Source organism: Amphiprion ocellaris, chromosome 12 (assembly GCF_022539595.1).
Source record: "Amphiprion ocellaris isolate individual 3 ecotype Okinawa chromosome 12, ASM2253959v1, whole genome shotgun sequence".
NCBI lineage: Eukaryota > Metazoa > Chordata > Actinopteri > Pomacentridae > Amphiprion > Amphiprion ocellaris.
This window is the reverse complement of record NC_072777.1, coordinates 34105930-34174382: the sequence shown is the minus strand read 5'-3', so window position 1 is coordinate 34174382 and position 68453 is coordinate 34105930. Positions and strand designations below refer to the sequence as shown.

Genomic DNA, 68453 nt, shown 5'->3' with positions numbered 1-68453 from the left:
GTTGTTTGACACTCGGCCCCAAAGATTAAAACCTTTTATGGCTCACAAGCTGCAACAATTCACACATTATCAACTATCTTTCTGACTAAACTAAGATAAAAAGTGAAAAACTGCCTGATTCCTGCATCATGAATGAAATCTTTTTGGTTTTTATGACAGTAAACTGAATATATTTGGGTTTAACATTTTATAAACCAAAACAAGAAATGAATTAGTGGAGAAAACAATCAACAGATTAATGGACAAAGAAAATGTGTTTTCCAACATATATGGCTGAATTACTCCAACATTACAGATACATACAGTTTTGATTCAATTTTATTCATATAACGCCAATTACAGGTCAAATTGTCTCAAGATACTTTATTTTTATATTTTTTTGTCATATTTAAAATATGACAAAGTAAGAAATTTAAACGTCTTGACTAATCCAATTTATTATTTGGTTTTTAAGAGACTAATCGATAATTAAAATAACTTTCTCCACTAAAACTAATAAACATGAGGTCAAATAGAAGGAAGAGTTTTAAATACTGCAGTCCCATGACGACAAGAATAAAGTTTGTCAACAAAAACTAAATCTGCTGGTGGATTCCATTAAAGTCCTAATAAATGATAAAGTTTGATACTAAAGGTTTGTGGTGCTAAAAATCTCCAAGTAAAGATATCAAGTTGAACATGTGGATGGAGGTTGATAAAAGTTGACCTCCCTTCACTTCTCTGGAGTGACTCCATGGATTTTATGGATGGTGGTTAAAGACCTGCTCTTCTAGTGGTCTTCCTTCTAGTTGCTGTAAAAAGTCAGTCCATCCTGGCCGACTTCAACACCTCTTCATGACAACTTGTTCTGCCTCCGACCTGGTGGAAACTCAAGAAACTCGGGAAAACCCGTGGAGACTCGAAGAACTCGTGGAGACTCGAAAAACTCGGGGGGGGGGGGGGGGGGGGGGGGGGGGGGGGGGGGGGGGGGGGGTGTTGGGGGGGGAGGCCGCCACCCACCTCCCCGCCTACTCTCCGCCCTGACTCCACCCAGACTCCGCCTTGGCTCCACCTATGTGGTCACTTCAGGAACTACGATGCCAAAGGGACGACGAATTTATTTCTTTGTATCTGATCTGTAGCTCAGTGAGTTAAGGATTTGCCTATGGAGCTGCAGGTCGCTGGTTCAAGACCAGACACTGCTTAAACTTTTGAAAATCCTGACAAAGACAAAGAAAGAAAAAGGCCGGTGGTGGGACTCGAACCTGCGACCTACCACTTGGTAGTCCGTCTTCTTATCCCCTGAGCTATACGCTCAGATACTAATTCTTCTTTTTTTTGCGCATTTATCATCTATTTTTTGTCGTTTTCGAGTTTTTTTTTAACCCGGGTCTCGACTCGACCGTTTTTCTCAGGAGGTTGGACTTCGGCCTTTGTGCTGGAGGGTGGAACCCTCAGTTCCAAGACTTTCCAAAGCCTCCACACCTCCTGAGTCCTCAGGACCTGAGCTTTCACACAGTCTGAGGGCTGAAATTTTCTAAGTCCCACAGTAGTTCTCTGTTAGTTTGAACCTTCAGACAGTCTGAGGACTGAAATCCTCTAAGTTCCTGAGTAGTTCTCTGTTAGTTTGAACCTTTAGACAGTCCAAGGACTGAAATCTTAAAAGTTTCTCAGTACTTCTCTGTTAGTTTGAACCTTCAGACACTCTGAGGACTGAAGTTTTAAAAGTTTCTCACTACTTCTCTGTTAGTTTGAACTTTCTGGTTAACAGAAGCCTTAAAACTTGTGACCATGAGTCTTGATTTCACATTTAGACCATCCATCTGAGTTCTTCTCAGACCTTCACCTGTGGGTTTTTTAGAAATCCTTAACAAAGTTTGATTCTCTTCACTGAACAGTAAAGTTTGTGGAGATCAGAGGGTAACATTAGTTTGATCAATGCCTTCAACTACTAGTCGACTTTATCTGGAAAGCAGTTTTCTGAAATGAGTTCTTAGTAAATCTATCCACAATCAAACCAAGAACATAGAAAGAGGAAATGTTTGAAGAAACAACTTGATGTTTTCATTTCAGACTAGAAAACACTTTAAGACCTTGATCTGTTTTTGCTCTTTTTGATCATTTTATTGTCTCTTCTGTTTAATTTGATCTTCTAAAGTTTAAGTGGTGTCTTTTCAAATGTTTTGTCTTTAGTTTGATTCTTCTTAAATGTTTAGTTTTGCTCTTTTCTCACCTTTTATTCTTTTCTAATGTCTGATTTGATTTCGAAATGTTTTGTCTAAATGTTTAATTGTTGTTTTTTCAACTGTTTTACCGGCTTGTTTGAAAAATTTCCTTTTCTTTCCCAATGTTTAATTTTTCGACTGAATCTTTAAGGTTTTTCTTTTAAAATGTTTTACCACCTTTTAATGTTTAATTTTCTTTTTAAATGCTTCATTGTATTTTCTGTTTAATTCCTATTTAAACTTTTGTCTTTAAGATTTAATTTTCTAATTAAACACAATTTTTTAATTAAATGTTTTTTGTTGTTAAAGGTTTAATAATCTATTTAAATGTTTTGTATTTTTTAAATGTTTAATATTCTGTTTAATTGTATTTTTTAAATGTTTATCTAAAATATTTCATCTTTAATGTTTGATATTTTTGTTTAAAAAATTTTTAATTTCAGAATTACGTTTTGTATCTTCTGTTTATTTATCTAATTAAATATTTTGTGTGTTTAATATAATTTAATTGTATTTAATATTTAATTTTCTTTTTAAAAATTCTTTCACACAGTCTGAGGGCTGAAATTTTCGAAGTTCCACAGTAGTTCTCTGTTAGTTTGAACCTTCAGACAGTCTGAGGACTGAAATTTTCTAAGTCCCACAGTAGTTCTCTGTTAGTTTGAACCTTCAGACAGTCTCAGGGCTGAAGTTTTAAAAGTTTCTCAGTACTTCTCTGTTAGTTTGAACCTTCAGACACTCTGAGGACTGAAGTTTTAAAAGTTTCTCAGTACTTCTCTGTTAGTTTGAACCTTCAGACAGTCTGAGGACTGAAGTTTTAAAAGTTTCTTAGTACTTCTCTGTTAGTTTGAACTTTATGGTTAACAGAAGCCTTAAAACTTGTGACCATGAGTCTTGATTTCACATTTAGATCATCCATCTGAGTTCTTCTCAGACCTTCACCTGTGGGTTTTTACAAATCCTCAACAAACTTTGATTCTCTTCACTGAACAGTAAAGTTTGTGGAGATCAGAAGGTAACATTAGTTTGATCAATGCCTTCAACTACTAGTAGACTTTATCTGGAAAGCAGTTTTCTGAAATGAGTTCTTAGTAAATCTGTCCACAATCAAACCAAGAACATAGAAAGAGGAAATGTTTGAAGAAACAACTCGATGTTTTCATTTCAGACTAGAAAACGCTGTCAGACCTTTATCTGTTTTTGCTCTTTTTGATCGTTTTATTGTCTCTTCTGTTTAATTTGATCTTCTAAAGTTTAACTGGTGTCTTTTCCAATGTTTTGTCTTTAGTTTGATTCTTCTTAAATGTTTAGTTTTGCTCTTTTCTCACCTTTTATTCTTTTCTAATGTCTGATTTGATTTCCAAATATTTTGTATTTTTAATGTTTAATTGTTTTTTCAAATGTTTTATTGGCTTGTTTGAGTTTTTTTCCTTTCCCAATATTTAATGTTTCGATTAAATCTTTGTTTTTCTTTTTAAATGCTTTACCACCTTTTAATGTTTAATTTTCTTTTTAAATGCTTCATTGTATTTTCTGTTTAATTCCTATTTGAAGTTTTATTGTCTTTAAGATGTAATTTTCTCCTTAAACATTTAATTTTTTAATTAAATGTTTTGTCTTTTTAAAGGTTTAATAATCTAATTAAATGTTTTGTATTTTTTAAAGGTTTAATCATCTAATTAAATGTTTTGCATTTTGTCAATGTTTAATATTCTTCTTGTTTACTTGTATTTTTTAAATATATAATTTAATTGTATTTAATGTTTATTAAACAGACAAAATATTGAATTAGATAATTCAACAAGATACAATACATGTCATTATGAAATTAAACAAAATTTTTTAAATACAAATATTAAAAATTACAGCTAAAATATTTTCCAGAATCAAACATTTAAAAAATACAATTAAACAAGAATATTAAACAATGACAAAATGCAAAACATTTAATTAGATGATTAAACCTTTAAAAAGACAAAACATTTAATTAAAAAATTAAATGTTTAATGAGAAAATTACATCTTAAATTTCTTAAATCTTTTTAATAATAAAACTTCTTGAAAGTCTTATTGTATTATTTTTTTTCCTTTGATTTAATTGCCTTTTGTTGTGTAGTTTATTCTTTAATCTTCTTTTTCTGTCAAGATATTAACCCCAACCTTAAAAATGAAATAAACCCTTAAATCACAATGAAAATACTTCTGTTGTCACAAACATGAGTTAGTCAATTATTCAATTTATCAATTCAACTTTATTTGTTTAGCACCTTTTACACAGATGACAAAACTAAACAAGCAAAGAGAAAAAAAAAAACTATGCTAAAACTATGATTAAAACTCAAAAACATTTTTTTAAAAGATTTAACATGGTAATGAAACGTGTTGTGTTCAGGGGATGGAGGGAGTTTATTGAAGTCTTCTTGGGCTCAAATGGTAAATCATTTAAAATATAAACTTGATATTCAGTCTAAGGAAACTGCAGAGCGACAGAAGAACCAACAATATCTCCTGTTTTCTCCTTTAATGAGTCGACTCTTCTTGTGCTTTCAGACCAAAGAACTACAGACTCTTCACAACCTGCTCAAACTCTTGGTACAGGACCTCACCACACGGGTCAAGAAGGTTTCCTTCTCCTCATTTCTACTCTGAAGCTCACCTTCTCCTTCTCAAACTGCTGACAAATGTTTCTGCTGCTCTAAAGTCTGGTCTCCAGAACTTCCTAAAAACTCTCAAAGTCTCTTCTGCTGCAGGTTGCTTTGTAGAACTGTTCCAGAAAACCTCACTAAACCACATAGAGGGGCCTCAAGATAGTCGTCCAAATGAAACCATACAAAAACCAAACTAGCACAACCCAAACGCTAAAGTCTCCTGCAGCCTACCAGAGAACCTCTGAGAACAGAGAATCAGGACAGGAACTCTTACCTTCTGGACAACCAACGCTGGTTCTCAAACAAGAATACAGAATGTGTCTGACCAGAAACCTCTGAAGACTCACTACAGCCAAGATAAAGACACAACTCAGCTGCACCAAATCCACTAATCACTGCACACATTAACACCATGTGCTAACTGTGGCTAAAGAACCTCATTTACCAAGACAACTATCCAGTACAAAGCCCTAAAACACACCAAGAAACACATTAAAGACGATTTTACTGCTGGAAGTTGCAAGCCAACGCCTAAAGAACAAGCTAAAGCAACGGAGCCAAACCCGGTTCTGTGGTGAACAGAAGCAGAGGAAATGTTTGTCTGCAGCTAAATAAAGCAGGAAGACACTGAGCTGCTCAGGTGTTCCTGATAACACCAAGCTGCTCAGGTGTTCCTGATAACACCAAGCTGCTCAGGTGTTCCTGATAACACCAAGCAGCCACCTGGACAGCCAATAGGAACACAGCTTACTGGAAGTCCAGAGGGCGGGGTTAGTCAAGGAAATTTAGTTTAAAGTTGAAGCAGAAAGTTAACAAAGAAAGTTGAAAACCACCTTCTGATCCCTGAAATCTCTGAGTTTTCACACAAAGAACACCTGAACATGTCAAACTGGTTCCATAGTAGAACCATCATTGTAAAAACATCATAGTATGGTGTGTTGCTCAAAAAACATTAGGACCCGGCTGTCAGGGAACAAACATGTAAGAAACATGAGAACAGAGAGAACCCAACCAGTAGGTCACAGTTTATCATCATCTAATCATCTCCTGAAGTCCATATGGTGAGAGACATCAGTATCTGGTTGTTAATTTACCAGAGGATGCTTATAATCATGCTGATGTGGTCTGTACTCTACAGTATTTTAGTGACTCAATAAATGCCTAAGATGTTTTTTTAAATGCTTTTCAGTTTTTAATAAACATTTAACAGCCTATATGTAATCAATAAATGGCCTTTGCCTATCTTAAGAAAAACTCACTCAGAACTCTGATATGTTAACAGTACTAAATAAATCAATAAATACATGCATACACACAAAAATAAGTTAATACATTAACTGTGTTAAGATAAGATTTAGATTTTTTTTAAAAAGTTGTTTATTTTTTTGCAGAATCCAGTATTGCTCACTGGTTGGTCATTACATTTTGTTAGTTTGATTTCACTGTTTAAAATGATGCCACCTCTTTTCAGACAGAACCTGTGATAATAAAACAATACAAAATTTTTAGTTCCGTGTTAATAAAGCACTTAAAGCTTTAAGTATGGCTAAATGCTTTTTTCAAAATTAAATATATCACTCCTTAGGTGGTAGTGGCCCCAAGTTCAGTAAAGTTGGAAAGATATTCACAGATTCAGACTTCCAGCATCAATAACTCATTAGATATAGGTTGTCAAAACATAAACGGTGCCTCTTTCCCATTGTTGCAAGGCAGACAATGTGCTACAAGCCCAGTTTTATCAAAAGTAGCTGTCTTTCAAGCTACAGGAATAACATTGGTGTCTGTGGAGTGAACAGGGTCCGTCTGCAATTTGCAAAACCTCTGCAACAGTAAAGAGAGACAAATATTCAATAACTTCACTCTTATACATTATAGTGTCACTAAAATCACTGCAGCCTTCAACTGGCTCCTGTTGACAAAGTGTTTTAACAGAAATGTAAATGCTGTAATTTGATTCTTTTAATGAACCATGTAACTTGAATGGATGTGATGCTGGTGTGACCACAGTTAATACGTCTGATGTTGCTCACAGTGGTCCAAGGGACGCTCAGGGAGTTTGTGTGTTTGCTCACACTCAGGAAAAATTACAGGGAACATTGGGTCTAATCATTTTTTCCATGACTGTATTTGCTGAAGCCAACCAAGACTTCATGTTCTCTGTAACAACAGTGTGTTTAAATATTAAAACTGACAGAGCTGCAGTCTCCAGGTCGATTCGTCGGTCGATGTGCTCTCATCCAACCAAATTGTCATCGGCTGGTGTAACTTTCAGCAGAGAAAAGCTCTGCGTCGATAGGAAATGCAGGAACCAGTCAAGCGACAATTTCAGTCATCCACGGTTTTCTCTTGTTCACTACAGCATTAAAGCTTGAAATGTTCAAAATAAAAGCTTAAAAATGTGCCCGAACGAGCTTGGCAACAAATAGTAGAATTAAATGCAACAACTTCTGTTTTATCAACCCGGTGTCACTGGTTCCACTAGCAAACATTAACCCTGCACACAATGACATTATAAAAAGGGAAATTTGGAAATAAGGTGTGACATAAAATGGAAAACGGCATTAAACTGTTCGATCTTAACCTTAATTTTTACATTAGGTAGTTTTTAGGAAAATGTTCTATGTTCTTAAGATTTAATTTAGATAAATTAGTATTTTATGTAATGATGTGGGGCCTTAACTGCAATATTTAACTTACTGAATTCAATTCACATATTAAATAATACTGTGGGATCCAATTAACTCCTCTATGGAATAACATTCCTTTAAATGTGATGTATAAATGATGCATTTTGCATTTTTTTGTGTTTATCTTGTAGTTTAAAGTTTATCCTGTTATGTTGCCTTTATAAATAAATTATTATATTGCAAGATAGAAACAGACTTTTGCAAAAGGTCAGTTTGAAAAAACTAAATAAAACATTTCTAATAGCATTAAAATGAACTCCTACTTTTTATTTTGATGAAAACCCAACTAATGGGTTTTAATAATGTACTCAGTTATTTACACTCTGACACCATTCATATGATTTCTTAATGTTTAACAGTTTATACTCCAGTAAAGCCTGTGCTGTTTTCCTTTAACTAGAAAATTTAAGCTGGTAGCAGCAGAGGTGGCCTTCAACAGCAGAGATGACTCCCAGCTGTCAATCAAATGTTCCGTAGCTGCTATTGGCCAGTCTGGTGCTGCAGGGAGGGGCAAAGAGGCAAAGCTGAGTGCATTACTTTTCCTGGTTTCCTTTCAAATCAAACATTGGTGGCTGTAATTATGAAATGTGTGACACACTTCCCAGTTACTGGCAGAGCTCGGGCACAGTTCCTCTTCCTGTTGCTCGTTAGCCCACCCTTCCTCCTCTCAGCCTGCTTATCTGATTAATGTGGGCAAGGCTCAGTCCACGGCAGCTAAACACCAGCTAATTTAAAGCAGATCTGCACAGATAATGGGGGCATGAGGAATGTACAGAATGTGCCGTGTTTTTTCCCTTGAAAGCAGAATCCTGTCTCGTGTATGTTTAAGTAAAGGGGGCTGTGTGTGTTTAGGGGATGTTTAAGGGAAGAGCTGCTTCATGCTTCGACTTGCCCGGTGTTTGTGCCTCAGCGCCTTTCCAAATATGGTGAAATGACAGCCCAAATACAGTGAAGCAACGCCTGACTTTTTACACATTTAGGCTGTGCTGTGCAGGAGTTGAGGCCTCGGCGTCCTGTTCTGTGCACGTGTTGTGTAAAAAGTGCACACGGCGGTAGTGTTGTGGCCTGGTTTGCCTTACTAGGACAAGCCAACGCGGAGCCATCGGCAGAAGCAGGAGGGTTTATTCAAACTCCCACTTGCCTTTTTAAAAACCCCCAACATCCCAGTTACAGCATGCTCCTGTTGCCTAGCAACCGGCTGGGTCTTGACAGAGAAGAGAGGCGTCATAGATGTGTATGTATATCCATGGCTGAGCGCGAGAGCAAACACATTCTGCTGCCTCTCCCTCCCCTGTGAGCTGCTCACTCTCTCCTCAAACCTCCCCGTCATGTAATGGAGCGCGCACACCCACACACCCACACACACACACACACACACACACACACACACACACCGTCCTCCTCGACGTCACCCAAAGACACAGCACATGGAGAGGATGATAGTATAATCATTTATTGTTGACACATTTGTCTAGTCGGTAAACAACATACAGACTTGTTATGCTGTCTTTATAGATCATTTTCACAATCAAGCATAAGAAAAATGACATAAGACATGAGAAAGTTCATGGTCTTTTATTTGAAAAAAAAAATAAAGACTAGCATGTACAACTTGGAATGAATGTAAACTGAACTCAGACGAACAGTTGCGAGGACTGGTGTGCTGAGACTCCTAACAGCTGGCGCTGTGAACACAGTACACCCCTCACTATGCTCGTGTCTGAGTCGAGAAACAGAAGAAGAAAAAGAAAAGTGAAGGCCAGTGAATCTCTCTTGCAAGAAAAGAGGACAGACACTCCATCTCAGCGAAAAAAAACAAAAGAAAAAGAAAAAAATAGAAAGCTCACCGTAAGACTCTTTAAGTCCCCCCTCCTTTACAAAGGGCAGGACGCACGACTACTAAGATGGCCGTCCAAATAACATAACAAAAACAAAAGAACATGCCAAACATTTGAAAATGTATTTTTTGTACATTGTTTTTCTCTTTTTATCTAGCATACAATTAAGTCCCATTCCACTTTAACGCTTGAGTTAGAACCTGGTATATTCTCTCATCTTAACAGTACAGGGTTCCTCTCCAAATACAAAAAAACTGTACCAAACCAACAAGAGGACAGCTTATAGTGGAATCAGCACGCTCTGGTAGCCCGGAGGAGGGATGGGGGCAGGGGGTTAGTGCTCCGGTCTCAAGCTGCATGCATGAAGAACAGAAAACAGAGAGAGAAAGAAGAGATGGCCAGCCCAGACATTTACCAGTAGCAAATGGAACTGGAAGGAGTCCGCCAAATGCTTTTGCTTTAGTCTGAAGGTAGAAGTTACAGGGTTTGTTGTTATTATTTTTACTTGTTAAGTACTGATGCTAAACTGATCTCCGGGGGGAGGGGACAGGATCACTAACCATCATTTTCATGCAGATATTTTTTGTATATTTTTATATTTTTCCTGCGTGGACAGAAGGATATTTTATTTCAACATTCAATTATTTTCTATACAGAAACAGTATGAATAAATGAACATTTTTTTCCAAGAGGTAAGTAAAACATTTTGATTTTTTTTTCTTTTTTTTTTTCTTCTAAGAGGGGACAGGATGGGGCGGGCAAGCTTCACTTTGCAGTCATCATCTGTACAAACTCTGCAGGGAAAAAGAGAGAGAGAGAGAGAGAGAGAGGACAAAAGACAATAAGGACATCAGGTTTAAGGCTTTGGCACAGCCTGTTGCCAGTAAGAGCAGTCACCTGCTAAATTGTTAAATGCTTTATTAATTTTTTAATCAACTTGAGCAGGTTCGGAACACACATCCTAATTAGCGTCCCCTTTCCAAACAGCTTCCATGTTCATCTCATTAAACCCATTTGATTAAAAAGCTCTCGCCTTGTGCTTACAGTTGTGCAGCGACGTGACAGCGACATAAAAAATAACTAAATGAAAGGCGGCTTTATGTGTGCGGAGTCCATATTCTGTCTGTGGTACAATGAGAGAGGAGAAGTAGGGCACTTTTCAGCCACGACTTATGGACTGTTCATAATATATCAACAGCCTTCTAGAAAATGAGCGCAGTCTCTCGTGTAATGTGCCAAGGGAATAACAGTAGGGGGAAGGGAGGAAGGCAGCGACGAAGAAAGAGTGAAAAGGCTCCTGGCACACTGATGATAATTCAGAAGGATGGCTTTCTCCCATCTCTGTTTCAGCGGGCTCCATGTATAGCCCCTATCTAATAACTAACATAAAGTGTGGCTGCCTTGTCTTGTGGTCGCCCTCAGAGAAATACACAGCTTGGAAAGTGAAGCGCTCTGGTCTCCCTGTTTAATAAAAGCTTGCAGCATGGCCTAGAAACTAAAGCTATTTGTGCACCGTGACATTTCCAGTACGCGCTTCTTCGCATCGTGTTTGTTTTACCTTCGTAGTTGACCTGTCCGTCTCCGTCGATATCTGCTTCTCTGATCATCTCGTCCACCTCCTCGTCCGTTAGCTTCTCTCCCAGGTTCGTCATGACGTGACGGAGCTCTGCGGCGCTGATGTAGCCGTTTCCGTCCTACAAACATTTGGCACGGGGGTCAAATGTGTGGAAAAACCTTCCTCCGTGTCAGCTCAATTAATGAGCATATGTTAAGGTTGAAAAGTGATTCTCTAAATGTACCACTAGCCTGACTGGAAATGACCTAAATCTGAGTTATCTCACCTTTCAGATTCTTAGATAACTTGACCCCTTGCTCCACATAAAGCAAAACTTTAGCTTGGCAAGCATTAAACTGTGCCATAATTCCCTCATTATGCTCTTAAAAGCTTATTTACCTTGTCAAATACCCGGAAAGCCTCGCGAATCTCCTCCTCGCTGTCTGTGTCCTTCATTTTTCTGGCCATCATGGTCAGGAACTCCGGGAAGTCGATGGTTCCATTACCTGGAACGGGCCATCAACGAGGCACATTTAATCAGCAGAAATTGCAATTACTTAAAAGCAAACTGTGAGATGATATTAGTCAGCATTTAGCTGATGAAAAGCACCCGACTGAAAATGCTCATTTAGTGCTTCGGCCCTTTTTTCTTTCTTCTCTGCAGAGACGCTGCAGCTTGAGTAATCGCAGTGTTCATTTTGGTATACACTGTTAATAAACACAGCTACTGCAGGCTGAGAGGAGGAAGAGGATGTGTGTGTGTGAGCCGCTGTGAGTGTGTGTTTCCTTTCCTTCCTCAGGGAAGCCCTGGGAAAATGTTGCGTATGTTCTACGCAGCAGGACTGCAGGGGAGGGAGGGAACCCGTGGCCACTCATCCATAATGTAGACATTTAGTGTGCTGTGCAGCTCTGGCCTTCAAGGAGCCTGAATGAATCAAAGGCTCATCCCCCTCCTGGTCTGAAAGTGAGGCTGGAGGGGGAAAAAAAGACCAGAACACGGGGTGGAGACTTCAACCCATATGCTGCATCCATCCTTGTTCAATTTTATCCATCCTTAAGTCTCTTTTTGTGCCCGTTTTCCTGCAACAGTGCATGAAGTTGAGTCAGTTATGGTGCTTCTGTGCAGCTGCTGTGCTGGTGGCGCATATTTGAGCGCAATAGGATCAATATCCATGTAGCGGTTGTCAAGACAGGATTACCAGGGGATCAGACCCTCTTGACAGGAGGAAGGATCTATGAGGAGCTCGGCAACTCACCAACTACACCACAGGAGGGCAGATAGGAGGGTGGATCCAGCCGAGAGCTCCACTCTGTGTAGATCTGAAGATGTTGCAAGAACATCCGGATGTGTTTGTTTTTTTATTATTATTAGAAACTGATTTTTAAAAAATGCCATAGAAATATGTGAGGGGATTGAAGTGAAGGTCAGGGCCACCAAGGGCAAAGTACCCATGAGGATTAGCCCCGGGGTGGGATTGTAGGCAGATTAACCAATGGCAGAGCAGAGAAGGGAGTGAGCTAGAGAGTGAACAAGAGGCCGGATGTGTGTGTGTGCGTGTGTGTGTGTGTGTGTGTGTGTGTGTGTAACAAAAAAAAAGAGATGCAGTAATGTGATGGGGCAGATGGTGATCTCATGGCCCGGGGTAACAATCTAAGGACCTGTTATCTAACAGAGAGAGACAGCCAGCAGCACCGAGGGAACACATGCTGCCACTGGGGGAGGTTGGGAGGGAGGAGGAAGGGGGTCCCGAGTCTTGGAGGATGGCAGAGCTGCAGCTGGGGAAGAAAAAAAAAATCTGAGGGCGACAATGACTAAAGAAGCAAGGTAGCCCTGGAGTGATATCCGCTCAGCTGCACTGCGGGCCAGCTGGAAGCAAGGAGGGAGGAAGACAGGGAGGAAGAGAAAATGGTGGAGAGACAGAGAAAGAAGAGAGAGAGAGACAGAGAGAGAGAGAGAGGGAGGGAGGGAGTGAGTGGGCGGTAGAGAGGGAGATGGAGATGAGGGAGATGTGAAGAGGAGAGAATATAAGGAGTGAACCGAGTGGGAGATGGTGCGATTACACGTAAGAGGTGCTGACGCAAACTATAGAAGGCTGAGGCATCTCAGAGCGCCTGGATGTGTGGTCATTGTTCTTTATTTCCCTGCATCATAAAGCCAACTTCCATCTCTGAGTGGACAGAGAAGGGTGGGATTGTGTAATGAGGATGAGTGATGTTGACCCATAATTAAAGAGCTCCATGTCAGATGTGTTGGGATCCTGTTCTAGGTGTTGTTAGCTGTGGGATAAAGAGCAGCGGTTCTGTGTGATACTGTCATAGACGCTCGGCTTCACAATCACATTTCTTTTAACAGCTCTCTCTATAGCTGCAGCCCTCCGTCCTCTCCTCCATTCATTGTGATTCTTTGCCACGGCTTCCTTGTTTGGTAAATAAAGCTGATTTTCAATGGGCCAGCTGACATCCCATGGCTGCTGCTGTGGGTACTGGATGTGCAAAGCGCAGAGAGGTCTTATGTAACCACTTTTATTTTCCATTACTAGCTTCATTGCTGTCTGACCTAGATTACATCAGCCAAGGGAGGCAGAGGCAGAACAAGGGGATGTTAGCGATGGTGTGTGTGTGTGGATATATATATGTGTGTGTGTGTGTAACTGAAGGGGAGGGGGGAGGGCAGTGAGGATGGTGGGAGGACGTTTCAATAAAGGGGCAGCCAAGCCGCGGTGCGATTGATTTCTCCTGATCAATGTGCTCCCATTTACAAAATCCTATAAGCTGACAGAGCAGCAGTGGAGGTAAACGCCTCGCTGACAGCTAACACCCTCTGCTGCACAAGGACAGCCAGCTTCTCAGCCAACTTCCACCATTCTTCTCTTTTTCTATCACAAACACTGCAGTGTCAGTGATGAAAGAGAGAGAGAGAGAGAGAGAGAGGTGCAGGAGAACAAAAGAATTATGGAAATCGATGGCAGCAACACGTCGCATGTTTCAACTCCCACTAAAAAAAAACACTCCTCCTGCATGTCCATATCCCTGACATTGTCAACTATGATGGAGCTGAACACACAGTGACTAAACTGCTGACACAGAGGGATACGTCATCCGAAAATAAAGCTGGCTGGACAGTTGGCTTGGACAGTTGGTTGACAGTTGGCAGAAAAAGGGAGGGAGGTGGGCAACAACACCACTGATGGGGCCGTAATGGAGGCTCCATCTAATCCCTTATCCATTTGTGAAAGGGCTTTTATCACTAAAGTCATGCAGCAGAATGTTAACCAAGAGTTCTCGATAAATGCCCCCACATTCTGCGCCACTCTTCGGTCGACCGGTTTGAGGAATTACGGGTAACGATTGTGGGGTTTTTTTGTGCCGTTCTGCAGTCAGGAGTGACAGTTGCAGGTCATTTGGTTGATTAAAAACGGGGACGTTGCAGGAAAGGATCATATTAACCTAAATATTAAAACCCTTCCCCCTCGCCTGGAACGGACTTTGTCAAATTTGAGTAAATTTAATAAGTTGCCAGAGGTGGCCGTTTTGGTAGCCAGAACACGGAGTGATCCAAAAAATAGATCTAAATCTAAATCCCCGCTGCTTTTGTGGCGCGAGACTTTTCTTTCACCCCTTGATCATTTAGACCAGGGGTGTCCAACATGCGGCCCACGGGCCAAAACCTGTCCTCCAGAGGGTCCAATCCGGTCCTCAAAGTGTAAAAATTCCAGAGAAGACATTAACTGCAGATTGTAAATTAGTAAAACTATAAATTTAAAATCATTTCTAGACCATGACAAGTTGTTTTGATCAGAAAATAAAATACTAGATTGTTCATTTGTCATTTTGTGTCTCATTTTTACAATATTTTGTCTTGTTTTTGTTTTTTTGTCTGACTTTTGTCGATTGTCTCGTTTTTGTCATTTTGTTTCTCATTTTTCTTGTTTTGTGTTTCCTTTTCTTCTTGCTTGCGTTTCTTGTCTTATTTTTGTCATTTTGTGTTTCGCTTTATTTGATGTTTTTGTCGTTCTGTGCTTTTTTTTGTCTTGCTTGTGTTGTTCGTCGACTTCTTTGTTGTTTTGTTTCTTACTTTCATAATTTTTGGTCTTTTTTGTGTCATTTGTGTAATTTTTTGTCTCCTTATTGTTGTTTGTCCCTCTTTTGTCGTTTTGTAACTTTTTTGCTTAATTTTTTGCCTCTTTTTTTGTTCTCTTTCATGTCGTTTGTCTCATTTTTTGTTGTTTGGTGTCTTGTTTTTGTCATTTTGCATCTGACTTTTGTAATACTTAGTCTTGTTTTTGCTGGGGGGATTTTTGATTTTTTTTTGTCTGACTTTTGTCGTTTTGATCATAAAGGAAAATACATTTTCAGAATGTACTTTTTTGCACTAAAACAAAGGAAACATTTGGAGTTGTGGTTATTTATAGGTTATTATGCTGTGATTTTACTAGTCCAGCCCACTTTAGATCAAATTGGGCTGCATGTGGAATCTGAACTCAGATGAATTTGATACCCCTGGCTTAGACCAATGTTCTGATTGAGACTTAGCAGAAATTATGCCTGGATTGCCAATTTTTTGTAGAATAATGGTATGTCTAACCCCAATGTTGCAATTCTGGGCTGATTGAGGAAACGGCAGAAGCTCTCTTTCCTTATCTGACATCGGACACGACCTCTCTAGCAGAGAAGTGACGAATCGTACTTCAGTGCTGCGGTTAATCCAGGCGTGGTGAGCAGTATACTGACCGTCAGCATCCACCTCGTTGATCATGTCCTGCAGCTCGGCCTCTGTGGGGTTCTGGCCCAGCGACCTCATGACGGTGCCGAGCTCTTTGGTGGTGATGGTGCCGTCACCATCCTTGTCGAATAAGGAGAAAGCCTCCTTGAACTCTGCAGGGGGGAGGAGGGGGGAGGAGGTGAGAGGTGAGAGGAGGTTAGATTACTGTTGCTATGCAGCTACATAGATGGGTTATGTTAGGGAGCTGCTGTCAGGGTCCAGGAGGTTAATCGATTCCTTGCTAGCGGGGCCTGTAGTTACCAAGTTTGGGCTTGAAACTGGGCCTAAAAAGCATGAACAAGCTACGTCTAAGAAGCATTGACCCATCCAGGGAAGTGAATATAGGCAACGGTGAGCATTAGCCTTGGGGCCTTAGCACAAGCTGATTAGCCACAGAGGGGGAAGAAACTGTGCAGCTTCCAGTTTTAGGACAAAGCCCACATCATTTATTCATCACCGAGGTGCCTCAGTGATCGAAACTGCTCGTAAAGCTTGGCTGGGAAAGTGTCTGTTCACTGTGGCTTCGTTGGGTTTCAGCCCTGACTCATGATTGCTGCAAATACTTCCCCTTCTGTCCTGCTCATTTTGAAAATCTAATGATGTGCCAAGGGAGGACGTATGCCGAATCTTTCCATGTTCTGTTTCACTTCGTGTTCTCTGTAGGTGACGTGGGAGCAGCTAATGAGCGACGCTGCACAAACTTTATTGAAAAATTCTCTCTGTTCTTACCTGCGATCTGCTCCTCTGTTAGTTGGTCAGCCTGTGGTTGGAAAAAACAAAAAGAGGGAGGGAGGTGGTTACAAACAAGTTACTCAACAAGGCAACATTCCGAATCTTGAACTGTTTCGTCATCACATTCCTCCTCATCTCCGCCACATGGCTCAACACTGGCCACAGTGTTCAGGGTCTGAGGCCTGGACAGGGATCTGCTCTTGGAAAGGCCAAAATGCTCCCATAACAATAGATTTCTTATCTAAATGACATTTTTCTCAGGAACTGCCCTCGCACTCTGTCTTGGCTTCAGTTTGCTCTGAAATCGGTCCTGATGCTGCAGATCAGTCATCAGATTTGGCTCATCAGGATCATTCTGACAGGTTTGTTTGACAGACTGCTAGAAACACAACAGAACAGAGATGAAATTTAACTTCCAGCTGATGAGTGGCTCCACAGGACTGACTCACACCATGTCCAAAAGCAGGCTACAGCATGGCAGGATAGCTAGGCAACCAGATACTGTAATAAAATGGATGAAGTCCCGTCTCCAGACCTGCAGTGAACGTCTAGGCAGGGTTGTTTGAGGACGTATCAGCATGGAAGCGTTTTCCATGGTCAGGGAAAAATGGGCCTGCTGGCTTGGCATGGTTTGGTTCCCCTCCCAGCCTGTTCCCTCTGCTGGCTCCTCTAATGGCTGATAGTGACTCACGGCTGTTTTAAATGGAGCGTCCACTGCTGCATGGTAGGATCGAGCTTGTTTCTAAGGGGAGCCGCTGATTTCAAACAAACACCTTCAGCCCTGAAGTGTGAATGCAGAGCTACTGGTGCAAATCACTCCCACAGGTTCACTCCCATCGCAGTTTTCTTTCTTTTTATTATTATTGTTAACAGACCACGCTGACATCACTGTGCTTGGCAGTATAGAAGGAACACACACAGACAAACACTCACAGATGTGCACATATGCAAGAGTAAACTAACACTCACACCACACACACGCACACACACAAACACACACACACACACACACACACACACACACACAGAGCTGCTCTTAACAGCATTCTTCCTCAACACCAACACTTTCCATTCCCATGTTTCCTGTGAATTAGTCAGTTGTGCCTCAAAGCGAATTCCTGCAGCCCATCAGTGTGTTTATGTGTTTGTACAAGCCATCTCGCTGTGGATACATCCGAGTTCACATCCAACCAACAAATCCCGCAGCCTCGTTAAAGCCCACGTTAACGGGGTGAGCGTATCTTATTTTGTAAATTCAATTTGTTGCATAATGACTAGATAAGATTTAGCAGATGGCCATGTGACATGCCGCCAGCTGACCTTTTAACTTTTCACCAAACAATAGGGACCATTCGATCCAGGGGGGTTCACCGAGAACCTCATATGATTATCTGACCTGATTCAATAACCTGCTCTGTTACTCCTCCTTCCACCCTCTTCCTGTCTCCACTTCCATCTGCAAGGACAGGAAATGTCAAGAGACAAAAACAGCCTTTTTGCTGCTCAGCTTGACCGTGTGTTTTCTGCCTCTTTCCTATTCATTTCTGCTTTATCCCCCCCCTCCTGTATTAATTTCTCTCTCCATGGATGAGTCTCCCTTCATATCGTCCCTGAGTCACCCCTGTTTGTCATGCTGCTGTATCTCTGCTGTCTCTTTCTGTCTCCTGCTGTCTCTCTAAGTGGACTGGGTGTGGGGTTTGGTGACTCAGTGCTATGGATCCTCCCCTGGCTCAGGCCCAATCTGTTGGGGCCTTATGGTGCAGCAGCAGCACCACCGCTGAGCCCACCGCTCGCCCATCTTCCCTCCTTCTTTCCTGACACTTGCACCTCGGCCAACTCCTCCAGACTTTTCCCCTCTGCGTGGCTCCTTTCCTCTCTACATGCGACATACTGCTCAGAGGAAACTCCCTGTGATTCACCCTCCCCGTTGTCTTATGGACTCTCTTGTTTGCTGCCAGGATTCCAGTCTTAATAACAGCTTGTAGGGGGAATGGTGTGTGTTTGGGGCTGGCGCTGGTTCACCGGTTCGCTGGCATGAGTGGGTCAACCACTCCCACTGTTGCCCGGCAGCCAGCCCCAGTATTTCACTCCAAACAGGAGGCAGGAGGCACTTCACCAGACCAGTGAGGAATATCTTTCCCTGGCTGCCATATCAGCCGTGTGCAAACATACAGCATCCTTCCCCGTTCACACCGGCTTTAATTAGATGCAAAATGGTGTAAAGAGATCGCCGTCAATTATCTTCTTCTTTTACAACTCGTTATCAATGTTTAATGCGTCTTCTGTGCTGCTGATCTGTCGCTGGGATGCCAAACAATCCCACAAGTCCATATTTGCCAGAGTTAAAGGTGCAGAAGCAGCTGACGGATGGGCGTGACACACACACACCCGCTCACATCACAAACACAAAGGCTCAATGTGATGCACAAACACACACTCGCTCCCTTTCTATGGCAGCGCTGACCGGCTCTTCTGCTTGGGACAAAAGGCAGCGAGGCCTCGGGGCCGAGTTGTGTCTGGAGGGGGAGGAGGGAGAGAGTGTAAACAACGCTGCACCTCCGACACCCTGCGACAAGCCCAGACCACCGGACAGCCGCCCTGGAGCTCCTCTGCACCAGGAGACACCAGGAACACGGCTAGGTGTTGGCCGCCAAGCAGATCAATTATTCACTGCAGTGGATCGGATGTCCTTCAAGTTACTAAACATGCATCAGCAAACAAGAGCGTAACAGGAACAGGATAGGGCCCAGCATGGTCCGACTACCTATCCGATACTTCCACCTCAATGGGGGAGCCTGTTTCCACTTCAGTGGGCGTATTGATGCGGACGCAGGGCGTACGCCGGTGGATTCAACTTTTCAGAGATGCACTGGGCTAACTCCACAACAATCCCACTTTACGCTCCAATTACTGCGTTGTAACGTGAAACTGCAATCATGGCTCAATACTATATATGGGATATTTGATCATGGCATAGAGAGAGAGAGAAAGGGGGGAGGAACAAAAAAAAAGGCTTCTTGACTCCCTCGAGCCATTAATGATCTATCAGGCTTGATAATCAATGAATTAGCTGGAAGGCCTCTTTTCCACATCCTCATCATTACCTCTCGCTCCTTAAATGACGTCGCCTGGTGGAGAGGCTGAGTGGCTGCACATAGCTTCAACATCTGGATTAGTGATGCGCATTTTCACCAATTTTGCAAGCCCTTACAATCTGGTTTGCAGCAGAAAGATGCACAGAAACACACAGAGAGGCGTGGAATGTTCGCATTTCACAACATCTGGCTGAAGAAAGTGGACCAGCTGTTGATGCTCCGTGTCACAAAGAAGCTTCTTGGACAACTCAGCCTGGCCAAAGCACATTTGCATAACATAGAAAATTTGCAAAGAGGCAACCAAATCATTCGACATGGCACAAATAGATAACCAAGACTGAGATAAAGACAGAAACCTGGACTTTTCCTGCAGGAAAACGCAGAAAAGCAGCTTTAATGGGAATATTTATGGCAGGTTTGGATCCACAATGTAGCCCCAACCTTGCAAAATTACAAAATATGGTCAGTTTCCGCTGCGGAACACTGACGAGATATAGTAGTGCCATGCCCCATCATGGCACGGAACGGCACAGTTTCATGGTGCAACCCAGAAAAACCAAAACCCAGCTCGTTTTCCAACATAACAACAGGGTCTCACGATATGTGGCTGCGTATACGTCTTGCGGGGGAAAGAATAAAAAATACATGCGCTCCCCCAACACGCCTGCGCTCCTGAGGCGGAGGGTAAAAAGTGATGCACTCATGGCTGCAGAATTCTGCTGTAATAACCCAGAATAGCTGCCTAGTTACTCCGATTCCACCAAATCTAGTCCAAGAATTAATTCGATCTGCACCGTGCGAGCCGTGCGAACAGCCACTTGACCCCCTCAGCAGCCCATAATGCTCTATGAATTGCGCAGTTATGAAGCATACATGCAGGGATGCCCGTTTTTACGCACCATTTTTACGCACGGTAATAAAAGAGGCTCTTAAAAGCGGGCTGGTGTGATCCGGTGCTGGAGACTGGACCGAAAGGAAAAATGCGTCTTGCGGGCGTTTTCCGTCTCCTCAGAGCTGAGAATCAGTGAGCGGAGGAGCGAACAGAGCGGGAATAAAAGCAGCTACAGCGGCTTTGAAGCACGAACCACCGCCTGTGATTAAAACGCGTTTTCCCCGTTGATGAGAATGAATGAGGATACTTACCATGTCGGATGGGTTGTGTGCTTGTTGGTCTGTGGAGGCAGACTAGGAGTGTGCTCGTTCCTTAGATGGAGTTCCAGTGGCGGGTAAGGAGTGTGTATATTGGCCGTGGCCAGAATGGGGATTGCCTGTGTATCCCTCCGCCACACGAGCACTGATCACTCACTTCCTTATTTCAATTCAGGGCTGTTGCAGCAGCAGCAGCAGAGAAGAAGCAGATCAGGCCTCCAGCTGCAACCGCAAACGCCTGCAGAGCATCCTCATGTGCAACTGGATGTTTAGTTTCCTTACAGTTAATTATGTTTCCATGATGCACAGAAACACACAGGGATCAAATCTGCAGTGTGCTGTTCGCAGATTACTAAACTGCTTTTGCACTCCATCAGGCAGTTTGCACGATAATAATTTTACAGAAGTCTATTTGAAACTTGAAAAGCTCCTATAGATGTTTGGCTTCTTCACTTTTTGATTTCCTTCATCATGCACCATAAGACACAGACTAATATCAAATGCAGGAAGCAATATTTCTGTTGATTTTGACAAGAGTTATGTCCAAATAGTTGCTGAACCTTTATTTGAAAATTAAAGCTTTCAAAAACAAACAAGAAAAAAAAAAAACTCGCCCTTCTGGGATTATATGAGTTGAAAAACTGAGAATCTACACAACTGCTGAGACATTAGGAGTTATATATGTATATTTATATAAAGGATAACACCCATCTATATGGCTTCAAACTCTTTTTTGTAATCTAGTCTGCACTAATACATGCAACAGTTATCACATTAAAAACCATAATTATCATTAATTATCATAAAAAAGGCAAAAACTATATCTAGATTGAACCATTAACCTTCTCCGCTGTATCAAAAAGCAAATAAATCCATCTGTATATGAACAGAACTGAATTTAATAGTTTTGATAGGTTTAATTATCTTAAAAAAAGAATGAAAAAACAGATTTTCTGTGAATTTATCCCATTTTTCATAGCTTATGGCATAAAGACTGTAAAAAATATGGCTGAACAAACTCATTTAAAATTATTAAAGTCTAACATCCCTACATTAATTTATCTATTATAAAATAAAATAGTCATTTAGTATTTTTATTTTGTACAAAATTCCACAAGAAAGCTCATAGGCTTGGATTTTTAAAAAAAAAGACGGACTGTGCCTTTAAATTCAGCTATATACACAGCCATACTTATATCTAAATATATACAATAACGCATCAAAAATATCCTTTTGTATTAAATTCTGAGGCTATAATTTATCCATTTAGCTTTAATAATACTAATATCATTATTATAGCACCGGCAGTCCTCCTGAACAGAGCGCACTAGTTCGCAGCCGCGGAAGGATACCAGCTAGTGCAGGAAGCCTGGGTTGACACTGGAGAATTTGCTGTGCCAGTGTGTGATGTGGCCGCTGATTGGCCGCTGCAGACCTGCAATATTATACTCCATGTGTCGGCCGCATCGATTGGCTACACGGGACCTGCATTGCACCAGGCAGTGGCACTTGATGGAAACACAATAAATAAAAATACAGGAAACTTCAGAATCCCGACGCAGCTCCCGGCGCCGCGTTCGCACCGTTTTATGACGCGACTGCGATAATTTATAATTTCTGTTCATCGGTTTTGCGGAGAGAGACGGGAAAGTGCGACAGGTTTCCATTGGCGCGGTGTTTGATAGGCTCGACATGGGAAGTGCGCACATTTACCATTGGCTGCTGCAAAGGCTGGATTTTACAACTCTGCAGGGCTGCTTCTTGTGCGTAATATTGAATGTGATTGTGGTCATATTTTTCCACAGAGAATCCATTCCTTCCGCCGCTTCCTGGTTGAATAACACATAAATAACCTGAGCAGGTAGAATGACGGTGCAGAATTTGGGCGAAGCGGGCAGCATCGCAGTGTTTCCTCAACATAAAGCCCCCCAAAAGCGCCACCTGGCGGACACAGCGCGGAACTTGTGCTCGGTTGTTTACAGCAGAAGTGATGCCAGAGAGTTTCTAAAGACAGAAAGTGTCTTGTGTGAAGGTTACAGCTCCTACATGGTGAGAAAAAACCTGCAGAAAAGCTTCATTATCCTCCAACTTAAGTCACACAAGAGCTGTTACATAAAACACTCAAATTACATAAAGTCACTGTTAACATTCATTAATTTAAAAGCAGCTGAAGAGATTCTGTTCATGCATAGGTGTGCAATATTATTCCCATTTTTATTATATATTAACAGAGCAGCTGTTGCCGCGGTAACAACTAAACCAGGGGTGTCAAAGTCATCTTAGTTCAGGTCTACATTCAGCCCAGTTTGATCTCCAGTGACCAGTAAAATCACAGCATAATAACCTATAAATAACCACAACTCCTAATGTTTCCTTTGTTTTAGTGCAAAAAAGTTCATTCTGAAAATGTTCACGTTTAAGGAATTATCTATTCACAGAACATTATGAACAACCTGAAATTTCTTAAGAAAAATAAATTCTGTTTCAACAACATTCAGCCTCAGTTTATCATTTCCACATTACAACTTCCAGATCACAGAGTGTCTACAAAGGAACACAATATTTAGTCACAGCTATCTGGAACTGAATGATGCAGTATTTTACTTTATGATCAAATTGACAAAAATAGACAAAAAATACCAAAAACAAGATAAAATATTTTAAAAAATCAGACACAAAATGACAAAAGAGACAAACGAAACAAAAAGAAACAAAAAGGTTACAAAGCAACAAACAAATGGACACAAATGACACAAGACCAAAAATGACAAAAGCAAGAAACAAAACAACAAAAAAGTAGACTAACAACACAAGCAAGACAAAAAAGAAAGCACAAAACAACACAAACGAAACAGCACGACAAAACATGAGACAAATGACAAAAGTTAGACAAAAAAAAGAACAAAAACATGACAAAATATTACAAAAATGAGACACAAAATGACAAAAGAACAATGAACAATCTAGTATTTTACTCTATGATCAGAACAACTTGTCATGGTCTAGAAATTATTTTAAATTTATAGTTTTACTAATTTACAATCTGCAGTTAATGTCTTCTCTGGAATTTTTACACTTTGAAGGCCGGATTGGACCCTCTGGAGGACCACTTTTGGCCCACGGGCCTCATGTTGGACACCCCTGAACTAAACAAAAAGCAAATCTTCTCATGTTTTTTGAGATATTTGTGACATTTTTGTCTCTTTTTTCCGACGTTTCTCTGCCTGTCTTCCTCCTCCGGGTCAAGTAACTGGAGTTGAGCCGTTTCATTCGTTAATCTGCTGGAACTAATGGGGACTTTTTAGTTTAACAGGGAGACGTTACATAAGCAGATGTATGTTTTTCTCACTGCTTTGCATCCCTCTGTCCCTCTGTTCTCTTTTTAATACTTTGCAGAGGTTAACGCAGAAGTGTCAAACTCATCTTAGTTCAGGTTCCACATTCAGCCCAATTTGATCTTCAGTGGACTGGACCAGTAAAATCACAGCATAATAATAAAAACAAGACAAAATATTACAAAAATGAGACAAAAAAACACAAGCAAGACAAAAAAACACAAAACAACAAAAATGAGAAAACGACAAAAAACATGAGACAAACGACAAAAGTTAGACAAAAGTCAGACAAAAAACAAGACAAAATATTACAAAAATGAGACAAAAACGACAAAAGAATAATGAACAATCTAATATTTTACTTTCTGATCAAAACAACTTGTCATGGTCTAGAAATTATTTTAAATTTATAGTTTTACTAATTTACAATCTGCAGTTAATGTCTTCTCTGGAATTTTTACACTTTGAGGGCCGGATTGGACCCTCTGGAGGACCGCTTTTGGGCCATGGGCCTCATGTTGGACACTCTTAGGTTAAAGTATTATTTTTCCTTGGAGTGTTTTTCTCACCTTGAACCTCCTACTTTCTCTTTAAAAAAAAAAAAAAAAAAAAAAAAAGCTTAAAAGGGCAGGATGTGAAGAGTTTAAAGTGCAAAGATAGACTCCTGGGGGAAAACTGTCATTTCCCACATGATGCGAAGTGTTTTTTGAGGCTTACAACTGCTAAACATGCACACATCTTCAGTGAAAAGTAACGTGGACGTGGCATTTGAGAGACACCGTGGTCAGCCACTGCAGCATCCATCCACCCCCCTCCACCTCCATCTGTATGCTCACGGGGGCGGTTTAGAAATACCCGGCCCAGAGTTTGCCTCTAGCTGACAGGGCAAATGCCTCATTAGAACGCACACACCCCTCTTTCCTCTCATGCCACGCTTGATTTAAATGTTTTTGTTTTTTTTTTTTCTCCTGCCTTCCATTTGCTGAATGTGCTGCGATGTTTGAGCTGCGGTTGAAATGCGTGACTGATTTAATAAGAGCGTTTCCGAGGAGGGGGCTGCAGCGTTGAAGCAGCAGCAGCAGCAGCAGCAGCAGCAGCAGCAGCAGCTCACTCCGGCCCCGTAAAGTGCTTGGATGCCTGCTGCATGGGGGCCACTTTCTGCTGAGCACTGAGTTACACATGGCTCCACATCAGGAGGAATTAAATCAACACTGCAGCAAGGGCAGCTTAGCGGATTTACTTTAACTTAAAGGCTGATTTGAATGGGAGACAGGGAAATGAAATCACAGGCTGCAGAATCTGCTCCCAAACTCTCCCTGACTGCTCAGAAACGGCGGCTTTAAACACTGCGAGCGTTAATGCGTTGACATTATGCAGCTGCTGGAGGCGACGAGTGAGTAAAAAGCTCCAGTCAGGGAGTTTTATCTCATCCTGTGACCCCCAAGATTTAATTACGTGCACGTGTGCCGTCGTCGAGTGCGTGGGAGTCGTATGGAATGTTCTAGGAATAAGTGAGGAGCTATTTCTTCTAAGGAAGGGGTGTTCAACATGCGGCCCGCGGGCCAAAAGCGGTCCTCCAAAGGGTTCACTCCGGCCCTCAGTGTAAAAATTCCAGAGAAGACATTAACTGCAGATTGTAAATTAGTAAAACTATAAATATAAAATCATTTCTAGACCATGACAAGTTGTTTGGATCATAAAGTAAAATACAAGATTGTTCTTTATTTTGTCATTTTGTCTCGTTTTTGTTCTTTTTTTTGTCATTTTTATCGTTTCTCAAGTTTTTTGTCGTTTTGTTTCTTTTGTCTCACTTGTGTTTTTTGTCTAATTTTCTTGTCTCTTTTTTTATTTTCTCTTGTGTCGTTGGTCTCATTATTTGTCATTTTGTTTCTCGCTTTCGCTGTTTTGTGTTTCATTTTTGTAATATTTTGTCTTTTTATAGTTTTTTGTCTTTTTGTCTGACTTTTAGCGTTTGGTGTTTTTGGCATTTTTTGTCTTGTTTGTCATTTTGTGTTTCGCTTTGTTCTTTTGTCTATTGTTTTTGTCATTTTGTTGCACACTTTTGTCATATTTGTCGTTTGTCCATTCTTGTCACTTTGTGGAAACGATAAACTGAGGCTGAATGTTGATGAATTTCAACTTATATTTCTTCAGAAATTTCAGTTTGTTCATGATGTTTTGTAAAAAGATAATTCCTTAAATATGTACTTTTTTGCTCTAAACCAAAGGAACCATTAGGAGTTGTGGTTATTTCTAGGTTATTATGCTGTGATTTTACTGGTCCCACTGGAGATCAGACTGGACTGAATGTGGAACCTGAACTAAGATGAGTTTGACTCTCCTGTTCAGGGAAGGACTGAGCGTTTCCTTCAGGCTTTACGAACAGAAAGAGCCGTCCTCCAGGAGAGGAAGACACCAGTAAAGCTGAAAACATGACTTTGCATATTAATGGGACTGTTTGTGACACTGAGGGCAACAACAGAGACTGAAGGAACTGAATAATTCATGTGATTAATTATCTCTAAATATTCCAGCCTGCTGATGAACTCAACATACAGGAATCTGAGCTGAAGCCGCTGCTGCACAAACAAGATTTTAGAAGCTGAAATGCACATAAAGCAGTGAAATCAGACGACTAATACGCCATGATCGGATATATTTGACAGTTTATTTATTGTCTCAACACATAACGGTAACAGGAGAGTGGGAGAAGCCAGACATAACATGCACAAAATATACCAAAACTCTCAGTGGGGAGGCAGCGGTCGTCTCCTCTCTTTCACACGGCGGTAGATAAAGAATGGGTATGGGGGTGAGAAAAAAGAAGAGTTTGAAGGTTAGAGATAAAGGCCCTCCGGTGTGCCCTCCTGCTTCTTGTACAGGACGTTCTCCTTGGACTTTTTGAAGTCCTCGTTGGTGACTTTCATGCGGCGCTCTCTCAGAGCCATGAGGCCGGCTTCTGTGCAGATGGCCTGGAGGAGACGAAAAAACCAAGAGGGAAGTCAGAAAAACAAGGCATTGCTGCACACGTGAACGCAGCGCTAACAATGCCGCGCTTTGTGCGTCGTGTAGTTCGGCTTTTGTGTGTTTAGCTTCCCTGCTTAACAGGCTAAACTAGGAACTCGTGCACAAACTTCTGAAATGTGGAAAGCTTATTTGCAGGAATAACAGCAGCACTGTTCATTTATCCAACAAGGCTGCATAAACTGTAACGCTCTGAGCCCACAAAATCCGGATTTTAAAGGCATGTTATCTTGAGTAAAAAATAAAATGGCAGAAACTGTGGATAAATTGAAGACCATACTGACATATTTTGGGATTCAGATGGAAATCAGAGTGTAGATTTGCCACTTGAGTCACTGTTCTATAGAATCAGTTCTATTCCAGAAGAAATAATGGATAATAAAAGGCATATCTACTCCATATCCCACTAACCCCCCACCCTCCACCAATGGAGAGAGTTTAACCCTTGTGTCGTCCTGCGGGTCAAATTGACCCATTTTAAAGTTTGAAAATGTGGAAAAAAATATATTTTCAAAGTGAAAACTTCCACAACATTTTGGGGAAATTTTTGAAAATTTTTTGGTGGGAAAAAAAAGAAATGTTTTAAAAAAAAAAAAAAAAAAAGTTTCTTTAAGAACAATCAGATCTTTTTTCTGAATGTTCTTAAAGAAAATATTAGAACTTTTACTGATAACTGTAATCACTTTAGATATTTTTAGGATTTTTTTTGGAAGACTATGACTGTAAGCACTTTTTTCCAATTTTTTTTTCTTTTTTTACAATATTTGTAGACAAAATAATCAAAGAAATTCAACTTTAGTTATTTCTTTTTGCATAATTTATGTCACATCTCTGTTCTACTGCACAACATCTTTAAATCATAGCTGTGTCGGTTCCATAGAGCTGCAGGACTTTATATTGTGGTGAAAATGAGCCCACAGAGTTAAAAGAAATGCCCAGAAACTGCTTAGAGTTGAGAATATTAAACTAAAATATTGTGACTGTAGGAGGCTTTTCATCTCCCTTTACTCTGCTGTGAAGACCTGACACCTCCTAAATCATTTCCAGTTCTCAAAATTGAGCCCCTAATTCAAGCTGACCACAGAACAGCCACATGTCACCTGTACGATGTTCTACATGGCAATCCATATCAAGACTCTGAGCTCTAAAATCATTAGTCAGTATTAGAAAGGAATGGATTTAGATTCATGTTTAGTGTAGTTTAGTTTGTAAATATACATAAAAGCAACCATTTAAGTGTCATTCTATAAGGTCCCACATGAGTGCAGCAGAGTTCAGTCGGTCCTCTGAATGTTCAGTAAACGCTTTGGAATGGATCTTTCTGATTGGAGAACTTCGCACAGTTAATTAAGTGTTGACATGAAAATCATTTAGAAAATTAGTCCTGCTGCTTTTCCTTCAAAAAGCTTCGTCTGGGGTTTTTTTCTCCCCGTTCTGCCGAGCCTCAGAGTGAAGTGGCTCGCTGCCAAGACCTCATATAATCAATACACGGCTGTAGTCACAGAACCAGGCCAGAACAAATGAAAGGGACACAGTTTGACTGGACAGGCCCCACCATGCTGTTAAATGCACTTTTATGAGAAGACTGTTTTACTACATGTACTATTACACCTGCAGGAGGAATGACAGGAAGAAAAAGCTCGCTGAGGCTGGAAAATGTCAGATTCTGTGGCTCTGCTTGTTGGTTTGTTGGCTCCTTTCACATAAAAAAAGTGAGACTTGTTTGCAGATTGTGGAAATTGGCCAATAGGACAAAAAGAAAACTACACCGTGTAGTTTAGGATGAACTCTTACTTTGATATCTGCTCCTGATAGGTCGTCCTTTGCCAGGATGAGGTCATCCAGGGTGACGTCATCGGCTACTGTCATGCGGCTGGTGTGGATCTGGAAGATCCTCCGTTTGGTCTTCTCATCCGGCAGAGGAAACTCAATCTTACGGTCGATTCTCCCTGAAGAGGACAAAACAAACAAATCCAAACTTCACCAACTGAACAGCTACTGTGAGTCTCTTCCTGTGCTGCCATTTTTTATTTTCTGACATTCTGTTGGGTAGACCAGTGCCAACCAGTCTCACTCAAAACCAGTTTGATTAATAAACGCAGCATTGTGCCAGCAGATCCCACACTAATCTGATTTGGTTGATTAAATCAAATATTAATTTTATTCATTTAAGAAAGCAATTAAGGAAGATAATTTTCCTGTGACTCTGCCCACACATTATTTAAAGCCAAAGCTTTTACTCTTTTATTTATAGCAAACTTATTTAACAGCAGATGTGATCAGCTGACTGTACCGATGGTGCAAACAGTCCTGGTTCTAAAGCAGGGTGTCAAACTCATTTTAGTTCAGGTTCCACATTCAGTCCAATTTGATCTCAAGTGGGCCAGAGGAGTTACAGCACAGCATAAAAACCTAGAAATAAAATAGACAACTTTAAATGTTTCCTTTGTCTTTGTGCAAAAAAAGTACATTCTGAAAATGTTCACATTTAAGGAATTATCTTTTAACAAAACATCATGAACAACCTGAAATTTTTAAAGAAAAGTGACATTTCAACAATATTATGCCTCAGTTTATCATTTCCACATTACAGCTTAGTGTATCAGTGTATCCAGAACATTATTTTGCTTTATGATCCAAACAACTTGTAAAGATCTAGAAATTATTTGAAATTTGTTTTACAAATTTACAATTTGCAGTTAATGTCTTCTCTGTAATTTTTACACTTTGCAAAGTCATCCTGAGGGCCAGATTGGACCCTCTGGAGGGCCGGTTTTGGCCCGTGGGTCGCATGTTTGACACTCCTGTTCTAAAGGTTGGTATACATCACATTGGATACAGATTCAAAAAACTTTATTTGTCCCCAGGAGGCAATTAAATGTGAAACAGGATATGAAACAGTTACTGGTAAGGCACCTTTTCTGTGTACTTTATACGAAACAACAAAAATGTGATTTTAGTTGCAAAAAGTAAGTCAAAACTTCTCATTTTCAACATGATGTCTTTTTAAATGAGACACATCGTATAAAAGCTGTCCAACCGCTGGTATTTAACATGATTGCCAAGTAGTTTGTGACTTTATAATGTGGGTATGACAGATGTTCAGTGTGCCTCTCTGCTGCACAGTCACCATGAACTGCATTCAGAAGAGATCAGGCTACTATAGTCAGTCTTAAAGTGTGCAGATTGGCCCAAATTTCAGTATAAAATGTAACCAGATGTTGTGTAAATTTGCCAAAGTAAAGGAAATAAAGTCCCAGTTCATGTAATGGTACAATAGAGCCTCTGGGCCTCTTCTTATTCTTGCACAAGTCGGGACAGTAAACACTGGTTAGCAGCTACTAGGCAGAGTCGTTCCTGGAACAGTCAGGAGCTGCAGATCTGGAAAAGCAGCACAGCTCCTTACATGCTTTCATTAAAGAGCTGGATCTCAGATAGCGTCGTTTTAAAAATAGACTGATTAATTCATCAGAGCTAACTTGAATGCGTCAGTTTTGGATACATTTGTGCAGAGGTGTTCACCATTTTTTGAGCTCTGGATGGATTCTGTTCTGTGGGAGGAAGCTCGAAACAACCCTACCTGCCGCTCACTTTGATTCAGAGCGAGCAAAGAGAGGAGGAGGTGTTCACAGACGATCCTCTCTGACATAGAATCTGCCAGAAGCACTCTCAGGTACAGAAATCTGGCCCAGATTGATCAAACATGAATCACTACTCCATAGTCCTGACGTCATTTGCTTGGCCCTTAAAAAGTACAGTTTGGTAACCAGCCTGGTTTCCTGTTTTTATCAAGAGGAAATGTGAAAAAAGATTCTATCTAGTCTAAAGACATTCATTTCTGTGCCTTTAGCATTACTTATTGACAGTGGCTGAAATGAATATTCACTTCCAAATGCAGAAAAAGAATCTGGCATTTCAATTTTCCTTCCCTGCCACTCAGGACAGTCATATTTATAGGAGAGCAGAGACAGAATCAGTGACAAAATGTAGGCGGAATCAAGCTACTGACCGGGTCTGATGAGAGCTGGGTCCAGAGTTTCTATCCGATTGGTGGCCATGATAACTTTAACATCTCCTCTCGAGTCGAAACCGTCCAGCTGGTTGAGCAGCTCCAGCATCGTTCTCTGGATCTCCCTCTCACCGCCGGAGTTAGAGTCGTACCTAGACACAAAGTACATCTTTAAATGTTATAGGATCCACTACGTTGCCTTACATCCTCACAGTATGGGGAGTTCAACCTCGTCTGTATAGACATTTATAGAGATGAGAGCAATGACTGAAAAGTTAATTATAAGAAAGTTTAAATGTCGAGACCAAAGCACACAAGAAATAAAAATGGTGAAAAATTAAACTAATAAAATAGAAGTCGAATTTTAACAAAAAAAACTATATAAAAGACAGAGGGAAATAAAAACCAACTGCAGCAATTTAAAGTATTATTATGAGGAAATAAATAATTAAAATAAAATATAACTGCACTTTGAGCTGCTCTGTGATTCTCACGCAGTCCTGTCCAGCTTGAAACAGAAACTAAAAGTTGCTTTGACCATGTCAACTAGTAGGCAGGTGTATTAAAAACTAGGAACACGAAGTTAAAATGATCTGTAAACTAACAGGTAATTAATGGAAAGACTTTGCAACAGAAGTCATGTTTTTATCTTGTTCTCGCTAACATGGTTAACTGAGTTGTTTCTACAACATCATTCATTATTTAAGTCAGTCGATATCCAGCATTAGGCAGCTACTAGATGTTCATTTGACTCAAACAAAACCGTCCTTCACAGCATTGATGTGTTTTCACATTTTGCTTCCCACAGTGAGAATAACAGATAAATAAGAACCTTTGATTTTGACCACCTGTAGCAAACATGGCAAAGACTACAGCTACTGCCTAGAAACTGATTGAGAGGAATAAAAACAGTACATTAAGACCACGAGACACAAGAACAGCTTCTTCCCCACTGCCATCACCCTAATAAACAGCTGAGCCATTCCTCTGCAACATACAGTATACAGTATACCAACGGATACATTCAGTACTTTTTGCTCGCTGGAGAGCATTCTCTGCTTTTTGCACTGCATCATCATGTAGCAATTATCATTTTGCACTACTGTGTTTATATATTCCTTTCTAGCTTGTAAATATCGGTATATATTGTATCATATTTACTGTCATTACTACTATTTTTTTCCCAGTGTTCTTCTATAGTTTCTTTATTTTTATTATTCTCTTTCCATATTCCTGGAGTGACACCAACAGCCCAAACTAAATTCCTTGTATGTTGTGTACATACTTGGCTATTAAAGCTGATGCTGATTCTGATCCACAAAACTGTGTAAAGACAACACTGAAATGTGATGAATAAACTTGGGGATCTGCACACTTTAATGGGCTTTCAGTGAGGTGGTGAAGAAAACCCTGCAGCCGTACATCTTCTTCAATTATTAATGTACTGTTGAGCATTAAACGTAATATATTAAGAGCGGTTATCACACTTACTAATCTGACACCTGGGCACACACTCCTGACTCCTCAACACCACAGGTGATACATTTTCACTGCTCTGATGCTCTCCTCTAAAACAGGTGGAGGTGGTTCTGTGTACCTCTTGGTGCCGATGGCGTCGATCTCATCGATGAAGACGATGGAGGGGGCGTGCTCCTCCGCCACCCTGAACAGCTCTCGCACCAGCTTGGGCCCGTCTCCGAGGTACTTCTGGATCAGCTCTGAGCCCACGACACGCAGGAAGGTGGCCGACGTCTGATTGGCTACAGCCTTGGCTAGCAGCGTCTTACCTGGTAACAGAAACGAGTTCAGTTTTCATTTTTTCATAAACAGATTCAGCGTGAGAATACAGTTTTATTAGAGGAGGATTCATGGAGTTTCTGTTCTTAATTCTAGCTGTCTGATTGAATGTTATTATTTCTTAGTAGAGTGGAACTGCAGCACTCTGGACACTCATTCCTCCATGACCGATGACTGCATTCATTTGGAGGCATTTGCAGTAAAAGGGAATGGCAAATTGCTAGACAAAGAAATGTCACTGCCTGTGACTTTTGACAAAAACACCAGCAGCTAGTCTTTCTTCAGAGACTTAAGCCCACAACGTTGTAATTTATTACATTTACTTCTCACCTGATTATTAGTTTCTTTCATTGTACATATTCCATTAATGAAAATATTTTCTTGGAAGAAAAAGGTTTTTAGAACCAGATTATCAAACAGTGCCCTGCTAAATGTAAGGGGTTTGCATTAAAGGTCACACATCAACAATGTAGAAAAGAAGCCCACATATGAAGACAGGGATTAGAGAAAAGAAGAGCCATTTCCCTCAATATTGGTATCCTCTTTATTCTCCTCAATGTTTTCTTTATACGGACTGTTCTAAAAAACCGAAAAATAAATAAAGGAAAACATTAAAGTTCTCATTTCCTTCAAGTAGAAATTAAATAAAATTTAGTTTCTATTCAAATTGCAATATTATATACCTATGATTCTTTATAAAAGTACTAAGAGTAAGAGATTGTAGTGAACTACTAAGTTCACGTGCAGCTTCATCTGTCAACGCAGTCTTATAGCATGAAGAAAAGACTGTATGTAAATTTATTAAAAAAACTGCGATAACAAGTTCACAATGACAGTCTCACTAGTGTAAAAGGGACTTTCCTATTTCAATTAAACTACCCACAACACATTAAGTGTAGGTTTTTTTCCTTTTTGTTAGAAATGCTAAGAGCGTTCTCCATCTTGACGCTGACAGCTGAGCTCTTTATATCTGCAGCAGCACCGGCAGGCTGCAGGAGGCTGGTGATCGTCTCTCACCTTCTCTGCTGCGATGCCCTTTAAAAAAGGTCCCTAATGAACAAATGGAATTTGTCAGTAATCCCAGACTGGGGCAACGACACCTTTGTCACCGGATTGTATTTTTAAAAAAAAAAAAAAAAAACAACTAATGTGTCTGAAATGGAAACTGAAGGATAAGGCCAACATTTTTCTGCCTCTGTCTTACAAGAACTGCCCCCCTGTGAAAGCGGAGCTGCTATTAAATCAACATCAACGCCAATATTTTACTCAGTGCAGTGGTGTGGCTCACTGGTGTGTTTTATGTTGTTATTGGACAACAACGGACCTCTGTGGTACCGACAAAAAAAGCTAAATCAACTTTACGATACACAGACAAGACTTGTTAATGAAGTACAATCATTGTTGTTTTCAAGTGATGATTATTGAACTTATAGAAAACTGCCTTTCACATAGCTCTGTGTAATTCGTCTGGAGACTGCTACGTCTGTCTTATTTACTGTTTGAATGCCTGGGATATATTCCTTAATAGTTCTTGTGCTGGACTGCCAGCTGATGTCATGTGAATCTGGGCTGCTGCATGCTGGTCTGCTCAGAGTCTGTTATCAATTCAGTACAAAATACTCAGGTTAAAATGATTTATTATGCTGCAAATGCTGGCTTTTTATGTTAATTAGAATTAATGTTGGCTAATAAGGATAACAGGTAGAGTGCACTCAACACCCTGTGGCACATTTAGTTCCTCTAGAAATAAAATGCAGATTTGTGCTGTCCGTTACTAATTCATATTGACTGGTTGAAGAGTAGGTACAATTTCAGTCAACTAAAATGTTCTTTGGTTGACTACTAGTCTAATTACAACATTGTCATAATTCCGTAGAACACGGTTTAAGGTTGGGTTTAGTTAACACTAAGGTGGACTACAGGTTGGCTTCATAAATTGTCTCTTGTGCTGCTTGTCCTGGAAAGAGTCTGATAACCACTGTTAGTTTGTGAGTTCAAAGAACTTACCTGTACCAGGTGGTCCATATAAGATGACACCTTTGGGAGGTTTAATGCCCATTTCCTCATAATACTCTGGATGTGTGAGAGGCAGCTCCACTGACTCCTAGAAAAACAACAGAAAACGACAGTTAGCATCTAAGAAAAGTACCAAACAACATAACTAAACCTCACTTTGCATAGATATTTAGGAGTTAAAGCTTTTTGAGCTCAGTCTCTGACATGGCATTGTAATGTACTGTACCTTAATCTCTTGGATCTGATTGTCCAGTCCACCAATGTCAGCGTAGGTTTCTTGTGGGGCCTTTTCCACCTTCATGACCGTCACCAGTGGGTCAGTGTCGTCCATCAGCACCCCAATCACAGCATGAACCTACGATGATGCACAAATACAAAACATCTAGTGTGAATTTTTACATTAGTGAAGAGACGCGGGTTAAACTTTTTGGGCTTGTGCAATATTTTATCTACTGAATCTAGATAAATGAAGTAGTGGTGTGGTGTACTTGGGCAGGAAACACTATTGCAATGTTAAGTAGCTAATTATTTTATTGATGTTGTTATCTTGAGGCCTCTACACACCGTGTGATTTTTGGCTGTCTCCAACAAAAGATAAAAATCGTGGTGATATATTTGGTCTTGGCTCTAAAGCGGTGGTCCTATGTCGCACTGAGACAGGTTCAAGGATGGCTTTTGTCATGGTCTTTAGACCAAAGACAAGATGCCATAAAGTTCTGACTGTCAGAAATTTGGGGTGATCATCTCACACTGTGATGCTGCTGCAACCTACGACAACTAACTAACCAATAGAAATGCAGGATGAAATGACGTATTGATCAGTGCCACACTGGAGCTAAATCCAGATAGATGATTTGCGGTGACAAAACGCATCAAAACAAGTATGTGGGATTTAAACAAAGAAGACAGCCTGGTAGAGTTGTGGCAGCAGAAGACTTTTTGACATAAATGTTAGTAGGGCTCTGTTCGTGTTTGGCTAGTTTCCCTGTGATTGTAGGAGCTCCGTTTATGCTTCGGTTGTTTAGTTTTCATGGATGGACGGCGCACGCTGATGACATTTTATTCTTGCATGTTCATGTGAACTCACGTCCATCGTAGGCTGAGATTCAGCTGCGTTTTCATCGTGCAATCTGCACAGAGCAAACTTCACGTCGTGCTCAGAGATTATTAGATTCATGTCGTACAGTGTAGCAAGCTGTGGACTTAGAAGATTGTTGAAATCACACAGTGTGTCGAGGCCTTTAAATGAGGTCACTAAATATTACTTTGTGGTTGAGCAGGACAGAGCAGCCGGGCTCCAGCAGATCCTTGTCCACAAAGGACAGGATGCTGACGTAATGCTCTGATCCCACTGAGGTGGAAACGATGGCGTGGTTGTCATCGATGATTTCCTCCAGAGTGCCGACAGACATGGGGGTCCCACGCAGGTCGTCCACCTTTGACCTCTCCTCCTGTAAAAGAAAGCTCATTTATAATTTATAGATATAACTGTGCTTTAATTTTAACCAAACAGGAAGTACACAAGGATGTGAAATATGTCGGATACAAACGCTGACCTCCTGTTTTTCTTCCAGGGGCTTCATCTGCTCCTGATTCCTGATGAACTCTTCTTCCATCAGTAAATAGTCTTTGATCCGTTCCTGCTTCAGCAGCTTCAGGCGGCACTGAGTGTGAGGTGTGACTGAAAGACAGATGCATGCATGCATTAAGTATTACAAAACACTCATCTTAAACATGACGGATGTCAATATGATGCTCATTCTCCTTTTGATTAAATTCAGATCATTTTACTTTCTATCGATCAGTTCTCATTCTCTAATCTTACATAAAGAGTTTCAGAGGTATTGCATTCAGATATAGGTCTACTAGGGACAAATACGACCCGAAATTATGTCTTGTAAACTCAAAGATAATTCAGAATAAAAGCGTGAGACAAACTGAAGAGGATTTGTGATCTAGAGGAAAACAGGTTACAGAAATGTGACGGCATCATAGATTAACCTGACAACTGCTCAAACAAAGATAAACCACAAGAAAAGTAAATATTTCTTCACAATGTGTTACTTTTTCACTTCTTTACCCAGTGGTAGTTTGCTAGCAGCATCTGGTCCCTTGGTCTTCTTCTTTTTCTTGCCAACTCTGGTGGGAATAGGAGGCTCATACTTCTTTTTCTTATCCTACAAACAAAAAGTGGGATGAAAATGTCAGAAAAGATAGTAGTGGGAAACATCAGCTACAGTGTTTACATTACTGAAAACTCTCAAAACATTAATGTCACAACATAAAGGCAAGCATAATTTGAGATGAGGCTGACTTGCGCAAAATTAATCACCAGCAATCGTCACAGAATGCATGCCCGTTAGATGTCTGTCCATCTTGTTCCTGACATCATGATGATGTAGGCAATGATAACATCGTGAGATCAAGGTGCCATTTTTTGGGAGCCCAGTGTCACAGTCAACAGCAACTGCGTGGCTTCAGAGCCTGATGGAAAATGTCTGGTTCTCATCTAGCAGCAGATTGCTTGAAATATTGACTCAATGATATGACATCTGATGAAACTTTTCATTTTAGTTGAAACTGAGATTTTATTTGAGTAATTATGACGGGGTTTTTTTCTGTCATTGATGGTGAAATTTATCAGTCACACAGCTGAATACATTCAGATTACAGATCATAAAACGCAGACAGTTCAAGTTTGTTGTTAGGTAGCATTAAACTTAATAATTGAAGGATTTACACTAAAAGGTCTAGTCAGATATCTGTACAGATATCTCAGTCCTGCCAGTCTGAATATCTGACATTTCAGGAGTGAAATCTAATATCTGCTATTTCCTTCAACTTTATTTGACTATTTATCAGTGTTTTCATCTAGTTTAAATCGTTTTACAGGGACTGATTTCCACACAGTAGCAAAGTGATATGATGCTGATTTGAAAGAGAATTCATGGAAAATGGAGCTTGAATCATGACCAGAGATTACAGATTCCCATTACAGCATTTTAATATGCTACACTATCATCTTTCAAACTGTTGGAGCCTGCAAACAAAACTAAAATATTGGTCTGATGACATTTTTATACATTTGTATGTTTCTATGTTTTTGTAAACAGACTGAAGGCTGCTAAAAACTGACATCCTCATGCCTGTCTTTTCACACTGCCACCTGGTTTCATCAGCAGCTCGTCTCAAGTGAGTCTGTTTTTACTGAAACTTGTGGTACCAAGTTTTGTTTAACAAGAGACAGGTGTGGGGGATTGTGGAAGGAAAGCAGAAAAGTGTCACAAAATACCACAGACTAAATTACTTTATGATAATTTAACTCATTTTCATTCCGATAAGATAACATATCTTATATTTAGACAAACATAATATGCGTTTGATGACATATTGCTACCCCAAAAGTAAAACTATCCTAAGCAGGGACTAAATCGTAACAGCAGACCAACATCAGATGTTGGGTTTGATATTAGACTTCCGTGCCAATCAGGAGCGAGTTCAGAGGTCTCAGAAATTATAAATGTTTGGCTCCCAAAACCAGCAGGTTCTGACGTGAACCTGAAGAAGCTGTGTCATTCTCACCTTGTCATCCTTCTTGCCTCCTCCGGGACCGTGGCCTCCACTCTGGCTTTGACCCTTGAAGAATATTGCACACGTGTAAACACATTTCACACCGATGTAAGTACTAAAGCATCTCCGCAGTCCTACACGTTAATATTTCTTCTTAAAAAGCTCCTTAGCTGAGGTGTTTACTGTAGTTAGCTTGTTGTAGCTACTTGGAAAGGCAGTTGGCTAAAATCTACGCGTCAGATTCTATCAGTGGAAATACAAACTTTAACACATTGGCACTGTTGTCCACGAAAAACATCACTAACATTGAGAAAATGGCTAAAAAAACAACCTCTACAATATGAATGACTGCGCTAATAGAAGCTAACGCCGCTAGCCCTCAGCTAACAGGCTGCTAACTACGATTAATCATCCCGCTACTTCACAAATCAAACATAAAACCGCCTGAAACTACATATTAGGACAAACTGCAACGCTTCAATCACTGTGAGTCAAGTAATACCAACGAAAATCAGCTTTTAGTGTAACAAAAATATGAGCTGCAGAGAAAATTGCTTGCTCACTTACCATTGTTAGTTGTCGCTCTGAGGTGACGTCGAGGGTACGGCAACACTGTAGGACAAAAAGCTCGGGGAATTCTGCCACCTGTCGCTGCGTCAGATTATTGTACACAATACTGCACAGCTATTATTCATTTATTATCTATTTATGTGGCTCTTTTCTTTAACAATTCGGTCATTTACTGGCTTTATTTATAATGCATTTATTTATTTACTCTGTGTATTATAAGCACATTATCTATTATAATATGTATGATAATAATATAATGTTTGGATTCATTTGCAGTAACTAAAATGTGCTCAGTCTAACTGAAAAGTAAACGGCAAGACAGAGGAAATGGGGCATGATAAAGCAAGTTACAAAGCATGCATTTTGTTCTTAAGCTTCTCAAAGCAAGCAAAATTATTCAGGCTTTGCTGCGCTTTTCTTGTAATTTTTTTTCATACTACGCATCCTAGAAATACACAATTACCTATTCAATCTGTAGGAAATATGTAGTGCAGGCATCCAGATTCAATGCATAATCGTTAACATTCATTAAATGTCTTGATACCTGTCATCTACCACCTCATGGTCACTGCTTAGAGAAAGACTTAACTCAGTAAAAACAACGAAAAGACATCAGTTTGTATACAATTTATGTGTATTTGGTGAGGTATGAAGGATAATTTTGTTAAACCAGACAAAGGTTTATGGTCAGTGCCTCAACGTGGGACTGTACAAAATTAACTTGGTGCAGAGCATTTGCTGCTAATTAAATTATATTTATTTTAGGTTTTTGTATAGTACTTGTCATGAAAATACAATGGCACACAGAACAAAAGGAATACAAAAACTTTAAAAACAATCACCCCCATTGCCTTCCCAGTTCCCCCATTAACATTATGCTATAAATAATCTGAATATTAATTATAGCTTTATTTATTCACACTTTCAAAATAAGAGTTTACAAAGTGCTTTGACAGAACAAGCAAAAGCAGAGCACCTGGAAGGCGATATCACAGCTCAAATAAAGTTAAAACCAAAAGACTGCAGATGCAAAAATGCAATGTCAATCTGAACACATACAGGTGAAATAGTTATTTCCATTAAATTAATATTCAAGTCAATAAAAGCTTTTTAATAACAGCTTTTTAAATAACAGCTGTTCAGCCAAAGTGCTTTCCAGCAGAAAAAAATGGTTGTTTTATAAATTTATTTAACAGTTTCTAATATTAAAGTTATGACCTGATAATATATATTATGCAAACATGCCTGACTAAGTTAAATATTAAGGTTAAGACTTTACAATGTTATATACTACTTCTAAACCAGATGATTAATTAAGGTAAAGGTTGAATAAAGGACTCAGTAAAAGCATGAACTGAGAAAATGTAGTGAGTGAAATTTAGTAGAGCAGAATCAGACGATAATAAAAATGTAAGAATTAAAAGATATGTTTGGAGCCATGTTTTGCACAGAATCTAACTGCTTCCAAGACATTGTGACTTTCTTGGTTGGAATATTTCATACGCATCATTATAACTCCATGTGAAAATGTCACAATGGATGAACTTTGATAAAAGCGCTTCATTTGACATCATCCCTTCAAGTCTATGTTTTACTATTTTTATTCCACAGTTGCAGACTTCACTGTAAACCAGTGGCATGTTTAGATCTGGGCATCCAAGGGTAAAACCCTGCATCTTTTCACCCCAGGTCTAAACTTGTTTGTTTTTTGTTGTTGTTGTTGTTGTTTTAAAAAGCAACTCAATAGTTTTCTTTTAAAAATTCCTCTGAATCCATTCATCTGCCATTGCGATCATGACTTAAAGCCCTTGAAAATAGTGTGATGGAGCTGATCAAAAACTGTTGACATTGTTATTTTAGCATAACAGTCTAATCTGTTTACTGAAGTCAAAATATATTTCTGTCGTGTCAAATGTTTTATTAGAACAGAGCATTTGCAGGAGTGGCACTACTGTATTTATGTATGTTTCCCCTATGTGACCTCTTTGATCATATGGCACCATGTAAGCACATGTAAGCTGCTGTCGTTAGATAAATTATCATTAAACTATGGACAGATTTAAACTGATTACTCGTAGTTATTTCTTTGGGGTATTGTGTTGTAGGACTTTAAAGGTGAACCTTTTCTCCACCTGCATCACTTCTCCTGTAATATTTAAAGGGTCACTCAGGCAAATTACTGTGAAATTAGATTTCCAAGGCACAAATTACTTATGATTATAGCTCCGTATATCATCATGAATAAGACTAATCCAAGTTTAGAGAACCACTGGTCCGGCTCTCCTGCTGATATTAATGTTAAATGTAGGCAAAGTGGAATGACCTGACTGCCTGGAGCACAGTGTCTCCCATTTTATAGTAATTTCACTCCAAGAAAACCTGAAAATGGTGCAATTCTCAGCTTAAAATCTGCAGACTGCTGGGCTGATGGAAACCTTAAATGCGTCTACATCCTAACTACATCTCGGGGACATGGTGATTTCACTGGGAAATGAATAAAACCTGTCTGAAACATTCAAACAAGTCGCTACAGCTCCACCTAACTGTGTGACAGGGAATTAACATTTAAAAGCTTGATAGGATGAGAGTCACATCTATAATTTCTAAACTGTAAATTGTTTTAATGAAGGTTTTTCTATTAAACTTTAATAAACCCATTCGAATGAACATAACATGCCATGTGTTTTCATGGTTACGGTTAACTGCACATTGTCACGGATTAATAATCATGTGAGCCATCATTGGAGCAGGTGCAAAACAACTGTGATTAATACAGTCAGAACATATTCAAATTTACATGAAAGACACAAACCTAATAAAGCAAGGACAGCAGTCTCAGTGCTGCAGAGCTCTGTGTGCTCAACCGTGATGCGAATGGGACAACGGTGCAGAAATAATCTTGTCACTCATTAATTTTTTCCTCTGAACAAATGCTGTCTTTGCTCTGCATAGTTTTTGTGCCACCTGGGTCTCACAGCGTCGGCCTTCACAGACACTATTTAATTGGCTTCCTTGCTGTTTACCTTCCCCTGTCACACTCCTGCGCATGATATATCAATAATTACCCGCACAGTGACTGCATTCCGCCCATTCTAATTAAATTATTAGGGCAATTAGCTAATTTTGTGGAGCTGACAGTGTTTGTGCTGCTAATCTCTCTGGTCAGACATGATTGTTTACATGCAGAGTCATTGCTTCACAGCCACTGACCTTAAGAGGCATGTAACTGGTAAATGCACTGTAAAATGTTAGCTTTTAAAGCAGGGGTGTCAAACATGCAGCCCGTGGGCCAAAACTGGCCCTCCAGAGGGTCCAATCCGGCCCGCGGAATGACTTCGTCGAGTGTAAAAACTACAGAGAATACATTAACTGCAAAGCGTAAAACTGTAAATCTAAAATAATTCCTAGACCATGACAAATTGTTTTGATCATAAAGTAAAATATTAGATTGTTCATTACAATCGTCTTTTGTCATTTTGTGTCTCGTTTTTGTGATATGTTGTCTTGCTTGTGTTGTTTTTTTTTGTCTTTTTTTGTCAGATTTTTGTCATTTGTCTCATCTTTTTGTTGCTCTGTTTCTCATTTTTGTCATTTTGTTTCCTTTTTGTCTCGCTTTTTTCTCTTATTTTTGTCATTTTGTGCTTTGCTTCATTTGCTGCTTTGTGTATCGTTTTGTCATTTTGTGCTTTTTTCTCACTTGCGTTGTCTATTTTTGTTCTGTTTTTAGCTTTTGTCATTTTTTTGTCTTGTTTTTGTGTCTTTCTTTGTCTCGCTTATGTCGTTTGTCCATTTTTTAATCACTTTGTAACTTTTTGCCTAATTTTTTGTGTTTTGTTGTTTTATTTCAGATTTGTCTCATTTTGTTTCTCACTTTTGCTGTTTTGTGTCTAGTTTTTGTCATTCTGAGTCTCATTTTTGTAATATTTTGTCTTTTTTTGTTGGTTTTTGTCTTTTTTTTAATCTGACTTACTATACCATACTATATTGTTCAGTTCCAGATTCCTGTGACTAAATGTTTTGTGTCTTTGCAAACACTCTATGATCTGGAAGTTGTAATGTGTAAATGATAAACGGAGGAATAATGTTGAAATTGAACTTATTTTTCTGAAGAATTTTCAGGTTGTTCATAATGTTTTGTAAAAAGGTAATTCCTTAAATGTATATAATTTCAAAACACACTTTTTCGCAATAGAACAAAGGAAAAATTTTGAGTTGTGGTTATTTATATGTTATTATGCTGTGATTTTACTGTTCCGGATCACTTGAGATCAAATTGGGCTGAATGTGGAACCTGAATTAAGATGAGTTTGGCATCTCTGTTTGAAAGTGTAATTCTGCATCTGGTACACCATGCATAATATGTATGACACTCTCAGAGAAATACATCCACTTTCAGTCAGTCATGTATTATCAAAATGTCATGTCTGTACACTGAGAGTTTTCACACCTTTTGTGAACATAATAAAATACCCACCTATTAAGTTTATTCCCACTGAACCTTGAATGGTGGTGTAGCACCGAGTTGCGTCTCCAGCGGCGCTGAATTAACCATACTGTCAAATCCCACATGGTTTTTCCATTAAAGCGTGTTTCAAATTGGCTCCAACACAGTGGATATGACAGCGGTGTCCATTGTCGTGACTCAGAAAAGAGTTTGAACAAAGAGTCTTTGTGTGTCTGCATCTGTCCAGGTCTCTCCTGGTTCACTCACATGCATTCATGCACAAACAAACAGGAGCACACAGGCATTTGTTCAATGCTATTATTAACTGTGTAGGCAGAGCTTTTCTGACATTAATGTCTATTAGACCATTTTTTGTGTGTGTTTTTGTTAGTGTGTGACTGTGTGTGTGACAGAGAGAGACTGTCTCCATGGCAAAGAATGGACACTTCTAGATCCAAGGTATTTTTATCAGCTTATATTCTGTGGATGATTCCAGCACTTTGGGATTTCATTAAATCTTCTCCCACTTTACTGTAAATAACCCGACTCGCTGAAAATGCTGCTGTGTTCTTGTTAGTACTGAGATAGATAGATAGATAGATAGATAGATAGATAGATAGATAGATAGATAGATAGATAGATAGATAGATAGATAGATAGATAGATAGATAGATAGATACTTATTAATCCCAAGGGAAATTCAAGATCTGAGCAAAATGTTGTTTTTAAATACAGAAAGACTCAGATCCATGTCCTCAGTGACCATTCAGTAATCCCTGCCCTCTAAAATCACTGCTCTTTCTGTTATTCTTTTGCTCTCGACTGAAAAAATTTTAATTCACAATGTTCGCCCAAGTCTTCCAGGCTTTCTCCGTGATTCACTAAAGACATTCTACATGCTTATGCAACTTTTCTCCCCTAATGCGTGTACAGTAACCTAGATGACGTTTTGTCAGCTCCCCATACACATTAATGGGATAAAATAAAATGACTAGATGTCTTCTCAACTTAAAAAAGAAGCTATTGGACTGAATGAATCTAATTTTGATAACATAATGAATAGTTCATGAATGCGTAGTGTTCAGAAAATGTGTTCACAGTTTTACAGCTGCACATTTTACAATGATTGTGTTAGGGATGTCCGATAATATCAACCCACCGATTTTATCGGCCCGATATTGGAATAAAAATGTAATATTGGTCAATATCGTTATCGTTTTTTTTTTTGTCTATCATGAAAACTGAAAAAATGCCTTAAAGGACACCTTGCTTTATTGTCTGTTTTCCTCTAAATGGTTCCAATACCAGCTGCACAGTGGCTTGCTGGTAGCACTTTCACCTTGCAGCTGAAGGATCACAGATCCTGGCATCTTTCTGCATGGAGTTTCCATATTCTCCCTGTCATGCGTGGGTTTTCTCCAGGTACTGCAGCTTCCCTCCCACAGTCCAAAAACATGTTGTGGTTAATTGGTAACTCGAAATCATCCGTAGGTGTGGATGTGAGTGTGCTTGAAACTAGCAACTGAGAAATAAATTCATGAGGAAAATGTTCATTGAACAAATGAAGTTACAAGTAGAGTTATTTCCTCAGACTTCTATATAATCAGACTTTCTAAAGTAGTCGCCCCCTGCTGGTTATTAAAAAGAATGCAGGTTTAAGGCACTTCTGCATTGGCTTCATTTTGCAGACCTTAGGCTTATCTAACCTGAGGCTTATCTATCTTTTATATACAGCCTACAGTGTAAAACAATGTGCAGTTTCCAGTAATAACGATGATAAATCAATCACTTGAAATTCTTATGATTATCTACAACAATTGCTGAGTGCCTGATTTCAGACAGAAGTAGAACTGAAAATAGCTTTTCATTTCATACGCTAAAATGAAGTTGTGTTTTATTGTTTTTTCACTGTGCTTCATTAATGCTGCATGCCATCTGGATCTCGCCTCCTTCGTCTCGGTTTATGTTGTGAATCAAGAAGGATTTGGTAACACTCGGATGACTCACAGGTATAAATCACTCACAACCGTTGGAAATCAGCCTGATGACCCCAAACAAAAATATGACAGCATATTCAGTCTTGGCAGGTTTGCGGTGTTGTAATTTTTATCAAGACAACACTGAAAGAAGATTGTCTCTCTGCTCCTGTGTCTCTTTGCAAATCAGACACTTAAGTTGCACAAACAAAACCTCAGCCGGCAACGTCAGAAGTGGAGGATTGTCAGACTGTAATTTCAGTGTCCTCTCACGTGCATATAGAAAGAGAATGAACACACCTGGAATAGGAACGTCCTTGAGTCACAGTATAGTGTGCACAAGTGTTGGATTCAAGCCAGTGGCTCTGTTGCTGTGTTATTAAAAAGCTTGTCTTTCTGTCCTTTCTGTTTACTGCGTTGGCTGCAAGAAAAGCATGAACCTAACACTGCTGAGCCAGAAGCAAATGACGAACCTTCAAGCTTAGTCTTTCACTGGATTTCTATCTGCATCGTCCACCGGCAGGCCCAACAAGTTTCAGAATGTCCTCCTGTCTGCCTTTGTGCTTAGATAATGTGCAGCAAAGTGAACAGCAGCTTCACATAATAGGTTTCATGGTAGACTCCCCATTCTGCTGCCAATAGGTCTGTTTGGTTTGTAATAAGGTTCTTTTCAGTCTTCTATTTGTCATGGTAATGAATGACAGCAGTGCCAAAGACAGCTGAAAAAAGCTGTGAAATACTCATATGAGCCGTGAATGGTGTGAATGTGGCATACACTCATAGACTGATTGTAAAACTACATCTTATGACGGCTGAACTCATGCAACAAAACACAAAACCAAGAAACAACCACTTTATTAAAGCTATTTTTCCCTCATAAATATCCTTTACAGTGACAGACAGAGTTGCGTAGATTCATAGTGAGTATGGTAAAGTACTGCAGAGGAGCCGAAGTTGCGGTTTGCTGTGAAGTAGCGTGTGGTGTATCATCAGGCTTGGATGCAGAGGGGCTGAAGGCAGGCTTTTTTTATCACCATGGAAACTGGATTCCTCACGGGAGAAAATTCCAGCAGTGTGGTCCAGATGTGAGACTCCGGTAAACTATCATGCATCATTCACATGGCCGTGTTCTTGACAGGAAAGTGGGCTGCGATGGTTTCACTTGTAGCTGCTGGGGGTCAGCCTTCATTCTCTGAATCTCCTCTTTTAGTCCTCCAGTGTCAGTTTGTTCTCGCGCCTTTTGTATCCGTCAAAAGAGCTTCCCACGGCCGCCTCTATCTGTCCACGCTAGTCTCTGCAAGGCGGTTGTTCATGATGCCCAGGGCGCCCACGCCTCCTGAGAAGCCGTTCTGACGCGAACTGGAGCTGGACTGGCGCGGGTGCCCGATGGCCATCTCCGACAGCTGCTTCTGCATAATGGCCAAGTTCACCTACAAGAAGGGACAAAGAAATCAGCACACGAGGAAACGTTTGCTGCTTGTGTTCTGTACGGATTAAGAAAATGCGTCAACAGCAGGCACATCTGATCTTACAGGTGTGAAATAAAGCTACCAGATGGTGTTCTTCCTCTCCTCTGGTGCGTCATTTTAAGCAAACAAAGGTGACAAATGCTGAACAAGTGTGACTGGAAAACAACTGATTTTATTCTCCTACACAGCAACCTTGTCTTTCTAGTTTTCAAACAAAGGAGTGTGTTGAAAGTGTACGCGACTGATGTGGATGCAGTTTAACATGTGTTCAGTCTGTATTAAATTAAAATGGATGGAGGTGATTTTCCAGCTGCTCTGGCTTCCTCCCACAGTCCAAACACACGAATGTTTGGATAATTTGTGATTCTACAACTGGCTGTGGGTGTAAATGTGAGCTTGCATGGTTGTCTGTCTCTCTGCCCTGTGATGGACTGCAAACTGTCCAGGCTGTACCATGAATCTCAACTGTTCCAGCCCTCGGTGACCCTCTGCAGGACAAAGCCGGTGTAGCTAATGGATGGAGCTTTTTTGCAAACATTTAGGTGTAATTTTAGCTTTACTAGCAGCACATCTTCATGAAATGTTGCACAAACATCCACAGCCCCAACAGGGTGAAGGCGCCTGACTTCAGAGGACACCTGACATTTACATTTTTGTTTCTTAGTGGGATGTCTTCTCAAATATTAGATGAAATTTATCTTCTTATTCTGCTCGGGATGAATTTTAATAACTCCAGTGAGCCCCCTGATATTTCATCTGGAAGGAACCATCGCATCAAAATGTAAATTTGTCCTGTACTTTGGTTTATGACTTAACGTTGGCTAAATTACAGCTAATGATCTTTTCTTCAGCCTCGGCCGTTCTCTGGTTGAATTAGTGAATGTTGGCACGCTGCACTGAGATGGTTAAGATGGTAAATTAGACCTGTTAACATCCGTATGTTAGGTTTATCTTCAGGAGCAGGTTAGAATACCAACATTTAAACAGTAGTAGTATTCAGAAGTCAATGAAAGTTGCAGCAATGTAATTTAAAAAATCATCTGTTTAGAGTGAAAATCACCAGTCTAAATTCTAAACCTTACTGAAGTAAAAGTATATTTAAAAATAGACTATACTAAAAGTACTGTCAGCAAAAATGCACTTAAAACTCCAACAGTACTCAATACAAACCACAGTGGGTTTTCTGAGTGTTCTCTTTTTATGTTTATATTATGCTATTGAAGTATTTTTATGATGCATTAACTGAGTTGGAAAAAAACTTATTTAATTAGATTTTACACACTGACAGAAAAATTCATTGTACTTCATATCATTCTTATATCTTGATAGTTTTTTAAATTCCTAATTTGCTGTAAAGTGACAAAACCTGTCAGATTTAATGCAGTGGTCTAAAAAGTATAGTACATGGTGTCCTCAACTTATGTCGGAGTTCCGTTCTTACAAAGAGATGCAAGGCAATTTTCACCATAAGTCGGAACTTCGGCAAAAATGCAAACAAATCCGTTCCGTCCATCACGATATCGATCAGTTCTTCATAAAAGTCATGAACACCAACGACTTTCATGCATGTATGAACCATTTTACTAGAAGATAACAGAATATTGTAACAGCCTGATATTGTTGTTGAAGTTGAGGTTTCAATGTTTATTGTTCAGTTCCAGATTTACCTAATGTCAGTGAACGTGCCATGTTTAGTTAGCTCACCTCTGATTGGCTGAGAGTCAGCAGTAGAGAGAGCTGGGAACGGCGGCTAATTCTGGAGCTAAGTTATGGGGTTTTTCTAGTTATTCTGGCGTTGGCTACGGTCCACAGTAGCCTGTGTGAAGGTTCAATAAACCAGCAGAGAACCAGATAAAGTCTCACTCATTCATCACAGAGGGTCACTACAATATATTGACCTGTTTTTACAACTTGACCCATGTTGGTCGGTGTTTCTTCCTGTTCCCAGCGTTTTATTCTATCTAATTTCACTTCCATGGAGATGCTTTCCTTTTCTTCCAAGCATCAGAAGAGTCTGACTTACGCTGGGAGCCATAATGAAGGACAAAAAGTTAGTGAATGTAGCACAATCCAAGGTGGAGTACAACCAGAGAATGGAAACAAAGCTGTCTGATAGCGCCATGTGACGACGTATTCATCCGCTCCGCTCATCAACTAGTTCCACGTAACCAGTTCTGATGCAATGACGAAACGCCGTAGGTCAATGACGTCGTAAACCGAGGACTTGCTGTATTTCCCTAATATAGGCTGTTATAGTAATTGGTGGAGTAGAAGTAGAAGAAATACTAAAGCGGAAGTACCTTAGACTTATACTTAAGTACTTATACTTAAGTACAGTACTTGAGTATATTTATGTAGTTATTTTTCACCACTACATTTCCCTCATAGCATTGCGGTTCCCAAACACAGCCCTGTCCTTTATAAATGGGAAATATTGCAAATGTACAAACTCTGGCATTATTATTATTATTATTACACTGAGCAGTTCAATTGTTCAGTGTTGCACTAACTAAATTCTGAAGCAGAAAGCAAATTTCATATCACGAGATTTATCTACATCTCATCAACGTGCAGCTGTTCCCTGAGGTTAGTCTGTTACTTTGTGCAGCAGAAACATTCAAGTTGCTGAAAGCTGTGAAATGTCTACTCTCCATCTCTCTCTCCTTTCACTTCTTTTCTATTTTCTCTCTCTTATTCCTCTCTGAGCCAACACAGCATGTACAAAGGCAGTTTCTCAGACTTTCCAGTTACTTTTTCAGAGTCTGCACAGATCAGCCCGACATCCAGACAGAACTGCCATTTTGTTTCCCTCCCGTCACTCATAAATTATGCATTTTTATAAAAAGCTTAACTAATGAGTAGGTGGCAGTTCAGAGGTCTGGAACTAAGCTACAGTCAGACAGGGAAATACCAAGATTTTCAGTCAGATTTGCTGTCAGTCAACATGAGGTCCCGCTTCCAGGCATTCTTGCTAGACAGCAGTGGTGTAGAGCTCCAGTGTTCTCAGCCAGCTCTGAGGCTGATTCAAGCTTTGGACAAGTTTTGTTTTATTTCAGATCAGTACAGCCATGCAGTGTTGGCTTTTGTGATGACTGTAAATGGGAAAGATTTGAAATAAATGCTTGTATGCTGTAGAAAACAAGACTGCAGCCTCATTAAGGCTGGATTAATTTAATAATAACAATTAAATTAATAATAACATGTGGGTAATTGTTCATTTGCTCCATAGTAATAATTACAGCCACAACCGCTTCTAGTTTGTCGGCTAACTCGCTTCTCTTCCTGTAATTTCATTCCTGCCCGGAGTGAACTCTTTGTAATTAAAGTGGATCTCTGAAGATGTCGGTCTATTTTTTTCCCCCTTTATTATTGGTGTTGAATTTGACTTTAAATGAAAGTCTAGTAAATCCTAACAGTCATGCTGACATACTAAAGTTTAACAGGTAATGTTTCCCATGTTCACTATCTTAGCTCACTGTGTTACCACAAGGTGCACCTGAGGCGATGGGAAGGTCACTGATTTTACAGGTGTTAGCAAACATTTCACTCCAAACTGCAAAACTCTGAGCCTGCATGAGGTGGTGGAGGTGAACTTGGGCTCATTAAAGTCAACAGGATACGTCGTCTGTAAACCTTTAATGTCTGGTCATTATAATTTGTCCAGTAGAGGCAAGTAGATGTGGAGTTATTTCGCTGAAACACTGACACTGTATGAAAAGTCGGGCAAGGAGCAGGATAGTGAAGAGTCACATAGTTGTTTTGAATTGAAGGTATGGTCCTCTCGGGTAATGTGTTTGTAGTCTACAATAACATGTCCTCATTTGACTGTCACGCTAACTAACACTTCACCTCACTCCAGGGAAGATTTGAGAAAACAAGGAGTTGCACAAAACAGCTGATGAGCTCCCTGCAGCTTTCCAAAGAAAGACCTCAGATTTCTCCTTCAATCATTTTTTATTTCCGAGTCCGACTGAAAGTAAACACAGAAATTAGCCACCTGGGACTGACATTTTGCTAATAGCATTGGGGATCTCTATCTGGGCATACTTTCTGGCTCACCAGATCACCAGCGCAATCATCTGCCCACACCAGTTTGTTTCCCTTTGTGAGGCTGACTTTCACTGTAAAAGATGGAGGCAGAAAGACAACAGGAAGTCCTAGAAGACAACATACATCTGGGTGTTTCTGCGCTCATTGCACTGCTGCCGACTCAAGAGGGAAACTGTTGCTGCAAAGAGTCGGACTTGTTGGTGCTGCACTTAGAAAATCTCCATGGATGGGAGTAATCCCAACTGAGCTACAACTAATGAATCTGCAGCTTTGATTAGAATCCTGGAGGCGTTGTTTCACCTCCCCGCATCAGCTAGAGGAAAAGATCAATACCAGCCAGACCAAATGCTCAGCTGTCCAACGCAGGCAAAAAAAATGTCAGTTCAAGGCAGCTAATTTACTTTTTAATAATAATCAGCTTTCTATGTAAACCTGCAGAAAGATCATCATTTTTTCCTCCTAATAGATGCCACAATCGCTGAATCTCTACAACAGAGGTGAAGAGCCATAATAGCCACTACAACAGGAAACAAAAAGACTGAAATAAATTGGAATTCATGTCCTTCAGCAGCACACCGTTTAGTCTTGTGATGTTTTTGGTCAAAACTTTCAGGCCCTTTAGTTAAAATGGTCCTCTGATTTTGTTTGTGATCCGGTTTGAAATGATCTTTGAGTGATGGTTTCTTTCAATTTCAGCTTGCTCTTCTCATTCATCGTAAATGAACCGTTGGGTAGCATATATGGAAATCTATGGACAGCTGGCTCTCCTTAACAGCCACAGCAGTTGCCAAATAGTGCACAGCAATGGAATGGGGTCATGGATGTCCAGGATGATTTGGCCCACAATTTGTATGTAGCATTGGAAACGACAGCAAAAATCAACTTTATGCCATTGAGTAGTTGTCCTTAATTTTTCATACATTTAGACACGGACTTCAAACACTTTTCTTAATAATATACATGCACGTGTAGGGATTTTGTATCGCGTGCAGTTATGGCTTACAACGAATATTTGTATGAAAAATTGAGTGTTAAAAGTGATGGCAATGCCTGAGAATGAGGTAAAGAAGGAGTTAATAACTGCAGTAAGCTTGACTACAGGGAAATAAGATTATTGACTAAATGTTCCCCTGCTAGTCGGGCACAAGTAAATCAAATTACTCCTGGAAACAGCCGCATATCTTGCATATAAGAACACATGTGATTACATTATACAGCAGAATGCCACATAAGCTGCTCCAGCCCTGAAGCTCTCACCTTGTTGGCTGCTAAGAAGTCCCTCATGGAGATCATCTCCCCAGACATCCTGCGCCCCGTGTCGGTCTCGCTCTCGTTGATGCCGTCGGTCTCGATGGACGGATCCCTGCGTGCACGGAGGTGACCCGGGGCGACCACGTTCCGCCTGGGGTGCCTGTGCGGGTGGTGGCCCCTCCTGGGGAAGCAGCAGCGGCAGGGGGCCTCCAGCCTCCTCAGCAGCCAGTTGAGGACCTGCTTGATGACGATGGAGATGACGTTGAAGAGCGAGTAGATGCAGCAGACGCCGGTCAGGATGAAGAAGAAGTTGCCCAGCCAGTACGCTGTTGTGGCGTGGCCCTCGTAAACAACTCTCTGGCTGCTCACCATATCTCCAAATCCAATGGTGCTGAAGGCCACAAAGCAGAAGTAAAGCGAGTCCAGGTAACCCCACCCCTCGGCTGCCGAGTACATCAGCGAGGCGCAGCAGGACACCAAGATGGCCGCTGCACCTAGAATTAGCATGACACAGTAGACGGAGGGTTTCCAACCGGCGAGATCCTCCCCTTTGCCTCTTCCAGCTCCCCCAGTTCCACCTGCTCTGTTTCCGTCAGAGACCCGACGTCCATTCTGCGGTAGCACGACCTTGTTGCGGCGTTGTTCGTGGCAGGACTTGAGAACGAAGGCGATGACGGTGATGACACGCTCCAGGAAGAGGTTGAAGAAGAGGATGGTGGCTGCACAGCCGAGCAGGCCGTAAAACATGAGGAAGACCTTCCCTCCGATGGTGGCCGGGGTGGTCATCCCAAACCCTGGAGTAGACACAGAAAACACGATGCAGTGAGTAGAAATATACACGACTATTCTGATATCATGAGGTTGAATGAATGAACACTGGGAAGAGAAACTGAACTTGAATCCCCCAATTTCTTGTCCTCATTTGCTTTGAATGAAAAGCTAGAATATATATTTACATAAAAGCATTACCTTCACTTGAAAGGCACTAGTTTTAGTCAATGCCTGCATCTTTTTTCATACTCTCAGAAATACAGCAGTGCACTAAGGAAATGAAAAGATTATTTGTAGAGGAGGTGAGAGTGGTCATCTTCTGCAGTTGCTTTATCTTGAACTCTCTAACTATCTGTCACCAACAAAGACGGTCGGCTGCTGACTGCTTCTTCTTCCAAGTGAAAGCTGTAGTCTGGCAACTGCTTCCCTCCACTGGGTTGCCATTGGTGACATGTGCTCCACTTTTCTCTTTCCCTTTCTTGTCCCTGTCTGTCACCAACATTCACTTTTAAAGCTGAGGTGTTTCAGCACAATCACATCACTGCAATCGTTCCTTAAGTGCCAGTTTGCCAAACATTTCACAGAATCTTCTGCACTTATTTGGCAACTGAGAGACTCCATGGAGCCACATCACATCTCAATTGTATCATTCTGCTTGATTTTTAAAGCTGGAACCAATACAGTACAGCCGCATTTAACCAGCTGCAACTGAGATGCAGTTCCTGTGCATGACTTTGTCTTTTGTTAACTTGCAGGTTAGCAAAATGTGTCTGAACTGCATTCACCTGCACCAATATCCTTTCCATACTCCATTTAACATGAAAAGCTCATCAAGTCTGTCTGTCTGCTCTCATTTTACATTCTATTACATTTTTGACTTTGGTGAAAGTTTAAAGTTTAGTGGCAATGTTTAATTTTATTTTTATAGTTACATACAAATGTTGTTAACAAGCAGCTGTAAATGGTGCAACGTGACTAGACAAAGTTCAATCATACTGTATCTTCTCTCCGGAAAAACATACTCTGCAGCAAGACTAATTGCCACCGTGCCAGAGGCAGGCGTCTTAGGAAGGATTTGATTGCCTCCACATTCAGACTGCTTCTCAAGGTGCTAATTGAACCAGAATTTCCTTCCAAATGTGACAATAAAGTCGAATGGGTTGGATTTTATGGATGTGTTTTTCTCCTTGTTGCGTAAGCCTGGTTAAATGCAATGTTGATGAGTCATTTAATAAATTGTACCTGAAAGAAAAGTGAGAAAACAGTGTGCCGCTCTGACATTACGACCTGTATCAGGGTGGCTGTCAGGAACAAAAGCTTCTGAACATGCTTGGTATTAACGGGGTTACGGGGAATTGGTTCCGATGATAACTTTCCTGCTAAGTGCAACCTTACACACACAAAAAACATTAATTAAACTCTCACAGGTCATTTTTTCCCATGTAAACAATCCCTTTGTGACCAAACATGGCTTAGTCTCAACTGTACACTGTTCCTTCTTCTAAACTATGAAAATCTATTAAGTCTTCACCTCTATCTCCAAGCTCCTCAGTAGCTCAAGCACACCAGCTCACTTTTGACAACTGTAAAACGCTGTTAACAGCTCTGTGCTACACAATAGCCAGACGCATTACATTCTTGAAATGGAAAACATTCTGAAGTAAAATAATGACACAGAAAACACAATAGGTTCCATTTTTTATGTACAAATTCCCAAATAGCTATCTGAATCTGAGTTTGTGAGTCTGTCATCAGTACACTGCAGTTTCAAGGTGGAAATGCTCAATAAATGGCATCAACTGCTTATTCAACTCTCGTGTCGTCGTGTGGGTCAAAATTGACCCGTTATAAAGTGTGAAAATGTGGGGAAAAAATACATTTTCACAGTGAAACTTGTGATGTCCACATTTTCAACATTTTGGGGAAATCTTTGAACATTTTTTGGTGGAAAATTATTATTATTAACATTAAAATATTAAATTTTTAAAAAATTTCCAGCTAAAATAACCTCCCTAAACGCTGCTAGTAACCTCTCAGTAGCTTCAATGCTAAACTGAACAACCTCAGGCTCTATGGATCAGAGACACTTAGCATCATTTTGACAATATGTACAATGAATCTCATCGCCCCCATCATCAGGCCGGAATGAGATTTGACAAATTACAGCAAAAACTGACATTTTTTTTTAACTTCTGCCTGATCACAACTGCGAATTAAAAAGTAATTAGCGGCCTCATAACAATGAATCTGTGACGGTAATGTTCTTGAACCTATTAGCGAGGACATACAACTGCATCTATTTTAGTCACAGTAGAATCGAGCAACTAACCTAGAAACGACAGTGAATTTATTGTAATAACATATACAGCTTGGTTCAGGTGCAAGAACCTTAAGGGTGGAAGGATTTAACAGTTTCTTCAGTGTTTATTAACACAAAAATGTAAGACTCTCTTAGATGACATAATAGCCACACAGGAACATCACCACAACTTTCAATTACTTCAGCGCTGTTTCTGATAAATTAGATTTTGTGTTTCAGTCTGGTGTGCATGATGTGTGTCTGAAAATCTACTTCAAGGTGGAAATTTGCATGTTTTTTCTTGAAATCTGTGGACGAATATCATCACTAAAGTTGCAAAATTGACCCTGAACACAAACAGAATGTGAAACTCAGTGATTGCATGTTTGCAGACAAATTAAACTAGCGAGTCGTAGTTAACTCTAGAACCACGACTGCTAGTTTTTTCTTCATCAAAACACCATTTATTCTTCTAATGCAGTTGTTCATTTGTTGTGCTGATGAGTTTCATGTCGATCCAAGCGGCAGAAGAGCTCCGACTGAGAGTCATGCATGTTTATGAGAAAAATGGCTTTGTTATTACACCGACAACCAGGTGCTCTGAAACTCAACAGTGTAGAGCAACTCTAAAGGCTAACACTCAGATATGAAAGTGGTATCGATCTGGCAGTCTTAGTCTCCTCCACAGAGCAAATACATGTCTAGTAAAAATGTCACGACTATTGCTTTAAACTTGAGATTAAAGCAGTCGATAGACAATGTAATACAGATTACTGACTCTTTTATCCAGATAAAAATCAGAATTTGATTTTAAAAAACTGCTATTTGCTTATGTAATTGCTGCGAAACATACGTTTAAAACCTGTTTATGCCTGTGTTCTGACTAAGCATACACTTAAGTTACTGCAGCGACGCTACGCTCTCTGATGCTCCAAGCTCTGACGCACACAGTGTGCTTATACATGATGCAAAATGACCACGTATTCATGAAGGGCTTTCCATGAGGCCACATACACACCGCAGAAACTAAAAAAAAGCTGGTGAGGATAAGAAGAGACTGTTAAAACCAATGAGATTTGACACACATATGATCAAATCTCTCTGATATGTGACTTGAGACAGCTGGATTCAGAGTCAGTTACAGCGAGCAAAACAACATCAGATGATTTTATGATGATTCATGTTTCATCTGTCATATCTGAGATACGGTGCCATCTTTCTACAGTGAGGTATCAGCTGGTTATTATACCATCAGAGCCTCCAACTGCACCTTGTAGCTGCTCCATCAATCATTGTGAAGGGATGTGTCGAAGCATTTCCTTGTTGTCTGCACAGAACAGGGATGTTTCTTTACTTAAGAGACTACTGAGATGACAGATGTAACAAAGTTTGTGTTTGAAGTCTCTCTTTGGTTGCTGATTTATTCCCTAAAGATGAGTGATGTCCAATGATATCGGCCAACCGATATTATCGGCCCCATATTGGTATAAAAATGTAGTATCAATCAATATCATTATCGTTTTTTTGCCTATCATGAAAACCGATAAAATAATGCCTGGATTTCGCCAGTATTTACCAGACTCCTAGAGGGAGGGAGAGAGGGAGAGCGTGAACTGTTGTCTGAGACAAAAGAAAATTGCATTTGAGAATGCATCTGATGGGGCATCACAATAAAATTAGGCATGATGTGTTAATTCCATGACAGTTAAATAGCCCACATATATCGCTATCGGTTGATATCGTCATTGGAAATTGAGAGTTGGACAATATCGGCATACCGGTTATTGGCAAAAAAAACCAATATTGGACATCCCTACTAAAGACTCACCTCAGTGTATCAAAGTTACATATGTAGGACTTTTTAGATGAAAATAACCCCTTCTCACTTTCAAATGGTTTAGATGAAACTATGCTGATGCTTCTTCTAGAATGTGTAGATCTAGAAATTCCCCACCTGTCTGTCAGCCCAACACCTCACATCTAGGTGCAGCTCAAGCACATCAATTCACCCAGAAATCTGCTCAAACACTGTAAAATTCTCCTCTTCACAACAGCAGTCCGTGTTTTTCGGTTCGTCGGTACACTGGGGTTTCAAGGTAGAAACTGTTTTTTCTCGAGGTATGTCTTCTAGCATCTGATAAACATCACATGTGCATGAAAAGCACTTGATTTTCACCAGATGGAATCTTTCAAGTCTCAGGGGAACGTACACACTGCCAATTGAGAGGAAACCGGCTCTGGGAATTACAGTGTCAGTCTTGCGATCACCTCCCACTCCATTGTCTCCAGAGCAGCTCTGGATCAAACAGGATCAGTTAGTCCTCCGTCTCTACCCCTCTCATTTGAAAGCCCTGTCAAACTGTCAGTCATTAAGGATCAACTCAGTCCAGTCAAGATGCCTGAAATGGCATCAACAATCAGGTGCTGCATGGGAAGAAGGAACACTAAGAGTCTGAACGCACAAATCAGTGGAGAGGTTTCCACAACAAAAGATCAGCAGCTCCTTCGCTGAGCCTAACAGTGCTGCTGGCTGTTTCTGTCTGACATACTGACACCGATGGCTTTCCTGACTGAGGTGGTTATGAAACAGAGAACAAATCTTGCTCTGAAAGCAGCTTTTTTCTACTTGGTGTGGCTCTGTAGAACCCATTGAATGACACCACAAGCACTGAATTAATCAGCAAAATGGATTTTGTCGTGGATATTGCCACTTCTCGGTGAAGAAATACATAACAGAAAGAAAAGGAAGTCTGCATGCTTACTGTAACTAAAGGTAGCAGAAGAATCATCACTTTTAGTAGCTGCATCCAGATTTTCTCTGCTCTTAAAGTAGAAATAAGCCCACTGCACGCTGTGCATTGTGCTGGCTGGTAGGCTTCATTTGCTTTGTATTAAAGTTAAATTAAACCAAACCTGACTGTTTTCTAGAGGAAGTTTAGTGAGAAGGCAAAAGGAATTTTGTCATTATGACTGATGAGCTGCAAGTAACAAGTGGCCTAGATGTGGAAGAGTTTGTTAGAATATTTGCAAGTGCAGGAAATATATTAAACCCTATTTATGGCACAGAGAGAACAGAAAAACACACACAGACACACACAGACAGAACAATGTCTGATCTTGTCAGAAAAGTGTGATTCAGTGTTGGGTTTTAAAGTGTTACATTTGAGAGAGAAACTGCATTTTTACGCAGCCTTTAAACCCCGGTTTCTCCACCTCACCAATGGTTGACACCACAGTTCCCACGAAGTACAACGCGCCGGTGAAGTCCCACCGAGGTCTGATTGTGTCCACACGGATCCCCGCCACGTTCGCCTCCTCGTAGTTCCTCAGGAAGTTGTTCAGGTCTTTCTTACTCAGGTTGTACTTCTGGCTGAAATGCTCGAACCTCTGCGCCCAGCGCTCCTTCGCCTCTCGCTCCTTCGGCTGCTCCAGCGCCGAGAAGACGGCGGCCCCGCACAGGAGATAGACGACGATGAACAACGCTAGCAGCAGGAACCGCGCGTTATCCTCGTTTATAGGACCGGAGCCGCAGCAGCAGCCGCTCCTACATGCCATTATGTTGCTGTTGTCACCGGGGTGCAGCTGCGACGAGGTTCCTGGGGCATTGTGCTGTCGAACAGAACTCACTGTCCTCTGAAGAAACGCTTACATGATAGTTTATGACCAAAAAAAATTGGGAACTTCCTGTCAAGGAAGGTTAAAATCAAGTCATCCAGCGCCGCGGATTTGGCATTTTGCTCCTGAGCTTCTGCGTCCGAGTGGTTCAGCCAAACGCGTTACCTCACGACTTCTCTGTTCATGTCCACTGGCAGCACTCTGCGCTGGTCTGGGTTGCCAAGATGCTCAGAGAGGAGGAGAGAAACGCGAGACAACCTGTGGATGCAGGGAGTCGTGCTGCTGTGCTCTCAAGTGCTGCCTCTCCAAAGAAGTCTCCACCCCGGAGCGCGCGTTTTACGCACCACAGGCTGACCACGTACGCGCGGTTGAACTTCCAGCTCAAGCCACTCAGCATCATATTATCAGCCTCTCTCACCAGATCTGACACCTACCGTGGTCATTTCCACGATTTCAGTTTGTAAAAGGCACCGCAATGAGTTCTGAAGTGACTCGTCACGTTCGACCCGATTCCAACTTTGGAGGTTTGATCTGACAATTGGTCTGACAATAAGGAAGCGCGTTTGCAGAGTAAAATCAATATGACTTGACCTTTCCGAGCTCTGACGGGGGATTCATGCTCCTGCTTCATGCTTACCCAGGGACGATGAGAGCAAATGTCACAACGGAACGACGGTTCCAAATAAATTATTCAGGATCAGGGGCACAACAAAGGAGCTATTTCTGTAAAATTGGGAATTAAAGGGAAAAATGACGCGTCAGAAGCACTGACAGAGTAAAAACTTTCTTTAGTTGTCTTCATAAAACCTGATATTCCAGTAAAACGTGGCAGTTCATAAGCACTTGAGTTTTAAATCTCGTCACTAATTTTTGAGAATAACAAAACACTTTTGCAAAATCACTTTGTGTAAAGTTAAACCTGCACAAATAAAACCAAAAAATGGACTTCACCAATTATTCTCATTTTGTATCTTTTATTATCACAAATAGGAGCCCAGATTGTGTTATTGCAAATTAAGCTCTTTGCAAAATGCTTAGTATTTAGTCTGTCTTTTTGAAAATGAGTTATGATGGTAGTTGTGGATCACTGAAGTTCTGCACTGCTATTTTTTAAAACACTTGTTGCACTTTACTATACATGATACAATATTATGATATTACGGGGATGCAGTAAAGTAGTATTTTAAAGCGAACAAATAATGTATTGATGCATGATTTCAGTGACCAAATTTGATATAAACTCTATTAATCTGGAACAATGTTAGATCACCAAATGAATAATTTGTCATCTGGATTTATCTAGACTGTAGGTTATTGTCGAATCAACAATCACTGGATGTAATTTTAACTATATCCTATATATGGAATCATTTACACAACAAACAGCAACCATCTGCTTTTAAATAGCAGCTCATCAGCTCGGATGATTACCCGTAACTGTTCCTGGTTTTAGGCTACATCGAGAAAAGAGTGCAGGGAGATTCTATTTAAATTAAACCCATAGTGCAGCTGTTTTTGCTGTATATAGAAGTAGTCCAATCTTCCTCAGCCATGCAAGTGTTGCAGCATTACTTTGTAGATAACGTTCTACTCTTAATGAGAATCCGTTTACAAATTTAGATATAAAAAGATCAAATTCTTTGTCATATGGATTCAGAAATTCATTAAAATTACAAATGATGGAGCTGAAAATACAGGTAAAAGCAATTAAATGGGGAGTTCTATAATTTTTTTATCTGAATAATTGACAACAACAATAAGTCTGATAGTTAAGCATGAAACAGGTTCATAGCAGGACAAGTTAGAGGGAGTTATTATTGTCACTAAATAGGAAGAAACAGCTGATAAAGACAGCTGGAATAATAACGCCACTGCAGTAAATGATCTACTTGAGTGTCTACTGTGTACCTGACTCATACTCTGAATACGGCCAGGTTGTGACTGATGCTATAGACTGGGCTGAATCCATACGCAGCAGAGTATTGATATTTCACCGCAATCATTTGGAGATTGGAGTTGATTGGAGCGTTGTGTCTCCACTGAGAGCAGCTGATCTGGATCTGGAGTGGCTGTTAGCAACGATCAACAAGTGATAGATAAACTCTAATGTGTGCAGGACACTGAGACAGAATAGAAATAGTGTTACTTCTTTATACTCAGGGTGGAAGAAACACTGATAACTGTACTGTGTTTTCTATTTCAAATGAACGCAGGATTTTATACTTAATTAGCAGTCATGTATACAATACTGTACTATACTATACTGTACTGTACCATACTATACTATGCTACATTGTACTGTACTTTACTATACTATACTGAACTATACTGTACTATAATATACTATAAGGTGCTGTACTATACCACACAATACTATGCTATACTGTACTGTAATGTACTATACTATACTGTATTATATATTATACCATACCACAGTTCAATTCTATACCATGCTATACTATCATATTATATACTGCATTATGAGATATTGTACTGTACTGAAGCTAGTCTTGACTGTACTGTATTGTACTGTATGATGCTATTCTATGATTTTGGTAGTCTACACCACACTACACTATACAGTAATTTGTTTATACTGTACTGTACTATACTGCAACACAGTACAGTATTGTACAGTATGGTATTTTTGCTATTCTATTATATCTAATACCAGTCGATCGCGGTCTACTGGTCGACCGCGGGCTGATCCCAAGTCGACCCGAGGGTTGTAGGAAAAAAATTTAAAAAAAAAAAAAATTTTTTTAAAATGTGTGACTGTATGTTTTGTTGCGCACCCTATCAGTCTCTTAAACACTTCCACATTAAAAAAATATTTAAAAAAAGAGAAAAAGAAAAAAGTAGGTCACGTTTAACCCATGGTAGCGCGTGACATGCATGACAGGAAGTTGACAGCTGTCAACAGTAGCTAGCAGCTAGCAGCTAGCCATCAGAGCGGTTACGTACTCCTAAACGTGAACGTGGCCGAAGGGAAACGGGCAAAGACCTAGCATTTTCATCCTGAATGGGAGGAAGATTTTTTCGTTTGCTCTCATTCAAAGCCTATTTGCTCGATATGCAATGCGACGGTGGCGTTGGCAAAGCGCGCCACAAAAGTGCGGGATTTGAAAGCACAGCTTGTAGCACGGCAGTCAGTGTTCAACAAACCGAAGACCAGGGTAATGTAAGGCCTTAGCTATGGCTTCATACCGCGTCAGTCTCGTCCTTGCTAAACACAAGAAGCCATTCGGTGACGGCGATATTGTGAAGGAAGCCAGCAGATAGCCTGTTTGACGACTTTAAAAATAGAACAGTGATGGTTAAGGCCATTAAAGAAGTGCAACTCTCATTAGTACTACAAGGCGATGTGAGGGAATGGCTGTGGATGTGGAGAAGCAACTGAGGAAGGATATTGACGCTTGTCAGTGTTTTTCCCTCCAATCTGACGAGTCGACTGATATGGTGGATGTGGCTCAATTGTTTTCATCAGGATGGTTTTTGAAGATAAGAGCGCCAAGGAAGAGGTACTCACCATTTTGCTATTAAAAGGAAATACCAGAGGTGAGGATATTTTTAATGCTTTCATGGGCTTTGTTAGCGAGACAAAACTGCCCTCTTCAAGCTGATCTCCATCACACCTGATGGGCCGAACCGGTGGGTTTATTGCACTGTGCAAAAATGTGAATCTTTCCCAGATATCCTGAACTATCATTGTATAATTCACCAGCAAAAGATTGGAACAGTGGAAAGATTTTAAATATGAAAGAAGTGATGGATATTGCGATGAAGATTGTGTGTTCGGCTTTTCCGTGCTCACAGATCTGCTGCTTCACACGGATGTTAGGTGGTTAAGCAGAGGTAAATTTTCGGCCAGATTTATGGAGCTGTTGCCTGAAATCAAGGACTTCCTGAAGCTTTCAAAACATGTGGATTACCATAGAAAGCTAGAGGACCACCAGTGGCTTTTAGATGTATCTTTCCTCACTGATCTGACTGGTGAGCTCAATGAATTGAATTTAGAGCTGCAGGGTAAAGATGTAGTCAACATGATGAGTGAACACGTTTAAAAGCCAGCTACAGCTGATGTCCAGCAGGCTGCAGCCTGGTAACCTGCACATCTTCCCTCACATGCAAACAGAACTACAACGTCAAGGTAAAGGTGTGACACAGCTTGACAGTGCACGTTATGAGGAGCATGTTCAGAGCATCTCCTCAGAGTTTGAGAGACGTTTTACTGACTTTGCATCCATCGAGCCTGTAGCCAGCTGTATGTGTTATCCATTTGGTGCAAGTATTGATGTTGGTGACATTGTCGCCAAAGTCAGATCAGTTTTTGACTTGGAAAGCTCCGCTCTTGAGGATGAGATTCTGACATTCAGATCAAAGTAAGATCAACATCTGCTCAACCTGGAGAGCATGTGGTGTTCTGGAAACTACTGGTGGAGAAGAAGTATCCTAATCTCAGAAGATGTGCCTTAGACCTGACAGCTCTTTTTGGATCAACTTATTTGTGTGAGTCTGCTTTCTCGCCAAGTCCAAGTACAGATCAGCAATGACAGATGACCACCTTGCAGCCTGCCTACACCTTGCAACCAGCTCCTACACTCCTGATTACCAGAAGCTAGCCTCCTCCTCCCAGTGCCAGGTCTCCCACTAAGGTAGGAAGTGATTTCCTTTTTTCAAACTCAGAGAGCTATTTGTTTTTTTATCTTGTTTATTTTTCTGTTTAGTTCATATTAAGATCAGTTATGGCTATTGCTCACCATGCAGATTGGTGTATGTGTGTGAGAGAGGAGCAGAGAGAGTGGGTTTGTGCTACAGCGCACTATGCAAACTGGCAACTGTGTGAGAGGAATTTGTCTGTGTATGTGTGTGTGTTTGAGAGAGGGAGGGTTTGTGATGTGATGTAGAGTGGTTGTGTGACAAGAAAAAGTGTTGTTCGGTTAGTTACTGCAGGCTGGAAACGATGTGTGTGGGTTTGCAATGTTGACACTGGACTGGTAGATCTCGGGAGGTTGCCTACTTGAAAAGTAGATCTTGAGTCAAAAAAGGTAGGGCACCCCAGTCCTATACTGTACTGCTCCGTACTATACTATACTATACTATACTATACTATACTATACTATACTATACTATACTATACTATACTGCAACACAGTATAGCACCGTACAGTATAGTACATTGAAGTATTTTATACCATACTGCTGTTATATACTTTACTGTACATTAATTTTATATTTTAAATATTATGTTGTACTAAAGCTTGCTACTAATCTATGTTATGCTACACTATACTATGCTATACCTTACTATGCTATACTCAACACAGTTTAGTACAGTAAGGCATTTTTACTATACTATTTCTACTTTATTCTGTACTGTTCTGTTCTCTACTCTACTATATTATACTATAACACCATATAGTATAGTACAGTGAAATACTTTTACTATATTATTCTGTTTCATTCTACGCTATACTATACTGTACTATACTGTACTGTACTATACTGTACTTTACTTTACTATACTATACTATACTATACTATACTATACTATACTATACTATACTATACTATACTATACTATACTATACTATACTATACTAATATAGCACGGTGAAGTATATAGTACCATACTATTATATTATGTGCAGGTACTGTACTATATTATACTATACTATAACACTACAGTAAAGTATTTTTACTATTTACTACTACATATTATTCTATTTCATTCTATACTGTTCTGTTCTCTGTTATACTGTACTATGCTGCAACACAGTATATTATATAAAGTGTTTTGTACAATACTATTATATACTATACGGTACTTTAATATTGTGATATTATGAAATATTGTACTATACTAAAGCTTGCTACTATGCCAATCTATGCTATACTGTACTGTACTGTACTGTACTATACTATACTATACTATACTATACTATACTATACTATACTATACTATACTATACTATACTTTCCTTTCGCTAGTCTACACTATGCGACACAGTGGTTAGTTCATACTTTACTACACTATACAACACTACCTTATACCACATATTCAGAAGCTCCATAGTATACGATGCTATTGCTATTCTATTTTATACTGTACTATACTGTATTTTAGGTACTGTACTGCAACATGATATAGTATCATATAAAATATGTACAATGTTTTGTACTATACCATACTATCCTATTATATTATATACTACATTTTACTGTGCTGTAGTATAAAATACTACATTACAATGTTGCATATTTGGTTTTGATTTATTGAAATGTGAGTTGTGTCTTGTTCCTCACTTCAGATTAACCTAACAGGCAACCCTGAAACTGTAGATCTCCTTCAACTCCACAGCAAAAGCAGCTCATTATTTAAAGGATTTCCACCCATGGGACTGAGATATTGAATATGATCTGTTACCCTTTCAGATTTATCTTTTATGTTGCTCACCGTGGAAGCTGTGAGTTGTTCTTCCCTGCATGTGTTTCTTTGAATCAAAGCAAAGCCTGGTTTTGTAGAAGTAATTCCTGTAGAGATAGATCACCAAACTGACTATCTCCCACCAGTCATTTCACACACAATGAGAAAGAGAAAATATATCTATCTACAGTTCAAAGTTGTAGAGTTTAGATGAAAATAAGAAGCATGGTTTACACGGCTTGTGTTTTTATCTTTTTATCTGCACTTTTCCGTGTCTCTGACCTTGTTCTTTCAGAAGATTTGAACTTATTTTTTGAAATACTTAAAGTATTCTGGTTTTACTGCCTGGAATTAACCTTTGTTGCCAAGCTGCACTAATAGCTCGATGTATGCCGTATAAAAATATTGGATTCATGTACCATTCTGGCCTAATTTCATGAAGCACTGGAGACTAGTGGGGCCATGGTGGTTTTATTAATAATATAAATCACACTAGACAGATCGGCATTCTATCTGCTGAAGCTATTCTATTTGAAAGGCTTCTCTTTAATCTTGGATTCCCTGCAGATGGAGGTCAGATCTGCTCAGTTCAAGCAGTAAACGTATCATTAGTAGTCCGTGGATGTATGAGGCATGAGCGCCACCCTTCTCCAGACTAATTAAAGTGTTTCTAGTTTTGCAAACCTGCATAAACTGTCAATTCATAAACAATGCCGCCACTGATTGAACCGTGCATACTTACACCTGTGCACTCATGTTTGTGCATTCATGGCCCTAATTATGGGTCATTGAATGTGACAGTCTTAAGTATTCACAATCACGGATGTGCATGCATGTCATTCGATTATTTACACACAGACACAACCTCACAACTGGTATATAAGGGCTTTGATTCTGTCTCCTATAATGGCTGCGTCACTTTTAGGCTATACATGTGTTGTTTTTCACCACCGTGTTCACTTACTTACAAAATTGTCCCTGTGGGTGGAAAAGACTAAACAGTATTCTGTGTTCTAGTCCACATTGTTTAGACCAATCTTCACCACAAAAGTGCCACATTTAGAAACGTATCATTAAAATTTGCATTTCATTTAGCTCTAGGGGTGCTCATTTTCCCTCTCGTAATAGTGCTTATTGTCTGATGTCACTCTGCATCTTGTGTGAAAAGAAGACAGCATGCTATCCTGGAGTGCCTTCTTGGTCTGGTCTTATCTTTAACAGGTGAGCTGATGTATTTGAGTCTGTAATGGCCCTGACGTTTCAAACATAATGGCTGAACATTTTGCGTAGTGTGCTAACTTGTGTTCACGTTCAGATTTAAATGAGAAGATTGATTCCACTTTTATATTAGTGAACTGAGCTACATTCAAGAGTGCATTAGCGAAGCCCGGCATTGAAGCAGCCACTCTGGTTCAGTCTAAAGCGTGAAAAGTACAAAAAAAAAACGTGACCTTTAGAGATGGCTGCATGCAGATTCCATAATGCCATCCATAGGTTTCCTGAATAGCTGTTTTGAAGCACAGTATGGTGGCTCTTTAAAGTGCAAGACTCCTTCTAATCCATAATAATCAAAATGGTGGCATCTGAGTGGAGCAGAGGCAGGTCATGCAAATGTCTTGTACCCTAATTATGCACAACTTTAAGCCTTAATCCGGTTTAAATGGGTCAGTTATATAAAGATTGACTCTCCTTTAAGTTGTCATGAACTGGAAAATTAGCTACAGGGACCACATCAGTGTTTTGTACCAGGCTGTAAACATGTTTATTTCTACTTGATGATTAGGCATTTTATCATGGGATCTATGAGGACTGACTCACTTTTTGAACCAGCCTCAAGTGGCCATAATAGGAACTGCAACTTTATAGCACTTCTGCTTCATTTTTCAACTCTTCTGCTTGCTGCGTGTTTCTAAAAATGATGCATAAACATGAAAATAGCATCAACTTCTCATCTGACTCTCACCAGTGGAGCATATTTCCCAAAATGTCAAACTATTCGGCAGCTGGATAGCTCAGTGAACAACACCCGTGACTTTGGAATGCGAGTTGGATGGTTCAGATCCTGGTTAGGGCGCAGTTGTCTAGTGAGGACCCTTAGGGTGCTTTTCCACTAGCACCTACTTGGCTCGACTCAGTTTCTGAGGTTTTCCGTTAGGACATAGTACCTGGTACCAGGTACTATTTTAGTACCTACTGAGCCGGGGTTCCAAGCGAGCTGAGTCGAGCCGATAATGTGACATCTACAGTGTGCAAGCCACTGATTGGACAGGGAGTGACGACACACGAGACCTGTAACGTGGGCGAATGAAGAGGTCAAGACTTTTCTGTTTTTTTGTGGCGGACCAAAGAATACAGAGGGAGCTGGATGGTGCGACTCACAACGAGAAATTTTATCAGGAGGTCTTCAAGCGGATGGCCGCCCACGGATACAGTAGGACAATGAAGCAGTGTCAGGAGAAGCTGAAAAAGCTCAAAAGTGAGTATCGGTCCATCAAGGACCACAACAGCCGGAGTGGGTCAGACCGGAGGTGTTGGAAGTGGTTTAGCCAAATGGACACCATTTACGGGCACTGACCGACGAGCAAAGGGAGGGAGAGTGGCCTCGACTCCACTGCTGCATTATTGGAGATCATGTTTGAGGACGGTGAATGTTTTGTGACTCCACCCACGATGAAGTGATACTCAACTGTAATGTAAAATGACCTAAACCGAGTCGAGCCGAGTAGGTACTAGTGGAAAAGCACCTTCAGGCAAGGTCCTTAGTGCTGCCTTGTGTTGCATTTACTCTCAGATGTACGTCGCTTTGGATAAAAGCATCTGCTAAAGAAAATTGTAGTGACTGTAATATTCCTTTAACTTAAACTTCTTAGGGTGAAAAATAAAGTTTTTATGGTTGGTGAAATATTGGAGTAGACAGAATTTTTTACCAAATTAACACCATCATATAAATGGTTTGCATTGTTCCATCAAAGCAGGGTTGTACTATTGAAGACTATATCTACATGTCAATAAGCCTGCAAAATTTCGCTACTCTAGCTACATTATTTCTTACTTCAAACATGGTTCCACAGGGTGGTGCGAGGAAAACTACACAAAAATCAACCCACCTCTATTTAAGAATTGTAACTCAAAAACTAATATGACCGATGACCTCAGATTTT

The 68453-nt window shown here is 40.2% G+C and overlaps 3 protein-coding genes across 3 annotated transcripts; all 3 read right to left on the bottom strand.

Annotated features, from left to right (window-relative positions):
- Positions 1–9097: 9097 nt before the first annotated feature.
- On the bottom strand, positions 9098–20793 carry LOC111566088 (calmodulin-1). The gene is made up of 6 exons (XM_023266483.3): positions 20664–20793; positions 16423–16453; positions 15663–15806; positions 11331–11437; positions 10935–11070; positions 9098–10170 (listed from the first exon to the last, which is right to left on the bottom strand). The coding sequence occupies exons 1-6, from the start codon at positions 20664–20666 to the stop codon at positions 10142–10144; spliced, it is 450 nt and encodes a 149-aa protein (XP_023122251.1). The 5' UTR covers positions 20667–20793; the 3' UTR covers positions 9098–10141.
- A 5860-nt stretch (positions 20794–26653) lies between these two features.
- On the bottom strand, positions 26654–39056 carry LOC111566089 (26S proteasome regulatory subunit 4). The gene is made up of 11 exons (XM_023266484.3): positions 38988–39056; positions 38433–38486; positions 36931–37027; positions 36407–36531; positions 36116–36301; positions 35077–35205; positions 34842–34938; positions 32635–32824; positions 31038–31189; positions 28823–28977; positions 26654–26976 (listed from the first exon to the last, which is right to left on the bottom strand). Exons 1-11 carry the CDS (start codon positions 38988–38990, stop codon positions 26842–26844), a joined length of 1323 nt encoding a protein of 440 aa, XP_023122252.1. The 5' UTR covers positions 38991–39056; the 3' UTR covers positions 26654–26841.
- A 7192-nt stretch (positions 39057–46248) lies between these two features.
- Positions 46249–59264, bottom strand: LOC111566091 (potassium channel subfamily K member 13). Its single transcript, XM_023266486.3, has 3 exons — positions 58469–59264; positions 52187–52974; positions 46249–46840 (listed from the first exon to the last, which is right to left on the bottom strand). Exons 1-3 carry the CDS (start codon positions 58803–58805, stop codon positions 46685–46687), a joined length of 1281 nt encoding a protein of 426 aa, XP_023122254.1. The 5' UTR covers positions 58806–59264; the 3' UTR covers positions 46249–46684.
- Between the last annotated feature and the right edge of the window lie 9189 nt (positions 59265–68453).

Bases quoted from the DNA above. Each gene is read 5' to 3' on its own strand.
- LOC111566088 (XM_023266483.3), bottom strand. The intron at 15,807-16,422 runs GTAAGAACAGAG...TCCCCCCTGCAG, and splicing joins AACAGAGGAGCAGATCGCAG to AGTTCAAGGAGGCTTTCTCC. The intron at 11,438-15,662 runs GTCAGTATACTG...GGCCCGTTCCAG, and splicing joins CAACGAGGTGGATGCTGACG to GTAATGGAACCATCGACTTC.
- LOC111566089 (XM_023266484.3), bottom strand. The intron at 37,028-38,432 runs GTGAGAATGACA...TTTTGTTTGTAG, and splicing joins GAGGCAAGAAGGATGACAAG to GATAAGAAAAAGAAGTATGA. The intron at 35,206-36,115 runs GTAATATTTAGT...GCATCATCGTAG, and splicing joins CTGTCCTGCTCAACCACAAA to GTTCATGCTGTGATTGGGGT.
- LOC111566091 (XM_023266486.3), bottom strand. From the start codon at position 58,805: ATGGCATGTAGGAGCGGCTGCTGCTGCGGCTCCGGTCCTATAAACGAG. The intron at 52,975-58,468 runs GTGAGGTGGAGA...TGTCTACTCCAG, and splicing joins AACTGTGGTGTCAACCATTG to GGTTTGGGATGACCACCCCG. The intron at 46,841-52,186 runs GTGAGAGCTTCA...CCCTTCTTGTAG, and splicing joins ACTTCTTAGCAGCCAACAAG to GTGAACTTGGCCATTATGCA.